The 72,089-nt window shown below is 39.3% G+C and overlaps 3 protein-coding genes across 4 annotated transcripts; 1 reads left to right on the forward strand and 2 right to left on the reverse strand.

The window, feature by feature from the left end:
- The first annotated feature begins 13,366 nt into the window (after positions 1–13,366).
- ccka (cholecystokinin a) lies at positions 13,367–20,821 on the forward strand. Its single transcript, XM_085177737.1, has 4 exons — positions 13,367–13,478; positions 15,520–15,599; positions 15,904–16,087; positions 16,650–20,821. Exons 2-4 carry the CDS (start codon positions 15,522–15,524, stop codon positions 16,781–16,783), a joined length of 396 nt encoding a protein of 131 aa, XP_085033863.1. The 5' UTR covers positions 13,367–13,478; positions 15,520–15,521; the 3' UTR covers positions 16,784–20,821.
- Positions 20,822–24,227: 3,406 nt separating this feature from the next.
- Positions 24,228–44,837, reverse strand: mroh1 (maestro heat-like repeat family member 1). Of its 2 annotated transcripts, XM_085177735.1 has the most exons (40): positions 44,673–44,837; positions 43,047–43,140; positions 42,759–42,904; positions 41,873–42,004; positions 41,311–41,473; positions 40,173–40,271; positions 39,861–40,012; positions 39,167–39,307; positions 38,882–38,974; positions 37,639–37,717; positions 37,210–37,323; positions 36,932–37,005; positions 36,657–36,779; positions 36,080–36,187; positions 35,690–35,834; positions 35,449–35,489; positions 34,835–34,976; positions 34,549–34,601; positions 34,219–34,326; positions 33,409–33,528; positions 33,173–33,295; positions 32,403–32,549; positions 31,632–31,658; positions 30,169–30,291; positions 29,992–30,071; positions 29,518–29,659; positions 29,281–29,376; positions 28,626–28,730; positions 28,388–28,523; positions 28,063–28,175; positions 27,682–27,834; positions 26,586–26,642; positions 26,204–26,301; positions 25,888–26,053; positions 25,513–25,682; positions 25,266–25,403; positions 24,960–25,074; positions 24,642–24,788; positions 24,493–24,559; positions 24,228–24,350 (listed from the first exon to the last, which is right to left on the reverse strand). In XM_085177735.1, exons 2-40 carry the CDS (start codon positions 43,066–43,068, stop codon positions 24,331–24,333), a joined length of 4,278 nt encoding a protein of 1,425 aa, XP_085033861.1. In that variant the 5' UTR covers positions 43,069–43,140; positions 44,673–44,837; the 3' UTR covers positions 24,228–24,330. The 2 variants fall into 2 exon arrangements, with proteins under 2 accessions (XP_085033861.1, XP_085033862.1); XM_085177736.1 differs by lacking the exon at positions 31,632–31,658.
- Positions 44,838–56,604: 11,767 nt separating this feature from the next.
- ncam3 (neural cell adhesion molecule 3) lies at positions 56,605–62,960 on the reverse strand. Its single transcript, XM_085178122.1, has 16 exons — positions 62,720–62,960; positions 62,282–62,353; positions 61,926–62,123; positions 61,702–61,836; positions 61,384–61,530; positions 61,131–61,248; positions 60,379–60,533; positions 60,140–60,273; positions 59,822–59,957; positions 59,503–59,670; positions 59,238–59,354; positions 58,732–58,859; positions 58,471–58,639; positions 58,092–58,278; positions 57,898–58,002; positions 56,605–57,803 (listed from the first exon to the last, which is right to left on the reverse strand). The coding sequence occupies exons 1-16, from the start codon at positions 62,781–62,783 to the stop codon at positions 57,761–57,763; spliced, it is 2,076 nt and encodes a 691-aa protein (XP_085034248.1). The 5' UTR covers positions 62,784–62,960; the 3' UTR covers positions 56,605–57,760.
- Between the last annotated feature and the right edge of the window lie 9,129 nt (positions 62,961–72,089).

Genomic DNA, 72,089 nt, shown 5'->3' on the forward strand with positions numbered 1-72,089 from the left:
AACTTTTGACTAAATATAGCACTGCAGTGAAAAAGAAGGGATACCCAGAGATAAAATATAGAGGTTAAATGGTAAATGAGAAACCACTGACCCTATTACTAAAACCAATACATCATAAGAGAGCAGGATCATTGAGGAATATTTGCGCTACTGATCCAGCTGCTCTGTATCAAATTACATAGAGACCAGAGTAACAATAGCCTGTTGATCCACTGATTCACACGCAAGGGTCGTCTGCATTATGAAAACTGATCACTAAACCAACACTGGTGACAGCACTGTTTGATTTTTTGCGTGTGAACATAAAATAAAAGTATGAAGTTCATCCTGCCTGCAGTACTTTTACAAACATATCTCACCCCTGTGGTTAAGCTAAAGGGAGAGAAACCCTGATTGTGTACACTGTCCTAAGAATACAGCTAAAGCTACTCAATAACAACACAGTACCAGTGTACAGTGTTACATAAGGACTATAAATGCAACACTATGTGCTATAATTTGAATATAGTAACATTGTTTAATTTACGATGTTTGCTCACATTAAAGTACATAGAGCAAGACAGGAAAACAACAAAGAGAACAGGTCGTTGTTCTATATTAGCACGCTTCTTGTTCTGTATTATGACATCTTACACGGAGAGTGTTGCCACTCAAAGTGCCAATTTTTCCTAGTTTTAGCTTGCAGCATTACATCAAAACAAACCAGAAGTTTGTAAAGATGTGTTTTAACAGGAAACTTTCGTCTGCAAAAAAGTTCTGCTTTAAATCATTTTTGCAGAACCTCTCCACAGCCTAAAGAAGTGGGTTTAACTGTTGTTACACATGTATATATTAATATGTTTTTTATTATAAGAATGCCAGTTTGACCACTTCAAAAATGTCAGTTGGAGATACCTTTTTTAGATACTAGCACGTTTTTCTTTGTATTGCTTTGCCTGGTTGTGCAGCTGGCAAACTGACATATTTAACCTCCTAAGACCTGAACTCTTCCATGGCTTGCATTTTTAATTTATTTTTGATATTTGGGCATGTTGGGACCTGATGAATGTCAAAACAAAGAATTTCCAGATTATTTTTTTTTTACCTGATTTTTGTTTCTGAGAGAAATGAGATCCACATATAAGGACATTTGTTTTAAATGTTGATAGAACAGTGGCAGTATAATGTCCTCGTATCTGGATATCAGGCCCTTGTAGAATCCCAAAATGTGATGTCCGCATAAGTGGATGCCAGGAAGTTAAATAAGGTTGGTAGATGTTGTTTATATGCTTAAAATGGTCATTTTAGTGCATTGCTAGGTGGTTGTTAGATCAGCATAATTTATACTAAAAATAGGTGCCTTTTTTTTTTTTTTTGTTTAGCAGCGCCCACTTGGTTGAGCAGCAGACCCATATGCCAAAAGACTGCAGGGGCCTCGGCTTGAAAAAAGGACATTGCTTGCACGTCAGTCTCCCTCACGCTCTCCCTGCTTTTCCTGTCTACTCTCTAATGTTCCTGTCCAATAAAGCCTAAAAATGCAGGAAAACAAAAAACAACAGGTGATTTTTACTAGGAGATGGTTTCATAACATATCATACATAATTCAGTTTTTGTTTATAAGGATGGGATGTTATTATTAATGGATAAAGTTGTTACAATGCTTTTCTAATATGTTATAGCTGCATATGTGCTTTATTTTAGTCTGTTGCTGGGTAAATGAAAGGCCGCCTGGTAACATCATGGTATCTGATACAAATATGAACCTTCATGGACTTGTGTGCCAACTTTGGTTGTTCAGCTCCTGATGGTGTAAGATGAGCTGATGGACAAAGAAACAAATAGAGTGAGCTTTTGTGTATTACAGTGAAATACAGTAATCTGTTACTATTGTAATCAGGAGACTTAAAGCGACATTAGACTTTGACATGGGAATGTAGGGGCGGCCTCTATGGTAATTCAGGTTGGAGGACTTGTTGGGTTTCAGGGCTCTGATTAAAACAGCACAGTCTGTGTTAAGCTTCCTCTGACTTCCTCCAAAGCATCACAGGAAAAGTCACAAACATGCAAACCTCAAATGCACATGATTCTTAAAACAAATAAATCTGTTGAACACTGAACTTTGAGTGTTCCAGTGCGATCTAAAAAAAACAAGAGCAAATCTTTAAAAAAAAGCACCAACTGTCTAACTACATTATTGCATGTGGCAGTTTGAAACAATGATGAAATTTCAGATTTCATCTGGATGTCATCATTGTCTGTGGCTTCATCAGCAATGTTTAGAGCTTCAAATTCCACCTTAAAGTTTCTGGGCATTAAGAAAGTGCTACACACTGAGGAAGAACTCTGGGGGGAAAACCACCAGCCATGAACTTTAATTACACCAGCTTATAAGAGAGATGCACTTTCAGCTTCATCTCTATTTGCCCCAGCTCACCACAGTTATTGGAAAATAAGAAACAAAAGAGTGTATTACCCAACATTTCTAAGAAAGTGCGGCAATAACAGTGATACGCTTCTCTTCACGCACTTTGTAATATCGCATGTCTGTCGTTCCCTTTCTTCCCCCAGCCGGCGCACACAGGTGCGATGCCGTCATTTCCCCTTTTCAATCCATCTTTTAAACGGTCTGTCTCTGTCACCTTTTTATTGGTGCCGTGCTGCCTGGAGGACCACACGGACACACAGACAAAGACCGTGGCGCAAAATACAGAATCACCCACACACAGCAGCACGTCACACACACTGTAGGGGTGGACAATATAGCTGTCCCCTGCAGGTTAATCACAGAATGGTGTGATCTTTCTAAAGTCACTCCCTCCTGAACCTTATGGTGGTGCTGGGACTCATATCGATTTTTCACACATGTTGAGCTGTAAGAACAGATAGAAGGCAGCAACACTGTGTTTGTGTGCGTGTGAGTTAGTGATGTGTCTATGCTGTTATTTCATTATCCAGCTGATGATGGCTCACCTACTGAGCCAGCCCACAGAGATCAGTCAGTCCTGCAGTGTTACTAACATCTTAACAGGTAGCATTTGTACTGTGTTCTAACAATGCCAACAAATGACATGTTTTCAATTTGAGTCCCATTAACATTTGCCTATGACAAAGAAACATGGTGCAAAGATCCAAATTGTCACTGAGATCCCAATGAAAAGCCTGGCCTATTCTTTTTGCAAGAATGATGAGAAGTGATATTAAACGATGGCTTGGCTGATCGAGGGTTCATCCTACAACAAGCTAAAGGTCGAAAAAAGAAGAAAATAAGAGGCTGACTTCAAATGAAAAACCAGCAGAAAGATTTCAGTAATGTTTGGGATGATCTTCATTCATTCATGATCTTCATTTGGAATGAAACCTCTATGGGAATGATAGCATCAAGATTAGGATATAGTTATTTTTACAATGTTTCATTTTCCTTACAGCAGTGTTTCTAACTGTGGGGCAGGGCTGCGGGCTCACAGCAGGTGGGCTGAGCACAACCAGGCAAAAGATATGAAGGGGAAAAACAGATTTATTTAGGCCAATATTATGGATCATTTTTTCATTGCTATAAAATAAAATGGGGAAACAAATTGGGGTGTGGAACGTGAACGTTTTTCAGCTTCTTAAATAGGACATCCTAGAAAAATATTCAGCTGTTCAGAATAGCATAAACCGTGTACAGTAGCTTTATGTTTTAAGGATGCACTGAGTGTGAAACACAGATGTTTCCAAAAATATGAATTTGGCTGATTGTGTTTTGCTGTTTTAAAGTCTTTCAGCTCTTCATCACACTGTCTTTGCCCATTTAGCCAGCTCAAAACTGATGCAACACAACTAACAAACATGAGCCACGACAGTGAACATAATGTGTTTTGGAGATATGCCTGTGGGAATCCACCAGCCCAATGTCGGCTACATATTCAGTGTATTGTTCTTTTCATATATCAGAAATAACTCATAGCTGATAAATCGTAGCTACTTTTGCATTTCACTAAAGCTGCTGGTGAAGCTCCAGGTCTCTTACATTAATCAACACATGCACATAAGTTAGAAAGTTAACAACAGTGGATCACTCAGAGAGAAGCAATAGGATGCGTTTTGACTCCACCTCACCTCGCCCACCCACATACTGCACAGCCGCTCCTCTCAGACTCAGAGCAAGAGCTGCGTCTGCCCAACGAGAAACATCAGAGTCGTGGATTTAATTGTGTTTTAATCTAAATCTAGTGACCGAGCAGTTGATGTGACAACAGTGAGGGGGACTGAAGCATGACTGGTTGGCGTCTACAGGTGTGATGTCCCGTTTCAGTCATTGCTCAAATTGTCTGTTTTTATTGGTGTGGGCCGTTGCAGTTATCTGAAGGGAAACACGGATGTCAACAGGAAAGCCTCGCGTTCACCCTCTGATGACAAAAAGGGACGTCACCCAAGCGCACCCTCACACACAGAGACATTAAGCATAGCTCGCGTTAACATGCAAGCACGAATACAATATAATTAATTCCACATTACAGCATATTGGTGCCTCACATAGTGTAAATGTGGATGTATTCTGCAGTTTATCAGTCTTGTTAACGCCGCTCTCAGTATTTGCAGCTGTTTGTGTGTGCGCGGCTTGCCACAATGCTCTCGACACATTTTCTCCATTCAGCCAGCTAAACTCTCAATTTCCTGCCAGTGACAGACCGCCTCAGGCTGGCAATACAATTGTCTAAAATAGAAGAGAAGAGGGTGCGATGAGGAGGGTGTGTTTGGAATACAGGAATGAGATCCTTTCTCTCTACCTGTATGGGGTGGCTGTAGCTCAGGTGGCAGAGCAGGTCAGCCACTAATCAGAAGGTCGGTGGTTCGATCCCAGGCTGCAAGATACTGCCTACTGGTGGTGGTCAGAGGGCCCGGTGGCGCCAGTGTCCGGCAGCCTCGCCTCTGTCAGTGTGCCCCAGGGCAGCTGTGGCTACAATGTAGCTTGCCATCACCAAGCTACATTGAATGCGTGTGTGAATGACTGAATGTAGCGCCTTGGGGTCCTTAGGGACTGAGTAAAGTGCTATACAAAGGCAGGCCATTTACCTTGCTGATTCAGAATAAACATTATAAACAGAGTGAGGCTTCTAAGTGATTTTAAATCTATCCCAGCACCCAGCACCACCATCATATTCTCTCTCTCACAGTTGCCATTACATGCAGAGCAGCTTTGTGGTAGACCTCCTAAGATTGAAAAGGTGGCTGGGCTGGCTGCACCATTATCACCTCTCCTGTCCTTGGAGGGTGGAGGCATTTAATAACTCCAGAAGAACAGTCACATTAGAGAAAACAGTGGTTGGAGACTGTGATACAAGCACATTTAATCAAAATGTGCAATAAATTTGCAAGCTCATTGCCTTTGAAATGGTTGTTTTGAAGATATTTCTACGACCACTCAATGTCAGTTGTCATAAAAACCTCTGTGCTCTGTTCGGGTCCTCGAGTTTTGTGTTGTAAAACAGTCCCAGTTTAGGTTCGTGTCTTTGTGCAGTCCTCGCCACCCTCATTTCTGTATATATTTCACCCTTTGTAAATAAAACGCTCACCTGCATCTAGCCGTTTCTTGCATCTTGCGTCCTCATTTAACTCCACCACACGACTGCTACCCCAGCCGTGACACCAATCATCTCAATCTGCTACCAGTTTGCAATCAGCTCATCATTTTGTAATTGGGTGGGGTCAAGCTGCCGATTACATGTAATCTGTTTGTGATAATATGGATTAACTGTAATAAACTGTCAAAAATCACAAATCTACAAACACAGAAATTTCCCAGTGACATGTTGTACAACCAGAAACTGGAAGTTAGAAATTCTTCAACCCATAGTAATGTAGTTGCTGGAGGATGGCAAATTAGCTGCGAAACTGGGCAAATATGCAGTAATCTTGATTTTATATAGCAGTACAACCAGAAAACAATCAGTTGGCAACCAGTTGAGTCAAGCTCCTATTGCAAGGAGACACACTGCAGACAAGTTGCACTCACTGGTGCAGACTGACTCAGACTGACTGCAACATGTTGTCATGTTATCTGTCTGTTTATTTATTAGAAGGCAGTTCTTTGAAAACCTTCAGCAGTCTGTCAGAGAGTGATTGCAGTGAGTTGTTTCGAGACAGGTAGTCTCCCAACAGATGACTGTGCAATCTTCTTGTGAACAAAAGTGTTTGCCCAGAGGTCGAGGGTGCTGCATGCTCAGCCTCTAATTGACCAGTTGGTTCCTGAATAGAACAAAATGTAATGTAATCACCAGACAGCCACTTATGTTTCCTCATTTTTCCTAATTCCTATTTTTCCACAAGGAAGTTACTATCCTGCTTTTACCATAAAGGCAGATCAAGGAAATTAACTGGATAACAAACTGTGGCGGAGGTGTGGTCCCGGGCGCGGCTGCAGGGGAGGAGTGGTGCAGTGAGCTCAGTGGGGCAGTGCTGGAGATGCAGGTGAGAACAGCTGATGGCGTTTGGACTGATGACGGTTTCCTTCCCCTTTTTTAGTGAGATGGGAGAGGAGCGGAAAGGAAGCTGGGAATCAGCTGAGACCGGAGCTGTCAGACTGTGGACTGTCATAACAAATGAAAACTAAGAATAAACGTGGCATCTGGCGACAAAGAACTGTGCGTGTGTGTACGTGTGTGAAGTGCATTTCACACAAACCTGACTTGAACCAGTTTGAGCTCTGCACCAGAGCAAACAAACCACAAAGCTCAGTTTTGGCTGGACCCCATAATAGAGCACAAACAGCAGGTGGCTACATAATGGCTTCATGCCTTGAGGATTTTGCTCAGATCATACAAACCTTAGTGACATCATAAGATAATAGACATTGGTTGAAATATTTCCCTAAATCCCTGATTGTGATGTTTAGCACACAGTCATCTTTTAAAAATGTTTTATTGCTGGTTATGTAAGACAAAATGAGTCCACCCCAGGACAGCATTTTGCACTTCTTGTCTGCTAATACTGTAATTTCAAACACTTAAACATATTTCCCACATCCCAAAAAAATCTAATAACATTTCCGAATGAATATTTCTGCCATCAACAGGGCACAGTTTTCCCCTGTTTAACTTGCTGCAGAACTTTGTACCATTACTGTTTTACACACACAGTGGGACAGACAGAGCGACACATGTAACTGATACTGCAGGATAGTACACATGCACACACTTACACACTCACACACTGTTTTTTATGGCCCAGAGAGGAGCATTAGTACTGATTAAAGGACCTATTAGAGAAAAAAAGGCAGCTGAATGTAGTCTCACGTTATTTCCCCTGAGAAACTCATTTTTAAGATGCTTCAATAAGACCTTGCAGCTCCGGACTCACAAATTGTTAATTTGAATTCAAATAGCTTACAGCTTTTCATATAATTCCCCAAATCGGAAAAAGAATTTAATCACCATGTTCCAAGATGTTATCCAGATTAAGACAATCCTGCAAATGACAAATATGATTTAGTGGTTTGCTAGAAAGCTTCGATGCCACGATGTGGAAAATCAGAGAGAGCAGCAAAGTTCAGTAAGATTATTTCCTCTGAGAAAGCAGTCTTGAACAAATAACATCACACAGCAGCACAGGCGCACAATAACTCAACTACTGTTCATTATTGTCGCAATGCCCCCACAGTTCTGTCGCAAAACATTGGTATTGGGGAACAGAACTTACAGTAGGTGGAAAATACTATGGCTTTGCCTGAAGGGCAGGACTGCACTTTCTCATATCTCGGGGCTGCAAATGTCTTTCTTTTTTCCTGCAGATTAATTCTGCCTTAAAAAAAATAAACCACAACAACAACTACAAAAAACAAAACAAAAAAAAAACATGTGCATGTTTTGCCCATACAGGTTTTACTATTCATTCAGAATTCCCGCATGTTTCAGGTTAACGAGAAAATGTGAGCTTGTTAAGGCTGAGAGGGAGAACATTGAAAGGAGAAGAAGAAATAGAGGTTGGGAATAAAAGAAGAAGAGACAACAAGAAAAAGACAGAAGTAGAAGCAGATTATAAAAGATAACAGAATGAATAAGATAAAAGAAGATTTTAAAAGAAGAAAACTATAAAGCAAGGAAATAGAAGAAAAAGACTGTTTAATACCCTATAGTGAGAAAGGTGTAACTGCATGTTTTCTTTACATTAACCAGAAATAAGAAGTTCTCATAATACATGTACAAACGCTGTTGTCCTTGTCAAAGGGTAGAAGAACCTCAAAGATGTCTACTGAGAAAAATCCTGACTAAAGACATTTTCACACATGAATTTCAGCTTTGTTAGAACTGATTAAGATGAATGTGCAGAGCGCACGTCTGCAGCTCCACATTTAATGGCCTTTAACTTGAATGGCCCCCATCGGTCTGATTATACCAATGAGAGAACAGCTCTGGTACCACAATCCACAGCAAGTGAGTCAGTATCTCGAATTATACCTCCTGCATGTCCCAGTCAGACAGCTCTATCACCTGAAATCAAACTTATTGTTTCCTGTAGTGAGAAAATAGCAGACAAATGATCTCCAGTTGTGTGCTACAGTGTTCCCACCTGATGGTCCCAAAGTTTTCTGAAGTTTTTTCCTGTTCCTTTCCTGTTTCTGTGAAAAATGATTTTGCTGGGTCTGCCTGGAAGCTTTTGCTCATGTTGTTCCAGCTGCAATACCAGTGGCTTCCAGGATTACATGTGTTTAAACTCCAGATAAAAGATACTTCATCATGACACCCTCGGTCATAGTTGGCTAAAAGCTTAGAAAAGGAGAAACTTCTGTACATTTGAAGAAGACTTTGGAGGTTAAAAAAGCCACTGAAACTATCCAGATGCTGAAGAAGATGAAATTCTTGTTCATTCCTTGAGGTCCCAGTTTTTTATTTCATTATTTTGCCTTTGTCTTCACATGGCTGCAAAAAAACCCTTTACCACTAAAAAAAGCATCTAACTGTTTCCATCAGCAATCAGCATGTTTTTAAGTGTATGTAGTTAATGCTTAATAATTATCATCATTTTTGCCCCCTCCCACTCCCCACCTCTGTGCTCATCTCTGCACCAGCCTTCCCTTCATGTCCAACAATAGAAAACGCACCAGTTAATTAAAGAATGGAGGGTCCATCTACTGAAGAGGTTTGTGACCCATACACCACAAGAGTGCAATTAAATCAAGTACCCGATGGCAGGAGGAGAGACAGAGAGAATAAATATGAATACATTCCTTAAAAATCTGTGTGCATGTATTTTTCCTTTGATGCCAGAAGTGATGTCATTATGAGTCACAGGCCTGTGTGGAACACCTTGTTTGGGTATTTTATTTTTTAAAAAGGCAGAATAATCACTGAAGATTAACACAACATGTTGTAAGTGATTCTTAGTGAACTTGGCATCAGGACAAATCTGTGTTCAGTACCAAAACTGCTATTGGATGCTGCTTTTTGCAATATTTATGCTGTTATAATCGCTTTAGAGTTTCATAAAGAGCTGGCATTTAAAGTCCAGGATCAACTCCAGTTTACGGCATCAGAGATCCACAAAAATACAATCATAACCAAAGCAGAATCCAAAACCATCAAGACATTATGTAGCCATCCCCTTCCTGTGAACTTAATACCATGGGGAAGAATATCTACTGTCTGTCTACTGCAATGAGATTACAGCTCATCCAATATGCAGAAGCAGGTATGCTAGGTATGAATTTCAAACAGTCTGCAAAGAATCTCTTATTATCAAATGGTTCATAGAGCCAGACTCATAAATGCATGTGTTTAAGCTCAGAATGGCAGAGAGAGTGACAACAGCATCAACCACAGAGCTGTTTGTTGGAAATTAGATGAAGAATAATATGTCAGTCTGACTCATAACTATGCCTGACTGATGTTGTCGACTTCTAAGCTGCAGGTTTTTCTATGAGAAATGTTTGATTGACTAATCCAAAAATACATAAACATGACGATGGGAGTAATGCAAAATTAATTTTACGTTTACATCACTAAAGCCCAACACATAATATAACCCCTTAACCAAAGTTTGCACTCATCCATTCAGCCAAAGCAGGCAAGAACCCCTCGGGGTTCATTTCAGCCTGGTTATATTTTACCACAGCATAAATCACCATAATGAGCATTCAGAGTGGGAACCAGAAGAAATGGAAAATTTGCACATGGCTTAGGCAGATGGCAGATACAAAGTAGCAGCTAGTTAGCAGAGAGCAAATGCCTTCACTCAGACTGACACGCACAGAGCAGCACAGGCACGAACATGCAAGCAACTGAAAGAGTTCAAACTTCAAACCAACAGGCAAACTTTAGTTGGTGAAGCGATTCAGCCGTCGTCCTCGGTGTCTCGGGACGGAGCGGTCCTTTAGGTTGGCCTAGTGTTGCAGCATGGGCAGAAAAATACCCCGATTTCTAACTTTGTGTGTGACTGATGCACAACAGGCAATCTGAGCTTGTAAATACAACACTTAATTACACAAACCCACTTCCACAGTTTGGTCTAAAGTTAGTTGTAGCATTTGCAGTTTTCACATTAAGAGGTGGGTGAGCAGTCGTTTCTCATTTTACCTCATCATTTTCATAGATTTTGTTTTTTATTGTTGCTTGAATCACTTGACACTGACCTATGAATCACTCAAGCATGACACATGACACACCTAACTCAAGGGATCACCTAACTCAATGATCATTCATCGTTGTGTCCACACATAAAAGAAAACTCAGAAAAGAACCACTTAATTTACCACTGTTAGATTTTCCCTATTTCTGACTGAATCTATGGTGAAAGCCAAGGGTAGCAGAAAAATACATAAATTAGCATTTTTGCACTACGAAGGTGATTCACAACGTGCTGTTGGCCTGACTTTTATATTCTGGCATGCTGTGCAGAAAACAAATATTGACACAGGACCTCAGAGATGCATCTGACCATTCAGTTGATCCATCTACTGAAGCCTCATCAGAAATGGTCTCAGGTGAAGTGTGGCTGTCAAGAAGGCTGCTAGAGCTCCTAAAATATGTTTTGAAGTCAAACGGGGCATTTTGAGTTGCTCTAATGTTTTTTTCTTAACACTTCCTGACCTCGGCCTCACCCTCACTGTTTCCGTTGACTGCCATTTTTAATTACATCACAAACACGTATATAGTCTTCTTCTGCTTTGTGGAAATCAGTTATTCTGGTTTGTGTTGCACAGCTGCTAAATGTTGACATGGTCTGAAAAGTCAGTGTTAGCTTAAAAATTTGCAGTCCCTGTTTGTTTTCCTATCTTTGAGAAGAAAAGCCATACAAACTTTCTTTCTTTTTCTGTATTTTAATTCACATTCATTTTTTTTCACCCCAATAACAGAGAGAACCTGTCTGATGAGGCTTACAGGCTGACTTTTGTAATGAAATCCTGTGAGAGGGTAGTGGTTTAGTGAGCTTCCAGTTGTCTCTTCACATCTGCCCACTTGATACCTCAAAATCTTATGAATTTTTATTTAAAACACAAAGTGAGTGAGGTGTTTGTCTTTGACAGAGGGCAGAGGGGCACGAGTATCAGCCTACAGGTGCGTGCCTGATCAAAAAGTTCATGGCAGTGTTATGAGACAGACATATAGCAGCCTCATTAACATAGTGCTGAAGAGATAAATCACACCTGGGACAGACTCAGACTGTCCACTGACAGCCTCCCACATCTGACACAGTGTCGGACTTTGGTGTAATTTGATTGAAAGGGCGCTAGCACACAATCCTATCTCAACTTTCTGGCACATTTTTTATTTCTTTTTTGCAGGTTTGAATTGAAAGATACGTTTTCCTCATTTCAGAGGTGGGACTGCGCCGCTGGGTAAAAAAAAAGGTTCATTTAAATATCCTCCCGGTGCCAGGTCACAGCTCACATAACATAAAATAAAAAAGTCTGAATAGGAAAATAAATGGAAAAAGAACAGTCTGACACAGTTACTGAATGAGAAATGAAGACCAGCGCAACAGAGAATGACTCTAAAATCCATTGTTCATATACAGCAAGTGAATGATTGGTGTACACTATTGTGAAAATATTAGTTTAGTTTAGTTTGTGCAGGTCCACTGGCTTTACTGACATTAAGCAACATTTCATAACAACAGGGAGCTGCAATAAAGAACTTTATATGTTTAAAGGTCCAGGATACTCCCCAGGGGAGTTAGATTTTCACGGAGCCAGAGAGTGAAAATATGTTTCAAAAGTACTTTAATACCTTTCTGTAAACTCAGCGGTACCTGAACTACTGAAGAATTTAACAGGATTCACAAAAACGCTGCAAGCAAACAGCCATTTATATGCACCCAACAGGTGTAATGTACCTGAGTCCTGTATGTTTCAGCTCCAGCAAACAACAACGTTGTAAAATGAATTCTTTGACTCAGACAATTTGATGATAGCGAACATAGATCATTAGGTTTTAATGAACTTTTAAAAGCACATTTTGCACTTCAGTGTGTTATTATTCCAGCGTTCGAATCTGTAAAATATATATGAAAGGGATCCTCATGCTGTTACTTTCATTCTGGCCTTCAAACAGACGTCAGACTCATTTCCTAACCCTCAGCACCACAGACACATGTGTTGTATAAACCCTACATATTCACACTCACAGTCAGTGGATCACTGTTTCGTGTATAAGTGCTTTACCCACAAGCTGTGATTAGGATTTTTTTCTTTAATTAAGTACTTCATAGATTGACAAAATGATCCCACTTCTATTTAATTAAACAATTTAAAGATGCCAAGAAGACACTGGGGATGTTTTTACTGTTTAAAGAAAAGCTGTTGTACACAGAGCTCATACACATTCATCGCTGATGAAGGTACACACTCAGACAGGAGATAATATAAGCAAGTACCGTATGTGTTTCTGATCTTTAACACTCACGTCTGTTTGACTACATGACACATCCACGAGATTACAGTGGATCCATGTGCATGACACCAAAAGGCTTCGTTAGAAGTCTCAGAGTTTCATTCTTCTCCACTTCAGACTCAGTCCCAGGATGATTTTCAGCCCGTCAGACATGGACAGTGTCCCTGCTTTTGATCAGCTAAAGCTGTTAGAGCCTTGCTGCGGCTGGCAAAGGCACTGACCTGCAAGTTTGTTATCATCTACAGCAAACCAGTTAAAGATCCCCAAAGCGTCTCTTTATTGGATTCAAAATACTAACCCCTCATTTTCAGTCACAGGTGTATTTAAAGCTGCCACCTTTGTCCCAATCCTCTCACTCGTAGATTGGCGTGGGTGACATGTGGAAGTGTGTGTGTGTGCGTTCATTATGCTTTCTAAGTTTACATGCATGTTTGCGTCTTCACTGGCGTCAGCGCTGTCACTTTCTGCGCCAGCACCAGGCTCCTCCTACAGGCAGAGGCTCCTCCCCCTCCCTCTCTGTCAGTATAAAGTATGGTCTTCCCTCTCAATCTCATGCTCAGTCACAGCCTCATCAGTGGAGCAAAGCTCACTATCTTCAAATCAGCCTCTCCTGGTTTACTTCAACAGCTGCAGGTAAGGTTTAAAATATTCTCTGCAGTTTGTTTCATTTTAAAACTTCATTTTATTTCTCTGTTTTCCTGTCACAGGGGGATGGTTACACACACTCACTAATGCTTTGAGAAGGTGTCCTGTCCCCTCATTTTCAGTTATTTATACACTGAAAATGAGAATACTGTAGACAAGTAAAGTCTGGACTGGTATTTATATAGATAGTTATCTATATGTAGTTTTCTTCTTTTGCCTTTTTGCACAAATGAAATGTTTATCACAGTGGATCTTTTTTTCTATTTATTTAAGTGAGTGGTGGGTTTTAATGAAAGAAAATTATATTCATACACGAGCCAAACAGAATTATTAAAAGATTATACAATATTTATGATTAAAAGTCTTTAAAAAGTAATAGATGAGTAAAAATAGATCCATGCTGACAGCTGAGCTGAAAGAGAATTATGTAGCTGCCAGATATCCTTCACTGTCTGAGTGTCCAAATGATCACATAAGAAATTTAATTTTGCCCCAAACTTTTATCTGGAGGAAAACTCTGTGTTTGTGTTTAAATGCTCACAGAAGCTGCTGGTTCTGTGGACATCATTTGACCTTTGTTGAGGATAAAATTATCATTCCAAGAGTTGGAATTAAAAGAAAGTAGGAAAGAAATTCCTAATCACTTTTTTTTTTTTAAATCTCTGTGTATTAACTAAGTAGTGATGGGTAAAAGTGTTATTTTCTCATTTTGTTTTCTGAGGAGAGGAGAGCTGTCACATACATTACATTACCACATCATTACCAGCCTATTACATAATGAATGAGAGACAATGACCAGCTGCTAAAAGGAATTATATTAGCATGAGCAGAATGGCTATTTACACCACCGCTGTGTCAGTTTAAACAAATTATTCAAACCAAACGTTACACTGGACTTATGGTGATAAAATCACACAAGAAGAAATTCTCCATTTCAGTTGGTTTAAAACTGCAGAAGGGGGGCGATTTCACCTGCACGTCTGTAATGATTTGACCAGTGAACAACGACTAGAAGACGTTCTGGACTGTTAACGGTACAAAAGGATCTAGACTAAGAACAAAGACTCAGTGCATAAAATAAATGAAAAATCTAAAACACTTATTTATTTATTTGTTCTGCAAAGGTAGAAACCATGGCAAAGTTATGCTCTCCTGCATATCTATGTTCCGGTGTTTATGGGCTGTAAAAAGATCATTCTTGACTTAGTAAATATATTAACACAGAGAGACGCAGCAGAGCGCTGTAACACTGTGACAGACTGAGGCAGTGGGGTTTTTGATTTATCTGAGATTAAAAGCCTCCAAGCAGCTTTTGCTGTTGGTTTTATCTAATTATCCACTTTAACTCATTTTCCTTTGGAAATAAATTTCGGGAGTAAAACATCATTCATCAAAGATAATATGCTGCTTCGGCAGGCTTCAAGATAGAAATAAAATAAATAAATAATCAAAATGATCTTCTACACAAATTAATAAGAAACATCTATAAATGTATGTACTATTATGTTTAATAATATTATATGTATTTATATGAGGGGTTAAAAAGGTTTCACGAACAAGCTTTCAGCGTGAGTAAACTTCATGTATTGATTCTGTGTGACACCGACTGTCCTGTGAGCCCCGTTCAAAAAACAGCACACAGATCAACATTCGACTATAGAGACCGCAACTCCAAACAGCACAAACATATACATGTATGTGTCTGTGTGTAAACATGAAGCCGTTCTGTCACAGGCAGAGCAGGAGAGTATTTAGGAAACATAAAATAATGTTTGCTGTACTTCGAGGCAGAACCATTAAAGAGTCATCTCTTTCTCACCCGATGTGTTTAAATGACCTTAAATTGATTTATTGCTGCTTTTTGCAAAGCCAATATTGCCTGCATTGGTTTGTTTTCCCTTAGCAAGCTGAGGTGAGACAGAAAGAGAGAAGAGGTCAGATGAGAGGCAGTAAAGAGCAAATAAAGACTAACTGGAAATGTGCTATTGAGTTTGTTTAACTGTTATTCTCTCCCTGTCTCTCCATCCAGCCATGAATGTAGGCATCTGTGTTTGTGTTATTCTGGCTGCTTTGTCCAGTGGTTCCCTGAGTCTGCCTTCACAATCAATTGTAAGACACCCACACACACACACACACACACACACACACACACACACACACACACACACACACACGCGCACATACATACACACACACACACACATTATGCAGAGCTAAACAGCGCGTACATTGCCAATTATGGGAAGTGGAGTAGGACCCTGATTACAAACTTTAATGTCTAAATTGCTTCCACGTGGTACAATTGTATTCAATTTTCCACTAGAGGATAAATATTTTTTTTCATTTGAATTTTTTTTTTGTTTTTATTACTTTTTAAATGTGTTATTTCATAAATGTGTCATTTTCTCCACAGACAGCTGAAAGTACGGCTCTTCTCTCAGGCAGCGGATCTCTCCCTTCTCCCAGCCTGAAACGGCAGGCTCGCTCCGCTGCAGCGCCCCTCTCAGGGCATCTTATCAACTACAGCCAGCACCAAGAGGACACAGACACTCCAGACAGCCTGAACCAGCTTCTGGCCAGACTCATCTCCAGGAAAGGTGTGATCAGACGTATGACTGCCGATACAGAATAAGAGAACGAAGGATGGGAAGAGAAAATGAAATGAACGCCTTTCCCTTTTCCCTTTACTTGTCATCTCATTACATGCTCATATTTCCCTCTTCCTCACATCCATCCTTCTGCAGCCTGCGTTCATTCATGCTGTGTTTCAGTCCCACCATCTGGCATTTCCCACCTCCCTCTGGCCTCCTCTCTTCATCTTTCCACGCTTGCTACTTCCCTAACATTTCTGCCTGCGCCCTCTATCATAGTCGTCTGCCTACCTCCTGACCTCACTCTCTGCTCCCTCTGTCACCGCGCATCGTTTTTTTTCTTTCAAGTAAACGCTGTGTGACTACGAGACCTGCTGAGCTCATGGACAGAAATAGAAACACAGCAAGTCAGCATGAGTTAGATCAACAGTGCCATTTGGAAGATATACCGTATATTATTATCATACAGTATGGGTAGTTTAAAAAAAAAAAGAATAACAACATAAGTTTTATGAAATGCAGTGAATGTTTTCTTTTGTTTCGTTTGTTTCATCCATGTCTCTTCTAGGCTCTGCCTACCACACCAGATCTTCCCTCAGCAACAGAGCCAGTGGTCTCCCCCCCAACCACAGGATAAAGGACAGAGATTATCTCGGCTGGATGGACTTTGGACGGCGTAGTGCAGAGGAGTACGAATACTAGTCCTGAAGGCACGGCTTTGTTTCTTCGAACGCTGAGCCCAAAACCTCCAACATCACCAGTTAAAGTTTTTATTTTTAGAAATCTGGAGCCCTTTTCACACTGCACTCTCAGCCCACCAGAGCTGACTTAGTGAGAAGTATATCTCAGCACATATCCTTCAATCTACAAACCACAAACTTCAATCCAAAACTTACGGCACATTATTGTATATTTGTGTTGCTGTTAAGACCAAAGGTAGCAATGCTTGTCCATCCCGCAGTGCTTTCTTAGTCCCTCATTCTCTCTGTGGTTTGGATGGTAATCACTAAAAATGAGGCACAAAAAAGTTTTTTCATGGAAAAAAGGTGTTTTGATTTCTTAAAATATGGGGTCATTGTAATTTTCTAACCAGCATAGAGTTTTTAATTTGTTTGGCAGTACTTTCAGAGTTGGATAAATCTAAATTAATTTAAAAAACAAACAATCTTAAAACTGTGATAAAGTTACATGAGTAGCTCACGATCTGCTAATACTATTAGGCACTGGTTACACAGCAGATCCTTGTTAGCATAAATTCATTGTTAGTTAAGTTGTTTTTGACAAATGCAATGTTAGCTTTTTGGTGTTAACAGATCAGTGAAGAAACAGTAGGTCTGGTATAACAATGGGAAATGCCACATTTCCGTTTCAGTGGATATACAGAGCTTAACTAAGAAATCACAAATATTTTAGCAATGAGTCAAAACTTGTTTAAAACTAAAAAAAATCATTTATCATTTAGTATGCAATAAATAAAGGGAAATCATGTTTATATGACTAAATTTAAGCCAGTCCTCTGAGAACTGCACTAAAAACATTATTTTGATTAATATGCTGCTGGATTAACCTATTATAGAAACATTAAAAATGATTTTGGCAATTATCAGTATTGTTAATTTAGGGCTTCTGTGACATTAAACTTACACTGGGTGGAGATCTAATTAATTTGTTTAGCACTGTAAATCCAACAACTTCAACTGTTAAAAGGCAAAAAAAATTACAAAAAGATGTTAAACATAACACCCTTTAAATATATTTCCAGTGAGAAAAATCAGTGTCTTAGGATTTAGACATTCGTATTTTAAAGTACTGTTAAAATGTTTAATTTTACTGAGTGTTACTGTATGAATGTATCTGTAGACTTTTAATGTGCCCTTAAGGTGTCCTCTGCAAACTAATCTTCATAAAATTACACAATAAACAAACAAAAACGACACAACAATAAAAAGCATGTTGTTTCATATCACACCATGCTCAACACTGAATGTGACACATCATTCAAAAATCTTTGATTGTGCTAGAAACTGGGAGAACTGGGTGAAAAGTGGCTAACATGGCAGGCTGCTGCAGTGTGCAGTGTGAAAAGGGCAAAACAGGTTTTGACAAGCACAAAGTGTTGTCTGTTTGATACCTGGGAGTCTCCCTGACTTTGCATAATGGACTTCAGTGGCAGACACAATAACATCAGGATGCTGCAGATATTAAATCTACAGATTAGAAATGTTTTCTTTACTTTTCTTTTCTTTTTTTAAAGGCCTTTATTATATATAAAGGTTAACTCTCTGTATTAAATCATTTGTTTCTACAGATTCAGTGAAACTCCAAATAAAGCTTTGTTTTCCTCCAATGCCAGCAAGAAATTCAAACACTTTCTTTTCAGTCTCATGATCTTATGGTTTCAGGGCACAGGTGGTGGGGCAGTTCTCTATATAGTGTTAGATTTGATCACTGCAGAAGAGAAAGAATGGATGTCTCTTTTTTTTTACAAACATTTGGTGCATTTTTTCCTTTATACACAAATACAGCTCATAATGTTGCCTGCTCTATTACGTGCTAACATTGACAACATTCATTCATATTCAAGTGACTAACTTTGATGTGCCGTCACCAGAGATGGGCAGTAACGCGCTACTGTGATCTGATTACTTTTTTCAAGTAACGAGTACAGTAAGGGATTACCGTTACTTTCCCGTTGGAACAGCGCTGTTCCAACGTTTTAGTAACGCTTACTGCGTTACTAAAACGTGATTTTTTTTTTTTGCGAGAATATCTCATGACAATGACGTAAGCGAGTGCAACGTTCATGACAACAGCTGTGTGCAGATCAACAATGGATAATATATCGAGTGCGGGACAGAGTATGAGCGTGCAGCGTTTAAAGCGTGGAAGTACTGACCTTACTTTGAGTTTGATTCCATAAAAAGTGACAAAAACATTAGTGTCTGTTGTGCGTGGGAAAAAAACTTATTTTTACAGAGAAAAAAAACCCTAAACAAGCACTGAGTGCGCAACGACGTAATGGGAAATTCACAGAGAAACTCACGGATTCTTCCACTGACCGCTGCGGCACACCTGCACCAGGGTAAACCTCCGCCTAACCCTACTCCTGCTTTACAGGTGAAAATAGAGCAACAGGACCGCTAGTCTTTGTTTTTATTTATTTTCTGCTGTGTTTTACTTGCATCTATTTGAAAGACTGAGTGTAAACACAAAAAATATTTTATTTTATGTGCTGGAATGTGCAGAAAATAGGTTTAAATGTTAAACTAATTTCTTCAAGTCAGAGAATGTTGCATATAATTAAATTTTTGCTTGATGCATAAAGTTAAAAGATTAAAACTGATAAAACAAGTTTTAAAAAAGAGAGTTTTCCATTTGATTGCATTTTGTATGATGGATTATGCAGAAAAAGTAGAATTGGGCTGAAAGATCTATTGCTTTATCACCTATTCAGGTTGTAAATCGTGTTTTTAAAAAGTAACGAAGTAATTAATTACTTTTGAAAATAAGTAATCAGTAAAGTAATGGAATTACTTTTTTGGGGAAGTAATCAATAATTAGTTACGGATTACTTTTTTCAAGTAACTTGACAAACACTGGCCGTCACAGAACTGTCACCACTCTATGTTTTCGTGTGCAGAACACAAGAAGGACCAATGTAATAGAACACAACATGGTTATATTACCTTAAGTAATAATTTGGTAAACCTCTGATGTTTATACTGAAAACATTTTGAATGATCAGACAACTCAATGAATTTAATGTAATGAGTGAAATACTCATTGGTGGCATTGTTTGACTGATTGCTACGCAGTTTCATCTGTTGTTGGATTAAGAGAGATCATCCTTGAGCTGCACTTGAGGACAGTATGAATGAAACTGTTAACATGCTTCCTGGTTGGAGGCTCATCGAATACACAAGAATATTGTAGCTCTCTGTTGGAATCTGAAGTTTTTCACTTTCTATTCTAACAGTTTTCTGCACGATTACAGTGAGTACACCTATGTCACACACATGAAATACGAATTTCAGCTAAAATTTCTTTATTAAAAAAATGGTGGCATGTGTTATCTGCATAGAGGATGAAAATGTCTCTTCATATAGACAGGTGGGTATCTGCTGGTCTCTTAGCTGAGATTTATCCATCCAGTCTCGTTCAAAGTCTTGAACTTGGTTGATCTGCTATAGTAAGAGTACAAGTCATTTTGAAAAAGGTATTTAAAAAAATACAAAATGACCAGTTATGTTATAATGGGTCTGTTTATTTATTCGTTTTATATGCACTGATTACCATCGTCCTCACACACTCTGTTGAAAACAGACATGCACACATTCACGCTCCAACACACAGACACATTTGAAATAATCAACATCTGACATTCAGAACATGTTAAAAATCAGGAAGACATGAAACAATCAATATCAGTGGTACAAAGTTTACAACAACAGAACAATACCAACTACCCTAAACCGAGCCATAGTGTTAGAAAGTGCAGGAGGCCATGAGTCCCTGCTTGTAGGGCTAACAAAAACAGATCCAGGAGCAGCTTATGTATGCGATTAATACATTTATATTGTGAATGTGAGTATTAAGATTGTTCAAGTGCAAAACTAAACGGGGAAAAATAAAGAAGACTTGTGATGCTGAACTTTGGAAGAAAATAAGCAGAGGTTTGCCAGCCAGTTCCCCAAACAGGAACCGCACAGCAGGGCTTAAAAGTGCAACGGAAATATCAGAGGTAAACTTTACAACAAACGATGCATCGCTATCACCTTAATCAGAGTTTCTGGAAATTTCTGCCCCAAAATCGATTTGAATGTGGATGCACAACATATTATTTTTGACTTATTGTCTTTGAGCACATTGATTGGAGACATAAATACTAAGGCCCAGTGTTCAAGTCATTCTCGTATAAGACACTGCTCACACACATATTTACACGCACACCCACATCAGTACCTAAAAGCACACAAATAGAGGCAACAACTGTAAAACTAAACAAGGATCAAGTGCTTTCGTAGCTAGAATAAAGGAAAATCATTAACGGCATTGCTACAATATAATGAGGCTGTAGATATTTGGCATTGGTTTCATCACGTTTAACTGGACTGTTTGACAAAGCAACACTAGGTTAGTAACCTTTTATTGGCTACAAATGTCTTTTTGACAATTATTAATTGGAATTGAGTTAGTTTTCTAAATAATGTGACACCTCTCAGCGTTATGGATTGATATGATTTTGGCTGGTGTGTTTATGAGGGTTAACACAGGAGGTTTGGCAAAGATTTTTTTTCAGGCGATTAATGTGTACGCGTGAGATTAATGTGAAGTTCACGTGAAATTAAAAAACTAAATAAACCATATGCTCATAAAACAAGACAACAATCAAAGCAGCTTTAAAAGCCTCGGCTGAAGACATGACTGTTACAGCTGTAGAGATGGCAGTGATTTATAAACAGCATCATTAAACAGTGATGGTGAGCCTGGCATTAGTCAATAGGCAACCTCTTACCCAGTTCCCATTACTGAGCTTGAGTCCTGCTGGTTATAGAAACACTAACAGTTACTGGCTGGTTACTGGTGGCTGATTTAGTGGCTAAATGATATGGATTAATTACTCACATCCTCCAGACACACTGTCAACCCTTCAAATCTGATCTGCTCTAGCTCTCGTGCATTTATTTTTATTTTATGCTTCACTTTAAGACATCCACGTGGAACTACGAATCCAATCGATCTAAGCACATTTCACAGGGTCTTCGCTGAGGGCAGGGAAACAGCTCAGCAGTGGCTAAAGATTCAAAAGGTGAGGGGGAGGGTGGGGTCTTTAGTACACCAAAACCAAGCTCACTAAACTGCAACTTCCTGTAGCGGAGATTTTCTGGAACTAAACTCCACATTCACTGACATGGTCACAAAATGCTGCCATAACTACACACACACACACTAGCTACCAACCACGCTCATGTGAACTAGTCATGTACTTCAAATGTGCAACTTTCACTTGCTCATATATATATATCTGTATTCAAAGAAACTATATTTATTCTAAAAAAGTTTTACTCAAGTTTAAATGTATTTTCATGTTCGCATTAGAAACTTCACGTATAATATATTGATCGAGAGAACACAGTGTATCTCGTTGTCACTGTCACACTGACAGGATGCTACAGATGAGGTCTATCTGTGAAGAGCAGCACAGTCCTGGGTCACTAAAATACCGTTAAGAATCAACTCTTCCTTCAAGTACCAGAGTAAAAGGTGAGAGGGTCTAAATTAAGACTATGAGAGCTAAATGCATCTGCGTGTGTGTGTGTGTGTGTGTGTGTGTGTGTGTGTGTGTGTGTGTGTGTGTGTGTGTGTGTGTGTGTGTGTGTGACTGAGTGTTTTTAGTTTTCATTGGCATGATCATGTGACCGTTTGGTTTCGTACTCCTCACTTCTTCCTCTTTGGTCCCTGTTCTGGTTTTAAAGAAAGTCTGCAGTTAGTTTATTTGGATAATTTGAGAATGACTGCACACTGGAACACAGAGTGCTGAATATTTAAAAAAAAATTAAATTACTATCTATATTGATCGACCACTGATGTGTAAAGGAATTACTAGTATTTGTATGTAGGGGTGTGTGTGTCAGTGGAAGTGTCCCATGGCTTCAGCAGCCTTCACTCTCACAACAGGATCCGGATCTTGAAGCAGCATCACCAAACCTGTAAATGAACGCACACAAATATTAAAACTAGCAAACAAACAGAATGAGATCAGAGAGGAAATGAAGGGATTTTTTCACTGTACCTTTAGTGATGGTGCCCATGTTGAGGTGGGAGTGATGCTCCTCTTGAAGATTTCCCAGCATGAACCCTGATGATGGATACATTATCATCACTTGGAGCACGGCATGTAGATCACATGTCATCTGTAAACTATCATACTGTAACCTAACTGACACAGAGGCTGGTTTTTATTTGACACTTCATGCTTGATAGAACCTCAGTTTATGGAGTGATCTTTTAAAGTGCAGTGATACCTATAAACATGGCAGCTCCTGCTCTGACCTCAGGCCAGTTACTCTTGAAGAATTGGATGACTGAAATGTGGTAGAAGTTCAGCATGCCAGGAAAGTCCTGAATCTACAACCCACAAAACACACAATAAGCATCACAAACAAGCATCTAGGATGTGCTTCATCATTTATTGTAACTTTGTGGTGAGAAAAGCAAACATCAGGACAGAAAGCTGACAAAATCTAAATCAAACTAACGGTTTGAATTTATCTCCCCACATTTAAACAAGCTTAACTCAGACTGTCTCTCAGCTCACCAGGTATTTTGTGAGGTCGTTGATGAATTCTCCGTAGTGCAAGCTCTTATCTTCATGTAGGTGGTTCTGAAACATGGCTGTGATCTGTTCTGATCCCACTACAGGAGCACACACTCGCATCGCATACTTACACGCCTAAACAAACAAACAAATCCACTTTTACATGACAGCATATAACAGTTCACCCTCTAGTACTAAAGTGTATCTGCAATAAGAGGGAAAGCTGCTGTCACAGTTTGTGTGTGCTTTCCAACTTTACCTTAACCACCTCTGGGTTTGGATCAACCAGGTGTAACAGCAGGCTGACCAGAACATTGTGGATTTGGTCTTTGAACACTTGCTCTCCTGAGCCAAACGTGGACAGGTTACCCATGAGATGGATGGAAGTACAGCGGATGTCATCGTTCTCCTGGTTGAGAGTCAGAAGCTGCACTTAGCATTTTATTTAGACAACTAGAGAAAGTGTATTGCCTGTTTCATCGTCTCATGTAGGTTGGAATGGGAAATTTTACTTTATTAGGCACACAGGTGTAGGCAGGTACACAGGTGTGCCTACAAAAAGGGCCCTGTTAGTAGGCACACCTGCTGAAAAGCCACAAACATACAGGTGTGTCTCATAAAGCCTCCTTGTGTCTGAATATTTAAAAAGTCTTCTTCTCAGAGGACTGAACAAAGCTTGAGGAATCTAACTGACCTCAGATGTGAATGAACTTTAAAAAAAAAAGCTAAAGTAAGAAATATTGATATAAAATACAACAAAATGTTGCTTTATTTAGATTAATATTTGATTAATAACATGATACAGGACATATATAAAGACCAAACTTACATTTTCCAAGAAAGGTTTAATCTTCATGAAGATGTAGACCGCAAGTAGGTGAACGTTTTTCTTGTCGAGGTGGACAAGAACTTTAGACAGGCTGACATGGCCTCAAGTGGTGATCAGTTTACCTGTTTCAGTTTTATATAGCAAAAAAGAGAGAGATCTGATTAATGACTGTACCATGTACACTTTAAGAAACACTGCAGTGAATTAGATACAAATGTTTATTAGCGTTACCTTTTTTCACTTGTAACTCTGCTGTTGACTTACCTGGATCATCTTTCTCCTCCATTCCTGAACTCATGGCTGCCAGCAGCTCCTTGGCATATTTATTCACCTGATAGGAAAGTTACACAGAGAAAGCTGTGAGTGTCGTAACAGTTAGGGTGGCTGAGTGCGAGTGCTGTGAGTGTGCGTACCTTTTCAGGTGAGCCCACGGCTATGTTCCCCAGCCCTCGCACAGACAACATGCGGACCGTGCAGCATGGATCTGATATCCTCTCCATCATGTTGTTCATTAACACATCTACTAACATCAGCTCTGTCACCACATGATGGTTCAACAGCTGGAGTCACAAGATAAGACCGTGACAAAAGACATAAAATAAATAAAAAACATTATTTTATTGTTGTTCTCCTGCTGCTGGCCAATGAAGCTGCTAAAGATACTCATTTAGTCATTTGTAATTTAGATATAACAATAAGAATTGGAGGCATGTAATCACTGGGTTTATCACCTCAGAAAAGAAAGCAGTGACAGTGATTCGTTGGCATTCATAGATATTGTTCAGTAATGGACACAGACACTCCACGATTGCAGGCAATCTGGGACCAGCATGCTTTGCCATCGCCCTAAGGACAAGGCAAACAAACGCTTGTTTACAAAGACACCATAGTACATTTAGAGCACATTTAAATTAACATTTTAACTCCTAATAAGACAGGGTTTGGATAAAATGCAAAACAAGGGCATAGTGTTTCCAGTGTACTGTTTTAAAAGAGATTTACAGCTTTACTGGTGTGCAACATGAAGATATCTGTACCTTGCTAGCAGTGTCACTCCTTTAACATGTGTACTGGCTTCCTTCACTGCATCCCAGGCGTTATCCTCATCCAGTTTTTTCATCACCTCATCTAACTGGGCTCGTGCTAACAAAATTCTCAGCGCTTCAGCTGCTACCCTGGAAGAGAAGAAAGGATTGGATCCAAAAGTTCACCCACAGAAACACCTGACATTCTAACTTGACAGAGATTTTATTTATTTATTTTATACATAAAAAAGATGAGTACCCTGCGACGTGGATGGAGGCAGTGTGTTTTGAGTTGCTGTCCTTTGGTGCTGAGACGCCGACGCTCGCTCCCAGTCGCACAGTGAGGCAGGAGAATAGCCGAGGGAACAGACTGACCGCTGGCTCCTGACTCTGACCGTTTAATAACAGCTCCTTGAGACCGCATGTCATCTGAATGACAAAAGTCACACAACATTCACATCCATCAATTATCTATAGTAAATTTACCAAGTTTAAAAACAGCACCAGAAACTAAACAAGCCAATTTTTTTGTACCTATGTACAAGTCTGTACAACAGACTTTCATGATATGTGTGTGTCCTGTGCACAACAATTGCATCTCAATTTAAATGTAGTGAGTCACTTTGTAACTTACAGCCAGTGGCTGATTAGTAGCCACCTTTGTTGTCCCTCCTCTCATCAATGACTCCTTCTTGTCTACGTAGGGTGCCATGATGCTAAGTTTCTCCATCACCATCTCCATGATCTGATTAGCTACAATGGGGTCTGCTCCCAAAGCCATCCACATCTCACTGATCCAGCTGCACGAACAAAAACGCTTCATGTTCACACATGTCCCAGAAAACATCTGTTACAGCTAAAATATGAGCAATTCTTTCTTATATTAAGACAAAAAACAGCTGGCATGTGGTCATGCTGAGGAAGAGGATTTAAAGGTTCTTTATACTTACTTGTCATAAGGAAGTGGTTGGTTGACTAGTGTATTGATAACAGTCTGTAGATGCTGAGAAGCCAGGATAAGTACTGTTTGTCCCACTGCCACTCTCACCTGAACATAATACAATAAAACAGTTATTCTTAGCAAAGTGCATATAAACCCCTTATAAACTGAGTGAGTTCATTAAGTACCTGCAAGAACACAACGTAAGAGAGTTGTGAAGTAAACGGCTCATCATTGCAAAATAGGGCTCAAAGGTATTCTTCTAATTTGCTCTTTGTTATTTTAACATGGGGATAATAAGAAATCCTTTAAATTGTAAATGCTGATAATGCTCAATATATGAATAATTTAAGTGTGTGATATATGAATTGTGCATTCATGTTTGTCTTTACCTGGTCCTCTGTGACGCTCTGCAGACGCACATGCAGCACCTCCAGCATCTCTGGGACCTACATACACACCAAACAACACAGAAACAAACAAACGCTGTGTTTGGTGATCCAGCAGGACAGCAGCAGGTAAAACACTTCACTGTTACAGTTGCAAAACAATGTCTGTGAAGCTGGTTACATTTAGCAGGACTTTTGATTTGATGTCATCTGTACAGCCATCAAGATCGTTTTAGACAAACACAATCTAACTAAACCAGTAATAGTTGTACTTTCCATGTCCTGGTTAATTCTCAGAAACATTTCATCAATATGTCTGGGATGTCTTGACCCAACAGGCCTCTACAGGTCACACCAGATCATGTGAATCAGGTCAGAGCTAAGAGGCTCAAAAAAGTGGAATTTCCTCCTTTCTTTGTCTTTTTTTTTTGTAAACCACTTTGCTGTTTAATTCTGTTCTGAATGTATTGCTCACTCATTGATTCAAAGATTTCGTGGCCCTTGGGTTGCAAAGCAGCCAATCTTGAGTTTTTTGGGTGTTTTCCTTTTTCCTTTTCTTTCTTTCTTTTTTTTTTTTAAATGTAGTTTGAAACATCTGTGTGGTCTTTTTAAAAAAAAAACTTTCCTATTCATTAGGAGTTTTCCCGGTCAGTGTTTTTATGAATACATGAACAAAGACTTTAACAAGGTTTAAAGATTTATAGTGCTGTTTTGCGGCCCTTGGGTCTTCTTCAACTCCCAAGACTGAGTGTTATTCCCTTTGAAGTTTAAAGGACGCCTACTCCCAGGAGAGTAGCAGTAGTCTTAAATTTTATTCACTTGTAGACAATTAGTTCTTTTCGCGGGCTGAATAACATCCAGATCTTTAGAAGTGCTTGTTGCTTTGTTGTTGCTTTTCCCTGCTTGGTGGATCGCTCAAATGCCTCTTCTTAAGGTTCTGTGAAAGCTATCCTCCAAATTTGTGAGTAGGCAAATGTTGTATACATTTATTTATAAGGAAATGTCAGTGATTCCAGAGATTTCTCTTTTGAAACTTTATATCATATGCAATGACTGTACAGGCATAAGAAAATGCAACTAAAGGCAGTCCGTGTGTTACCATATCTTGTAGTCCGCCTCCTCTGTTCTTGAGCAGAGTATTCAGAATGACAGTTGAAGCTCGGCAGCAGTTTGTCTGGCTGTCGACGAGCCCTTCAAACAGCATGAACACCAATGTCGTCAGCTGCTGCTGAGGCAGACGCTTACTCATCACCTGATTTCATGCAGGGAAAGATGCAGTTACACACACACACACACACACACACACACACACTGCGCATCTACATTATGGTGGACAGAGTGCGACAGACTATACGCATTACAACAGATAACTGCACAAACATATTGTTGAGTGTCATACTAAAAGATAAAAATCCCCACTGGCAAGAAAACAAGTATTGAGCACGAGCAATAAAGCAGTTTGCAGCTCTCCTGCGCGTACCTTGGTAAGGTCTGAGCAGGTCTTGTACAGAACTGAGTGGTCAGGGTTCTCCAGCCGATCCTTTAATGACAGCAGAGAGTCCACAGATTCATCCTTATAATCCAAAGAGAATCCTACGAACAGGGATAGAAATATTTAAATAAATTTTACAATGACAATAATTATTCACAGTTCAACTCCAGATTATCCAACAGCTGCTCCTTTTATAAACCAATTACAAAATAACAGACAGGGTCTCATCATTGCCTCCTTACCTTTCCCCACTTTATGACATGGTACTTCCTTAAAACAATATATAAAATGTCAAAGCGTTACATGACTGTACCTTCATATCGAAGTTGTATATAAAGGAGTGTGTGTATGCACTCGACGGCAGCAGCGCGTACGGCAGGGACAGGGTCCGAACAGCGTGGAGACAGGCGGCCCAGCAGAGCTCCAAGGTTGTGGAAAGACACCATGTTCTACACAAAGTTTTGAGTTGTTAAATGGTAATTACACGATTATCCATTGAATTATAAAAACATTTTGTCACCAATATATCTGCCCTATGTTTTTGTGTGTACCTTGACAGTCAGGTTATCCAGGTAGTAAGCCAGTATGTGAGCTGTGGCTGTGATAGCTCGCTCCCTCTCGTGGTCCTGTCCAGAACTCAACCATGATTCAATGTGCTGCACAAGGAAGTCACATCAGGAAGCGCAGGTTACATACACTATGGTAAATGGCCTGTATTTGTATAGTGCTTTACTTTGTCCCTAAGGACCCCAAAGAGCTTTACACGTACACTACGATATGATACTGGCATGTTAAAGTCAATCATTACTGTATGGCAGTTGAAGTAGGAGCTAGCTTTAGTCGAGCTAAGTGTGTCCAGTGTTGGACAGTTTCTCACTTGCATTAAACTGAGTCAACATTATGTCAGGATGATGGTAAGAGAGTAATTAAATTATTTTTCTAATAGAAGTATTATTTACTTAATAGAATATTGATATTTTGTTTCCGTGTATCGATCTATTATCACCATGTAAAACACTGTGATACTATTCTGTATTGATTTTATTCCCCATTCTTCTACTGCTCGACCAAAAGTAGTAGTAAAGATTTTTATCAGCCCCTTAATCTTATGACAAAATGACCTCATTTATCTTTTAAAAATTAAATAAATAACATATTGAATAGCCAAGTGAAAACAAGAGTATTTGCTGAAGCGGCAGGCTTCACCTTAAAGACATTCTGTAAACCGTCGGGTGTTGGATCTTTAGCCAATACGCTCTTCAGCAGCTCCTGCAGAGCAGCCAGCGTGTCTTTGTACAGCGCCTGTAGAGATCCACCAGAATATATTGGACCGACAGCATGACAGCATTTAAAATACTTGGCTACAATGACAGACAAAGTTTGCTATAAAGATCAGAGGTGGTACAAACAAACTACAGCAGATCTCAGTCTACCTCACTTCACCTTTCTCTGCTTGGGATCGAGCGGCTCCTCTTCTTTAGTTTTCTCTGGAGTGTTCGTCTCAGCTGGCAGAGAGAACACACTGTTGATACACACCTTTAGCAAGTCAAAGTTCTCATTCTCGCTCATCGGAGGGTCCAGTGGACTGAGGCATTAAGGTCAAAGATAAAACACTGGGAGATGACAGAGCTTCAGTCACTGATGATTCATTTCACGTCAGCAAAGTGCTGCCTCGTATTTGTCTTCTGTTGACTTTGAGTTCTGTGGTTATCATTTAAGTCTGCAAAAGGAAGTCATCCCAAATCAAAGTTTTACAGTTCATTCAGTGCAAACAGTAAGATTAACTACTACAAACACTCATTTATTAGTAAGCGCTCTGTACATATATTCAGTAGCTGTTAGTCTCTATTATTAAGGGACTTAATTTCTGTCATATTACTTTGCAATGTTCAGTTTCTTCACTGAAGTGAAGGATACATAAGGTTGGCACACGTGCTCATCACGAGCTGGCGTACTGGAGTCCTCAGTGCATCAGCTTGCTCTGCCTTAATGAAGTCCTGACCAGTGAAAAAAATAAAAGACAAGAACATGTCTGCTGTTCTTACTGTCTGCAATTACTGTGTAACAAGAAGCTGGCCCTTAATTTCCACTGACCAGCATAACAGTAATGAGCTCCTGCTTGCGAGAGAAGATGTAGCCTTGTTTCTTTACACACTCGCTGATGGCTTTGGCTATGAGGCCAACACTCTGGATCAAACTGAGCTTCATAGTCAAGTCCTGTATTGGGAAAATGCAGAGATGAGGGTGCACAAAATACAGAAAGACAAGTGTCTTTCGTCAAAGACATATAAAAGACTTTGACGAAAGACACTTTCGCCAAAGTCGTGCGTGTATAAAAGACACGCACAAAGACATATAAAAAAAACAACAAAAAAAAAACAAAGAGAGAAAATGATTCAGGTCAAGAGGCAGTCTCTGTTATCAAGAATGAACAAAATGCACTGCAAACCTGTTTTAGCAGACACAACTCTACACAAAGCTTAGTAAAAATAAACAATAGAATACATATAATAATAAATCAGTCAGCTAATTAATTAAATCAATCCAACATGTATATTGCAGATTGATCCTCCATGCCTATGGATGGAAAGAAATGTGAGGAGATCAGTAGAACAACAACATCTGCAAGCTCTGATCAGCAAGACATAAAAAGGCGTTCACACAGCGTGCGAGTCACCAGTGAGTAATGTAACAGCAATCAACCTTTAAGCAAATAAGGCAAAAAGAAAGAAAGAGGAGAGCTTATAGTGAAGAACAGAGAGAGACGGACCTGAAGGTGTTATTTATGAATGTCACCCTGACTAGAACAATGCCGTAAACACAGCTGTTTCTTTGCCCCAAATGATTATAATCACAAGACAAAATGTTAACAGCTTAACAGCACACACATAATACAATATTGTCGTAAACCAGAATATTACTTAGTAAGGACTAATGTAAGAGAGGTGGTCTGCTAGTTTCTTATCATCTGCTCTTTGTAGCTGAGAGCTGACAACAAAAGATAAAAACATCTTTCAAGCTTTCCTGAAGTGAGTGTGTAAGATATTTTCAGTGATGCATCACTTTGAAGCTACATTTCCCAGAAGTACACCACGGTCCCTTATTACAATAAGAAGTGATGCTCAATATGGTTTCCGACGGTTCAACAACCAAATTTAACTGGGATATATTTTAGTCTCATTGCTATTATGTGATTGTAAAAAAGTTTTAAATTGCATTTTACAAATCAACATAAACTCCACCACCACACTAGAAACATGTTAGTGATTGATCATACATGAATGCCTTCAGAGGACAGTAAAGTCTGGTGCTCTTGCACCGTGAAACTTCACATGTATGCAGTGAAGCTGGGTTGAAGCATAATGAAAAAGCTGTTTTACTGCACAGCGCTCTCAAATTGAAGACTTTCATGTATGATTTTAGTGACAATATCACCAAAAGTATGCAGATTTTATGCAGAAATATATTAAGAAAGGAGGGTGAGATCAAACTGAAGAAAGAGGAAATGTTAACGAGCAAGGATTAAAGACAAAGCTCCTGGATTCCTGTGACGATACCTTTGTCTCTACTTTAATCCCCAGAACCTGCATAAAGAAAAGGTGATAAGGGATGAGCTCACATACAAACACAGCCCTGATTCCTGCAGGATTCAGTCAAATAAAATGTTCATCAATAAGCTGTTAAAATTAAGAGTTTCCTTGTTCACGGCCTGTAGCATCAGACCTGGATCTTAGCTCAGTTTGCGTTTTTTTTTTCTTCTCATGAACTGTCTGATCACCTAAGTCAGCGGTCCCCAACCTTTGCACCACAGACCCGTTTAATGTCAGACAATATTTTCACAGACTGGCCTTTAAGGTGTTGCGGATAAATACAACAAAATAAAAGGATATGACCAAGACAAAAACTGTGGTATTTTGTAAATATAATAATAAAGGCAAATTCACTGTGTAATTGTGTAACTTTATTAGCAGCATCCTCCTGAAATGCGCCAACAGCATTGAGAGTAACATCCTCCTCTCTGCCCCTTAATGCTCTCTGGTCGCTATGGTAATGCGTAAATATTTCTTTCAAAATAAGACGCACAACCACAATGCGGGAAAAGACCCAGAGAAATCGAGTTAACGATGAAAACCACTAAAACCATAAATTTCACACCTGAGCCTCAACTCTCGCGGCCCGGACCAGACGACTCACAGACCGGTACCGGTCCGAGGCCCGGGGGTTGGGGACCGCTGACCTAAGTGATGCAGGAGTCTGACACCCAGCAACACCATCTCAAACAATGGTAAACTACTAAATCAGAGGACTGTTTCTCAGTGTTTCCATACCTTGGTGTTGAAATGTTTACTGATGCAGCGGAGGATGTCCTGATCAATGCGGTTCAGAATCTTTTCTGGAGGGGCGTTCGCAGCCACTTGACCGTAGCACAGGATTAATGTGCTTTTCACCTTCTCCACCTCGACATCATTACGCTCCTGAGGTTAGACAAGAAAGGAATAACTAGCTGTTTGTTTGTTTTTTTAAACTGTACAATCAGTATTCATTTTGCTAACCAATAATTTTTGTCACATTTTTTCCTAATAAAAACAAGCTGACAAGCAAATAAAAAATAATGCTCGAGGACAAAAACGATGACGGGATGTATTGCCACTTTTTGTCAAAAAAGAAAAAAAAAGATGAAAATATTCTGCAGAGACAAGATCCAATAAGAACTATCTAAGAGACAGGTGTATAGACAGGTGGGAATATGGAAGTGATCCAATCAGAAGTAATCTCTGATTTTAAATTAACATATGAGAGGAAGAGAAGAGTAGACATATGGACACATTTGATATTTCATGTCAAGGAAAATAAACAGTGCTGAGAAACTGTCACCAACAAAACTTGACACTCTTTCACACTTTATAATGTAGCCAACGTCAGATTTGGTCTCATATCTTGTGATATTTAGCTAAAACTACAAGAATTCAGATTTTTTTAGAATGAGATTTTGGTCAAAAGATTGACAAAACTAAATCAAAATTTGCTGTCTAAATGAACACTGCTCTACATAAAATAAACATAAGGAAACTTGTTATTTGCACATTTTCCATCGTACTTTGAGCAGGTTAAAGATGCTCGGTGACTTCTTGAAGGCATCCGATTTTCCAAACTCATCCAGCTTGGCCAGAGTTCCCTCCAAGTGGCTATTTGCACACAGACCGACGCCCATCGCCACTCCCTGAGAGATGCAGATGACGGGAATTTAGAGTCAGACTATAAACCTGTGCAACAACATCAAAAGTGACATAAGTTTTGTACGAAAGAATATTGTCAGGTGACAGTTTCAAGTACCTCTCTTTCGACTGCATCACTGTGCCGAGCTGCGAGGAGAACTTCATGCAGCTGTTTTTTGACCAGGTCTTTATTGTAACAGTGTTGGAGAGTCACTCCTATACATCGATACAGGAAGCTCTAAAAAAAAAGGAAAAAGGGCTCATTATATAAATATCTAAGCAGCATTTTCATATCTTTCTCTCCTATAAGAGGAACATCTGTGATATCAATTATACTATACAAAATTTACTAGTTAAATTTTGTTTATTTTCAAGCTTCACCCTTGGTCAGGTGTAACTTTTCAACTTTCTGTATGCAATTTAAAAAAAATATATAAATAAATATAAATTTTATGTGTTCTGCTAAGCATTCATCATGTCTGCAGCAGATGACCAAATCAAATTATACCTTGCATTTGGATTTAAGAATGAAGAAATACTTGTGATTTTAAATATGATTCATAATATTAGCATGGGTGTCCTGAAGAAAACAACTTGGTGATTTGGGTGAGATGATGAACGTTTGGCATCAGCTCTCATTGCACAGTCTTGCCAAAATATGCACAAGGAGTACCATGGGCATCATTTTAGTGCTAATGTGTGCTGTGTGAACTGTGGTCTCATATTTGTGATGGTAATCTCAGAATATTGCAATTTTCTTCTCTTGGAAATTGCCAATTTTACTGTCAGAAATTCTGACGTTTTTCTTAGATTTATTACCACCCTCTACCTGCTCCATATTTTTCACTTCTAAATTAAGTTTGCTTTGAAGCCTTAGCAGCTCTGAACTGGTTGTCTAATAAACCTTTACTGTTAAAAAGGTACCTACCTTCTCCTCTAAGGCGTTGTTATACGTAGGGAGGTATCTGGTTGATTCAGCTGCCAACTGACATACCCACTTATCATCATCAAGTGCTGTCAGGGTTTTAGACAAGAGCTGTGGACAGTTTTAACACCTTTAGGATGACTTTGATCAAATTAATTGACTTAAATGGTTTTTGACGAAGCAGGGATCATAACAGTCTAACTATATAAATAATCTCATAATGATGACAACCATCATTCACTCTCTTCCCAAATAAGTGGGACCATATTTTTGTTTTATTCAGCTGAAAATCACTAATGCATTTGAAGAGGGAATATTAAAAAGCCCACACACCTCCAGTAGCCTCTTGTCCCACTCCTTCTTATCCAGACTCTCTGCAGCGGACTCTGTTAAAACCAAAATCCACAGTCAGAAAGCTCTGGCAGCAGCATAGTGAAAAATACTGTGCATGAGGATGACACTCAAGGTGACGATCATTTTTACAAGAAAATGAAGCATGCAAGCATGAGAACTCCTGAGGGGCAAAAATGCCAGTTTGTGTAACTACAGCAAAGCACATATATAGTATAATACAAATAAATGCATAAAATGATTACTGTATGTGCACATATTTTCATACCCTCTAGTACTGTAAGCAGTGGAGCTATTTCTTTGTCCCAGACTGCCTCAGCATTGGGGTGAATGTTAATACTGAGGATTTGGAGGAGAGAGAGGGATGGAGCGCCATGATCTCTGTTATTGAATGGAAAAGCTGCATTCACCTACAAAAACAGATACCTATCATTTATATCACAGATCACATAAAAGACAAACAATTGCAGTAAATCTGTATAACTTGGTTATTGCTCCATGGTAGGAGGAGCTAGAGGAAAAAATGCAACTACAAAGAATTTGGGATTAAAAGCCATAGTGAGTGAAACAAACGCATGCACACACACAAAAAACACACATACAGACTGAGAGAGCATTTTAAAATAAATAACTTAACTTTCACTCACAGTATGCATACAACACCCCATCATTATATGCAGATCACACACACACGTTACTGGGGATTAAATTAGCATAATAAATCCATGCAGTCTTTTTTTTTAATTTAATTTAATTTTTTTATTTTATTACAAAAATGTTGCTCCAGCCAATTATTAGATGGGATTCTTGGCAAGCCTTTATTTTAATACTGAAGATGCAAAAAGGGAATTAGGTTTAGCTGATGCTTCTATATTTGCTTACCAGCAGTCTGATCATCAGTGTTTGTGGAGATGGTAGATTGACTAAAGGACAGAGATGAGACATGTTTAGCTTAAACTGATCATTCAGAACAAGAACAAGAAGAGACAAAAGAACAAATTTCAATGCTTAAAGTTATTTATAATATTATTTTTTCCACTTTCACACACAACATTTCAACATAGACCCCTTACAGCACACTGCTTTCCACACTTTACATAAAGAAGTGTCTATAGCCAAGTACCTTCCCGTGTAAAGTCGATTTTGAAGCTGGGCTCTTGGTTATTTTTCTTCTTGTTGCCCAGCACTATGAGACTTTTACAAAGAGGAGTAGTGGCATTGCTGTACTGTGAAGGGGTCAGATAATACAGCAACTTTGGCCACAATACCTTCAAACAAGAAAACACACATGTTAAATATCACAGCAAAGTTCTTAAATGTAACACTTTTAACTGACTAGTAGTACAAATCAAATTTAACTGACCTACACTACTAGTCAGGGAAGTTTCACACATGCACAGCATAAAATAAAGACATAAGAAACACCTGCTGCTAACACTGTTTCCTGAACAACACATGTTAATATATATATACACAATATTTATCAGATCAGACTGGTAGAAAGGGTACATACATCGGCTAGTCGTCCAACAGTGGTAGTGAGGAGATGAAGGGTGTTGTCACACATTGACCTGAGTGACTCGTTAGTTACCTCCTCTGGATCTGTGGGCCTCTGACTCCGCTGAAGACACATAGAAAAGCGCACAGGTAGTAATACATATTTTACTTAAAAACATCTTCACTGGTCCTTCTGTACAGTTCTTCTTTAATCTGGGGTGCTAAAGTCCTCAGGTTATCTGTGAGAGGACAGATGTTTCACATCTGCAGAATCTGTCATTTTCAGCTCCATATAGTTCAATAATCTTATAGACTTTAAGATAAAGTATTAAAGCTCATTTGTGAATTATGAATGATTATGAATATCAATTATGAATGTCTGGGCATTAATGGGCTTGTTTGCACCTTAGATTTTAATCACATGGAAAACAGAAAATGATATTTGTTTTTACTGTTACCCTTTTGTACATGGTGTACATATATACAACAAAAAGCCACCATACTAACACACACATACAGTACTGAAAATGCAACTAACAGAGAACTTCCATATATCAGAAAAAAAAGGGAAATGAACACAAAAGGAGTTGTACCTGATACGTGTCAGGTAAAGCACAATGTTGAACTATGAATCGAACCAGTAACTCTCCTCCCTCTAACTCCAAGTAGCCGTGATGAGCCATGGCACTGATCACTTGGACCACACGCTTCTTCACCTGGGAAACAATGACATCATTGTCTAAACAACTAAAAGCTTAAGGAAAAGAGTAAAACACAAGAACAAGAATATGTTCATCCATCTAACAGCATGATAGTCAAAAGAATAATAATAAAAAGGTGTGTGTGTGTGTGTGTACATGTGTGTTACCTTGTTGCTGTGGTCAGCCATCGGCTGTCTGATGCTGGCCAGAATCAGCAGCTTCTTGCTCTCCATAGTAGAAGCTGTAATGCACAGGTAGTCTTAAAGTCTTAAATAATCAAATGGATCAACACGTATATGCACACATAGATACATAAATAAACTGAAGGTAAACTGAACAATTTGCTTCTTACTTGTCTTGAAATATCTGCGTGCCGTAAAACAGGCAAGTGTGTGATCAGGGAATAGTGTGTGTCATGCTTGGGTCTGTTATTGTATTTCCTTACTGGAGGAGTTGATGAGGTGACGGAGGACAGCCAAGGAGCCCAGCCTGCTTCTCTCATTACTGTTCTCCAACTTCTGAAGAACAAACATAACCAGGCGATCTGGGAAAGAGTTGGCTAAAGGGAGAGAATTAGAAGTTTAAAAAAAGAAAATTAAAATGTGAAATGCATAAATTGACAAAGATGTAATAATCAGGTCAAAAAGGCAAGCAAAGCAAGACAGAGGATAAGAGCAGTCCACAAACTGCCACAGTTAATGCAATTATCCTGTGGTGGAAACTGGGTCTGACACACTAATGCACATCTCATTACTGCTCTTGTGACTCTCTAGAGCTAAACCAGATAGAAAAGCTTGACGCAACCAGACAACATTCAGCTGTCACTTTGCACTCAACATCAACATACGAAGAAAAATAAAAGTAAAATTAGTACCAATCAAACTGAAGCAGCGCAGGACCTCATTGTGGTTCTTGACAGTAGGAGGGTTACTGTAGTCAACAGGGGCAGACACCTGGTAGAAACAAGGGAAGAGCATCATGGTGTCTATTCTGGTGAGTTTTAGTTACATCAGGAAAATAATGGTAACTGTAGATTAGATTATTTTAGATGTCATTAAAAATGGCTCACTATAACACAATCGTGCTACATGTCACATTATTCTAAATAATCTTAATATTTTTACCATTACCTTTATCCCTTGTATTAAAACAGCTGTGTTAATAACAGCGTATGTGGTATTCAGCATGGATAAAATGCAGTTTTCTAATTTGGTTTCTGTGGCTTCGGGTGTCATGGGTGCAGATGTGTGTTTGGATCAGTGACAGCCAGGAAATGTATATCTACCTAATACAAATGACTACATCTGTATATTAAAAATATACTGAGTGATTTATATATCCCAATCTACAAGTCAGTGTGCAAATCAAGCAGCTAAAGGCAATAAAACATTTGTATAAACGCTCTCCTGCAGCTGTATCATATATAGGGATGATGGTGTTCTCCTGCTGCTGAAGAATGGGAGAATATTAACATGAGTTCATTTTTGTATGGACCAGTGTATTTTTGAAAACCATAATAAAAAAAATTAACAGTCTGAGTAAGAGCTAATGACACATGGTCTGCTTTTACAGCACAAAGTCACATGTGTTTATTGTTTTTGAAAAGCTTCATGTGCCACCACTTTCTCACTTTGGGTACACTTCTCAGCTGAAAATAAAAACTGAAAATGTTGTAGGAACACATTCTTAACAGCAACATGCGCTTTTAAGCACCGTTAAATATTACATATATAAAAATTACAAAAGGAACTGTAACAGACACTGCTGCTGTAACATTATGCCATCACTCACGTAGTTGAGGTGAAATTTTGCAACACGCAGGCATCAGGCCAAGTGTCAGCTGAGTCACAAGGATGTGAAAATGTGTGACCTCAGTAACAGTTACTGTCATTTGATTCATCGACTAAGAAAAGCAGCACAGGTGAGCAATTCGCAAGAATTAACCCAGTCCATGCATTCACAGATTTGTGCTTTCAATACCATAAGTAGTTCTCACACCAAACAGAAATACTGAGACACAATTCTTCCAACCATTTGTTTCTCATCGATACACTACACAATCAATGATACCAATTTATTACCATGCAAAGAAGCAAAGAAATGCACTTAAAGTGTACCTGTTGGTGCAGTGCAAAGAGCAGAGCTTCCAGTTGTGTCTCCAGCACCCTGCTGCCCATGTTGACAGATGCATCTAGGACTTGGCACAGACTCTGTTTAGAAAAACAAACAGGTACACACACGCAAAGGCTCAGACTCAGTTTAAGATGCACTTCTACTTAAAGCCAGGACAGAGTTTAGAGATGCTCAGAGAGTGATGGTCCTCCATTTCCTTACATAAATTATACTTTCTACAAAAACCCATAATAAACAATCCCTACACTGATGCATCACACTGTGCCCACCTTGCTAATGATGTAGTGCTCATTGTTTTTCTTGTACAGGGACAGGATGGCAGGAACAAGTCTGGGAATCTGTTCCTCCAGTTTATCGCTGGCCATCAGATGACACATTGATCCCACCGCCTCAGCCACTGTCAGCCTCAACTGGAAGCCAAACAGATACAAAGAAAAGTCAGAATATGACTTTGATAGAGATGACAGAGATTAGGTGAGTACTTGGACATATTATGTGTAATAAGAATGACCTTCACATCAATAACCTGTGATTGAATAAATATTCGTTCCCAGAACAAGCCTCTTTCTGAGATAATTTAACTCAATACTCTTCTAATAAACAGTTGTATCTTCCCAATTGTGCAACAAGTGGTTTAATTGTTTGGCTCAGTAACACGGATTAATATACCTTCCAGAATACTCAAAAAACTTTTTTTTTTTTTGAATTTCCCTATAAAACAGTGTCTCTCCAGGATAGGAGAGTAAATTATACCAAGTGTTCTCTCTGTGTATTTTTACAAGCTGAGAAAATTAATTTAGCTTTTATCATTTATTTTTTTATTTGTCATTGCAGCTTTGGATGGCTTACTTCTGCTTCCTTAATGATTCAGCTTCCTTCAACCCATGACTTCTTGCAAAACGTAGGTGGTTTTTCAGCTGTATAGTCCACTGCATTTCATATCATCTTGCACGATCAACCTACCTTGGGTTCTCTGCTTTGTAACCAGTTATTGAAGAGGATTTCAAAAGCAGCATAGATGTCACTGGAGAACGTGTCTTTTCTGACTGAAGGATCTGGAGCCTTGTCTAAGTTGGCCAGGTACTCCAAGATACTGTCGCTGAAATGAGACAGAGCTGCAGGGAGAGAAAAACAACAAAACAGGAAACAGAAAAGCCGTGTGACTGTAAAGAGCAGGGAAAGCAAACACGCGAACATCATGAAGCTGCACTTTTTGTTTGGTTTGTTCAGTCAAAATCTAAGAAACCACTGGAAAAAAGGTCAGATGGTTCTTACCAGAAGAGAAGACCCACTTTATGTTGTCCTGTTTTGCTATGCTCAGCATGGGTAACATGGTTCCCAGAATAGCATTCAGAAACGGCACCATGCCATAAACTAGAAAACAGAACAGATTACACATTTATGGCACGCTTACATTTCCCTCGTCCTCTATAACAGCAGTGAGACATACATTGGCATTATTTTTGCACTATGAGACTAATTTTTATACAATAATTCAAATGGATTTGTCTATCAGTTATTTGGCTGTTATCACAATAAGTGACACTCAGACATGTGTAGTTCAGACAAGATTATTTTTCTTTAAAGTTATTCCAGATTTCATTTTTTGGAGTTTGGGGAAAAAAAAAAAAAAAAAAAAAAACTTCATTCATGCCATAAAACACATGCTCAAATTCAAAGGTAGGATTAGTAATGTCAGCCGCACTTTAAAGGCCCTTTAAAGACTGACAAACTCTGTTTAACTACCTGACATGCTACTTTGGTAGCTGCCATACTCGGAGCACAGACACTGAAGTTCAGGGCTTTAAATAAGTTTTACTAATCCATGACTCCATACTTAGTGTAAAAAATGAGCCCTAATCATTTGTAATCACAGAGTGCTCCTAAAAAACAGAGAGAAAGAAAAAAAAATCCTGGTGTTGTGCAAAATCTTTGACCTGCAAGTGCTCTTACTGGACAGGTTTAACAGGTTCACCTTTTCTCAGCAACCGCTCAGTTCCTTCCTTCTCAGCCAAAATCCTAACCTGGCCTGCATGTTGGCTTCCTTAACCTCCTAGGACCTGGCGTCCACATATGTGGACATCACATTTTGGGATGTCTAGACCAAAATAATACATTTTGCTCCACAAGGGCCTGATATCCAGTTACGAGGACATTATACTGCCACTGTTCTACTGAAATTTAAGACGAATGTCCTCCTATGTGGATCTCATTTCTCTCAGAAACAAAAATCGGGTTAAAAAAAAATAAAAAAAAATCTGGAAATTCTTTGTTTTTACATTCATCAGGTCCCAATGTGCCCAAATATCAAAGAGAAATTAAAAATGCATGTCATGGAAGAGTTCGGGTCTTAGGAGGTTAAAGACAGACTACACATTTTTCCTTTCGTGCACGCCAGTAAAAATGTCCTTACCATTTGAATCAGAGAGGTTGGCCAGTGTTTGAACTACAAAGAAGTGAGGCAGGACCCCTGGCTGGAACTTGCTTAGTATCTCCTCCATGATGTCATTGATGTGCTTATTACCCACCGCGACCAAGATATTACTGGCTGCCTGCTGCCAGTCTGGGATGACCTCCTGAATCAACCATGATGGCAGAACAACAATGAAGAGGATGTCAGAAAGGGACCACACGAAACTGTATGACTAAGACTTTTAAGATATCTTAATCAAAACTCAATCATGTAATGTCCACACTCTTATCAATTAAAAAAACTTATCAATTAATCAATGATTAAAAGTAAATATTCTACCTTTGTCAAAGGATCTTAGAAAGAAAAACATCTGGACTTCTTTAAGTTTCTTGAAGACGTTACACCTCTCAGCTTCTTTAGCTCTAAAGAAGAAGAACTGAAGAAGCTTCTCGGATGAGAGGTGAAGGGTCCACTTAAAGAAGTCCAGATGCTTTTCTTTCCAAGCTCCTTAGACTACGATGACCTGGGTGACTGAGAACCTTCACAGACATAAATAATTTACCTTTGATCGAGTCATTTCATCTGAGGCCAGGGAGATAATACTCTTTATCCTGGAAGGACTGATCTCCTCTATCCTGCAGCTAACAATCAGCTCAATAGTCCGAAGAATCACAACTCTGTGGCTCACCACCAGCTACAGAAGAAAGATGAGATGAAGAAGAGGAAGATATGAAGAGGCGATATAAAAGCATGAAAAAAAAAAAGAGAGAACCACAGGCTGATCTGTGATGGAATAACATCAGTCACTATGCCAATAAGCTCTCCGACCACACAGAAATCAGCCTTCATTTTGATGTCAGTACAAGTGTAAAATCTGATGACTGCATCTCCCAAAGCTGTGTTACCTTGTTGCCAAAATCTGTCCATAGAAAGGCAGAGCTTCCAAAACAGCCTTTGTGGTAGTTTCTGTTATAGTATATGTCTCCCTAAGCACATTTTAGCATGATGATACTGATAGATTAATAAGATGAAAACAGTATCAGCCTCACTGACAAGGTCATTAACATAAAGGAGAACAGGAACACAATGGAGTGAAACAGGAAATTAAAATGCTACAAGAGCAGTTAATCTGAAACATAACAGCATGACTGTTTTCTGCTGAATGTCAGGGACTGCCTTTAGAGAAGCAAAGAATATATCACTAAGAACATTTTACACCATCTAAATTAAAAAAGCCAACTAATGAACTGAATGAAGTCAGTGGCTACAACGGTATCAAAAGTCTCTGTAGCTGTGTGCGGGAAAAAAATGCAGAAAAACAGGCTCAAAATAGATTTAACAGTCCATATTGCTTTTAAACATTAAACGACTTTGCAGTTGTTTTCTTAGTTACGTAATTATGGCTGACTTTCGTCTTTCTAAGGACTCTCGCTATTCTGGGTTGTTACCTTAGGGTGTTTCAGGAGGTAGTCCTGACACATGGCCAACACTCGGTCTGGCTGCTGTTTTCCCAGAGTCAAAATAGACTTCCTGACTTGTTCCTGGACTTCTGAGTCTTTATCGGTGGCTGCATCAAGAAGAGCCAGGGTCACCTCTGAAAGGAAAACACAACCTCAGAAGCATATCGGAGCAGAAAAGGAGTAAACATAAGTGGATGGACAACATTTCAGAAACCTGAATTGACCAATGCCAAATACATGTGGCTTAGCCTTCAGTAGAGAAGGGAAGAGACTCACGTTCAACATCCGTCTCATCCATGTTGGACAGCAAGGAGCTCTGGCTTCCTGGAGCCAGAGGCCAAAGAGGGGTTGTTTCTCCTGGGATACAGATCTGAAATAGCATCCCACCACCTTCAGTTAATGATTAATTACATCTGATAGAGAGGTTAGTGCATGTTACTATTGAGTGAGTTGTGCTTGCTTCCAGTGATGGCATGGAGACACTTGCTCAATAATAAGAAAACAATGACATCCCATGGTTCATTTACACCTTAAACACATTCCTTTTTCCTTTTCATCCCTGTGATGCAAATAATGGTGCTGATTTAAACAAGGTTTCACGGTAGTCTGCATCTAGTTAGTGCCACAGAAGAGGTAAGAAATGATTTTTAATGGGGAAGTATTGTAAAAACTAACTTTAAAACAGCTCAACAAATATCAGCAAATGCACAAACTATATCCGTGCAGTGTGTTGCAAAATACATCCGTGAGCTAAATGCTCAGTTGCTTTTTTTTCCCAGGGAGAGGAAAAAAATGTTAACATGCATCACCGACATATGGAGAAAGATGCCAGAAAGATGAGTTATTTATTTTTAAAGAATGGGATTTTCACATGCTGAGCAGTCTCTGAGTTTTAAATCAAATACTGGATTATGCATGATGTGTTGCTGAATTATGTTTTTGCCTAACATTTTGCAAATGCTTACATGAAAATATGGCACTAGGCAGTTTAGTGCATGCTACACTGGTTAGTTTGCAGTATTGTTATCAAGTTTACAAAGAATTAGTATGTTGAACTATCTTGGGTACTGCTAATGGGTTACATGAGTTTATATTTAAGGTGATTAAGTTGATGCTGATTAGACTCATTCACCGAAGTCTACCTTTTACTGTCTTAACATCTGCTTATATCTTGTTGAATTCAGGTGGTTAAATCCATAAAGAGCAGGGAATATCGGAGTAGCATGGTAGTTCAGCTGATCACAATCTGCAGACAAAGAAACATCTACTGGACATCACAGAACACATTTTTATGTAACTTACTTCTAACTCACAGTAATTATTTGGCCCTGCTGCAGCCAATCTTTGTGCCTTCACCTGCCAAATCTCAGTTTAACCTCTGATGACAACAACTCATGTAGACACAGGGAATCTGCGAGAAGCTACCTGTGAGCAGACAGTTGATTGTGACCTCTGTGACAAGTTCACACTGAGACACACTAACACCTATTAATGAGTTTAAGGCTGTATTCAACCAAAAACTGCCACTATCCGGTCAATAGGACTTAACTTTTTATCAGTCCGCCACACCTGCTGTGCTAAAGGGTTAACATAACCATCAACGGAATCGTTGCTAGCTCGTTCAGTCATTTATTGTAATTTTACGTTGATTATACCATAAACGATGACATTGCAAGCAAACACGCCGTGTGGGCTAAGCTAAGTAGAGTACCTGGAGTGAAGCCATTTATAGATGAGTGAACTGTTAAACATTTAGCTTTTACCTGCTTTGGTGGTGATGCTGCTGTCGCAACCTACTCAAGAGTCATTAGTGTGCTAACCTAGCAGCAGCTGCTGCTACGGAAGAGCTACTAGCCTTCTTATTGAACCAAAACAGCGGCCTTTCTAATATGGCTAACTTACCAGCCGAGGGTCTGCCAAACAATAATCTCTCACCCCACGGTCAAGTCTTATCTTGGTTTAAAAAAACAGGCTTGCGTATCCGTGTCACAGTTGACGTTAGCGCCTGACTAAAGACTGCAGGTGTAAACACGCTTGGTCATGTGCTTTCAGTCAGCAGGAACGCATCAGGCAGGGGGCGTGGCTAGCGTGCAGACCTGAAACACATAGAGCTGCCACCATCACTGCTACCGAGAGGTGTCGAGACTTTGACTTGCTCAAGTGCGTCATCAAATTAGTATTTATTTTCTGTTGGGTAAACTGGGTACCTCATTATAATTCATTATTTTAGGTTTGTAAAAACAGCTAAAAAAAAAAGATAAAGTGGATGTGGGTGTTTGATGTGATTTAGTTAAAGAAAAACATTCAAGCGTAAGTGTGAGTGTAAATGGTGCACAAACGCAATTTTAACATACTAACAGTACTAATAGAACAAATCTCCATACTGTAATGGAGTTGTGGTTATGAATTCAAAAAAAGGGTATGATCCTTTTATAGACGAAAAGTCTGTCAATAAAGATTGATTCATTGATTGATTGAATCATTGATTGATTGATAAAGTAGATGTTTTTCTAACTATAGATTTAATATTTATGTCTTTTGGGACTCTAACAAGGGTTACTGGGGAAAAAACCACATTATTTCATCAAACAATAAAACTACAAATTCCAATCTTGACTTGGTTACTGTACTCTAATTCTACACAAATTAAATGTGTGCAGGAAATGTCATCTCCAAAAGAATATAAAGACTTTACAGATTTAAATGTTATCTTAAAAGCCCAAAAGAATATTTGTCATGTCTCTTGGAGCAATAGTTAAAATCGTGGGGAAATACTGCCATCTAATGATCCACCCTAACATTGTCGCATGGGAAGTAGTTTCACCTCTGTCGTTATTTGTTCACTTCTCTCTGTGATGATAGTTTTCATTACATATTAACTACAGTGCTTAAGAGTTCTGTGCAGAGTCAGTTTTTTCTCTTTGTTTTTAGTTTTCTTCGTTGGTCTAACCATGGACTATAATAAAGACCAAGTGTTCACAGATAGAGGTGTGACTGGAGTCCAAAGACATGTAAATTGATTCCCTCTCTTCCTCTAACTGTTGGATGCAGGTGAGGACCATCTCTTTAATTTGGAGCATTTGCATGCAAGACACTTTATTAATCAGCACAAAACATCAAGTATTACAAACTCTGTGTTTGAGTCCCATATAGTGAATTTGTGCCTGCCAGTTTCTTTTGAATAAAACATGAAAAATGAAATATTAAATTGCCTCAAATAAAAGTTTTGGGCAAATTTTGAGCAGGCAATGAAAGAATCGAATCTGAAAAGTTTTGCTATTTATATTTGACACTGATTTTAGCAATTTTACAATAGCCCTTTTAAATTTTTATGCCAACATATTTGATACTAAATAAATAAATAAATAATAACAAAGACTTAATAATAATAACAACAATAATAATACAGATAAATGTTTGGCAGTTAGACTCAGATGGCCTAGATGCTGGTGGTGGAGATGAAGGTGGCTTGAATGGAGCTTGAGTGATGAGTGAGTGGAGACAGGGAGGAGGTGGGTTGCACAAAGGAGTCTGCGAAGGAGGAAGACAGATGCGCAGTGAGATTTTAAGTACGTGACACAAATGTTGATTGGCCGGGAAAAGGCAGAGAGAAGGTGACTGGACTAATCCAGTGATGACACAAGCAGCTTGACAGCGTGGGAAAGTGGAAGTGATAAAGCTTAGATTTATTTGGCAGCATCTGGGAGCGAGCAGACAGATGCAAAGCCATAGATACTCCTTATTGAACCTTCCCATAAGTTTTATTTAAGAAAAATAGAACTAGGGTGGGGAAAAAGACATTTTCTCAGGTTTGCTTCTCTGAAGAGTAAGATATGCATGTTTCACTTGTCGTTTTCTGGTTGTGACGTTCTGCTCAGCAGTCTGCAACTGTTTACAGAACTGGACTTTATCATTTTTTATCACTGTTTAAGCATGAAGAAAGGAACCAGAACTGCTGTTTACTCTGTTTATACACACAAATTTGGGACAAAAGAGACTTGGACATCAGTTATTTCCTGAGGAAGTTCACTGCTTACATTTCAAAAGACTAACATAAGCTTGCTGTACCAGGAATGATGAAGTAGAGTCTGCATATTACAGCAGTGTATCTTATACCAAGACATATAATTAGAAAACTTGCTGATATGAAATAAATTGCTGGTCTCACTGTGCAGCATTGATTCATCTCGTTTACTCCCCTTCAGTGAACAAATTGAATAAACAACAAAACATTCAGCAGAATTTCCTCCCTGTAGTCACCCTGTTGTCGAGTAGAAGCCTGAGGAGACGACATTGCTGTCAAAGACAACATTCAGAACCACCGTCCTCTCACTGCAAAAATGCAGAGCTCTGGTTCACCCCCAAATCAGACCGTTTTAGTATATTTGACCTCTCTCTTCTTTTGTTGTTTGTAGCCTACAGCATATTAAACAGTTTTCATATTCATCTCTGTGAACTGACCGACCTCATAAGCGAGTGTGGGAACCTCCACCTGTTGCATACTTTCCAGAGTGGATATACTCTTTAGCATTACTTCTCTGTGCAGCAGAATGAATACTGTATTCAATACTTTTGTTTGTAATCCAACTACTAACCAATCATATTAGATGGCTCTGCTATAAATAGCAGCTGCCATCTGAGTGTCCCTGAATCGCTCACCTGTTGTTATCCGCATGCGGCCATTCGGTCACCTGACTTCCCTGGGTGTTACAGGTAGGAGTTGCGTACATGTTGCGACTTCCTCAGCCTGAATTGGCTGTACTTTTGTTGATTGGTGTTACTCATGTTATCACCTGCGGATTATCTTCCTGAAGCCTCCCATCGCTGCTGGTATGTGTTTATTTTGTGTCATTTATTATTTTACTCGGTGGTAAATAAGTGTGTTTATAGGCAGTGTTGGGAAGGTTACTTTTAAAATGTATTCCACTACAGATTACAGAATACATGCCCAAAAATGTATTTTGTAACGTATTCCTTTACGTTACTCAGTGAGAGTAACGTATTCTGATTACTTTGGATTACTTAATATTTTTTCATGCTTTTTGCAACTACATGAATGTACCATTGCTGTGTGATTTATCACTATTACTGAAGGATATACCAACCATACCAATACCAACTAGATTCTTAAATTTTAATATAAAATAAATGAGTAACAGTAGGGTGGACATTAGGTAAGGCTGCACTTTTTGCAGCGATCTCGTATAGAAAACTATTCCGCGTTTATATAAAACAGGTCCGCGGCTCCGAACGTTACAGGGACAGTCACTCATATTTTGTATTTTAAATACATAACGGTGGTACATGCCGTTACTCCCCAACACTGTTTATAGGTTATAGCTGCAGAAGCCTCATATGGGCTACTTTGTTAACAAATTGAGCGACGCTGTTTGATCGGAAGTGTGGACCTCAGCGGGTGGCTGATAACTTTTATAGCTTGGGCGCCACTGCTTCTCCGGGCTACACTGACAGAAGTGCTGCTGCTTTGCCTTTTCTTTTGGATTTCTTTTTTTGTTTTGTTTTGTTGTTTGTCTGTTCTGTTGGCGTTGTTTGCCGTCTCACTGGAAGTGTTGGGATGTGGGAGTCTGTTGATGTGCATGTGAATTGATTGAATATTTTACTTAGAGCAATCGGATGTATGACAATTTGGCGTGACACTGTAACCCCCCTAATTATGCCCCTGTGAGCAGTAGAAAGTGTAAATGATGACTTTTTGTCATTGATTGGTTTTCGTTTCCACTGCTGGACAAAACTTGTTATGGTTGTTCCTCTACTCACAGGTGTGGTTTTCAGTGATTAGCAACAGCAAAACACAAATTAATTTAAAAGGAACAATAACACGCATTGGTATTATAAATATAAAGTATAAAGGCACTTTCTCCATTTGACCATATATGACGAAGACAAACTCTTACTGTATACGGCGACATCTCTTGATGCATTTCCAGAAGAACTGATGGCCATGCAGGAATACAATCCACCATCAGAGGGCACCACCTCATCAATCATCAACACATTATCCACCACTCGCACACGGCCTTAAGTTGAACTCTGACAGAGAGAAAAAGACAGAAGGTGTTTTTCTGGTCTGAAATCTGACTAAAGCACAGCTGTTTTCGAAATGAAACCCAATCAAACCAACCAAAGACTTGAAGCATGATGGTAGCACTGCTCTCAGCAATCTTGTTGGTAGCCGTGCAGACGTACTCCCCAAAGTTCTTCCTGACAACAGACTGTATAGTCATCTGGCTGCTGTCTGAGTTGAAGTGATGTCGGGAGGGGTTAAACTCCACAGGCCTGGGTAAGCAATATACAAATAAATATTATATTATTAAGGTGGTTACATAAAAATTGTTCCATGTAAATAATTTCTGAGTAAGGCTGAAAAAACACTGACAGAACAACTTAATGTGACCCAGTTTGGTTGCTGATTTTAAATTGTCCCTCAGGTAAAGTTACATTTCATGGCAAGCATGCATATATGTTAACTAAATAAAAAGAAAAGAATGAACTGTGTGAATAATTAGATAAGTTTATTTGCATAAAATGTTCACAAAATGTTCATTTTAAATCACAAAGCAAGGCTTCATACTGCAGCATAGCATCAGGTCTCATGTTCCCATGTTTTGCTCTTACCTTTAGAGATTTCTAAACCACTGTCCAGTCACCAGGCAGGGCACCAGCCCATATGTACCCTCCAGAAACTCATGGTAGGTCTTAGTGCTTCCAAATGACGGCCCATCTGACAGAAGAGGAAAAGATTAAGCAACAAGTCCTAGCATACACATTTCTGAGTTTATAGTGTAAATGTAAAAAGTGCCGCCAGCTGTTACGTACCATAAACAAACAGCTGTATCTGAACATCATCTTTATGTCCGCTGTCAAAATCGCAGTGGCAGGTGTCCTTGCCAGCATCCTGCATTCTAGCCTTCTTAATTACCAGTTTGGTGGAGGTCACAATATCTTCATCATCTATGTCCTCCCCATCCTTTGGCATGTTATTTCTCCTTCTGCTCCAGCTGAGAGGAGAGACAAGAAGATCGATAAGAAGAAGATACAAATAGAATTTCCAGGTTTATTTTAAGATAGAGAAATAACATGAACATCTGCAGACATTTTTTATTCCATCCATTTAATCCATTATTTATTTTGACTTAATTTTTATTTTGGTTGTCATTATATAACACTGTTTTGCCAGCAGCAGATATCAGTGGTTGATTGTCAGAAAAACATCTCAGAGAAGGGAAAAAAGTGTCTGTTTTAAAGAATTTATTTTTATACAGTGGAGTTTACTGATGGCGACTCTGGAGGTTTTAGTCAAAAGTCAACCCATTTAGATTGTAACAATCTCATTAGTTACTCAGCAGTAACTCAAGTCTTACTGCTTGAGTTGCAGTAAGACTGCAACTCAAGCAGAGTTGCAGTCTTACACGCCTCTCTGCAGCTTCTCTCCTCCTGCTACCCCCCCAAAAACCCATCTCCATAGAGACTGTGTCTGCTTCCAAAAAGACAAAAAACAAACTAAAAACCAGCAACAAACAACTTAAACAATCACAAAGAAAGAACAATACAGTATCCACATCTGAACCAAAGAGTAAAACAGTGAAATGTGGATTATTAAATATTAGGTCTCTCTCCTCCAAGTCTCTGTTAGTACATGACTTAATAATTGATCAACAAATTGATTTACTCTGCCTTACAGAAACCTGGTTGCAGCAGGATGATTATGTTAGTTTAAATGAATCAACACCCCCGAGTCATTCTAACTACCAGAAATCTCGAAGCACAGGTCGAGGGGGCGGTGTGGCAGCAATTTTTCACACCAGTCTATTAATTAATGAAAGACCAAGACAGACTTTTAATTCATTTGAAAGCCTGATGCTTAACATTGTCCACCCCAGCTGTGAAACTCAGAAACCAGTCTTACTTGTTATCATCTATCGTCCACCTGGGCCTTACACAGAGTTTCTGTCTGATTTCTCAGACTTTATATCTAATTTAGTTCTGAGCTCAGATAAAATAATTATTGTGGGTGATTTTAACATCCATGTAGATGCTAAAAATGACAGCCTCAACATGGCATTTAATCTGTTGTTAGACTCAATTGGTTTCTCTCAAAATGTAAAAGAACCCACCCACCACTTTAATCACACTCTAGATCTTGTTTTAACATATGGCATAGAAACTGAACATTTAACAGTGTTTCCTGAAAACCCTCTCCTGTCTGATCATTTCTTGATAACATTTACATTTACAATAATTGATTACGCAGCAGTGGAGAGTGGACTTTATCAAAGTAGATGTCTTTCTGAAAGCGCTGTAACTAAGTTTAAGAATATAATCCAGCCACTGTTATCATCGTCAATGCCCTGTACCAACACAGAGCAGAGCAGCTATCTGAACGCTACCCCAACAGAGGTCGATTATCTTGTTAATAATTTCACCTCCTCACTACGTACGACTCTGGATACTGTAGCTCCAGTGAAAACTAAGGTCTCTAATCAGAAGTACCTGACCCCGTGGTATAATTCTCAAACACGTACCCTAAAGCAGATGACTCGTAATCTGGAGAGGAAATGGCGTGCCACAAATTTAGAGGATCATCATTTAGCCTGGAGAAATAGTTTGTTGCTTTATAAGAAAGCCCTCCGCAAAGCCAGAACAGCTTACTACTCATCACTGATTGAAGAAAATAAGAACAACCCCAGGTTTCTCTTCAGCACTGTAGCCAGGCTGACAAAAAGTCAGAGCTCTTTTGAGCCAACCATCCCTTTAACGTTAACTAGTGATGACTTCATGAACTTCTTCACAAATAAAATTTTTATCATTAGAGAAAAAATTACCAATAATCATCCCACAGATGTAATATTATCTACAGCTACTCTTAGTTCCATTGATGTTAAGTTAGACTCTTTTTTTCCAATCGATCTTTCTGAGTTAACTTCAATAATTACTTCCTCCAAACCATCAACGTGTCTTTTAGACCCCATTCCTACAAAACTGCTCAAAGAAGTCCTGCCATTGGTTAATTCTTCGATCTTATATATGATCAACCTATCTCTAATAATCGGCTATGTACCACAGGCCTTCAAGGTGGCTGCAGTTAAACCTTTACTCAAAAAGCCATCTCTAGACCCAGCAGTCTTAGCTAATTATAGGCCAATCTCCAACCTTCCTTTCATATCAAAAATCCTTGAAAGAGTAGTTGTCAAACAGCTAACAGATCATCTGCAGAGGAATGGTTTATTTGAAGAGTTTCAGTCAGGTTTCAGAGTTCATCACAGCACAGAAACAGCTTTATTGAAGGTTACAAATGATCTTCTTATGGCCTCTGACAGTGGACTCATCTCTGTGCTTGTCCTTCTTGACCTTAGTGCAGCATTCGATACTGTTGACCATAATATCCTATTAGAGCGATTAGAACATGCTGTAGGTATTACAGGTATTGCACTGCAGTGGTTTGTATCATATCTATCTAATAGACTCCAATTTGTGCATGTAAATGGAGAGTCCTCTTCACACACTGAGGTTAATTATGGAGTTCCACAGGGTTCGGTGCTAGGACCAATTCTGTTTACATTATACATGCTTCCCCTAGGCAGCATCATTAGAAGACATAGCATACATTTTCACTGCTATGCAGATGACACCCAGCTCTATCTGTCCATGAAGCCAGATAACACACACCAATTAGTTAAACTGCAGGAATGTCTTAAAGACATAAAGACTTGGATGGCCACTAACTTTCTGCTTCTTAACTCAGATAAAACTGAGGTCATTGTACTCGGCGCTGAAAAGCTTAGAAATATGGTATCTAACCAGATTCTTACTCTGGATGGCATTACCTTGGCCTCCAGTAACACTGTGAGGAACCTTGGAGTCATTTTTGACCAGGATATGTCCTTCAACGCACATATTAAACAAATATGTAAGACTGCGTTCTTCCATTTGCGCAACATCTCTAAAATTAGAAATATCCTGTCTCAGAGTGACGCTGAAAAACTAGTTCATGCATTTATTACTTCCAGGCTAGACTACTGCAATTCATTATTATCAGGATGTCCAAAAAACTCACTGAAAAGCCTTCAGTTAATCCAAAATGCTGCAGCAAGAGTACTGACAGGGACTAGAAGGAGAGAGCATATTTCTCCTGTTTTGGCTTCCCTTCATTGGCTTCCTGTTAAATCCAGAATTGAATTCAAAATCCTGCTCCTCACATACAAGGTCTTAAATAATCAGGCCCCATCTTATCTTAATGACCTTGTAGTACCATATCACCCTATTAGAGCACTTCGCTCTCGCTCTGCAGGCCTACTTGTTGTTCCTAGAGTATTTAAAAGTAGAATGGGAGGGAGAGCCTTCAGTTTTCAGGCCCCTCTTCTGTGGAACCAGCTTCCAGTTTGGATTCAGGAGACAGACACTATCTCTACTTTTAAGATTAGGCTTAAAACCTTCCTTTTTGCTAAAGCATATAGTTAGGGCTGGACCAGGTGACCCTGAATCCTCCCTTAGTTATGCTGCAATAGATGTAGGCTGCCGGGGGATTCCCATTATGCATTGAGTTTTTCCTTTCCAGTCACCTTTCTCACTCACTATGTATTAACTGACCTCTCTGTATTGAATCGTATCTGTTATTAATCTCTGTCTCTCTTCCACAGCATGTCTTTATCCTGTCTTCCTTCTCTCACCCCAACCGGTCGCAGCAGATGGCCGCCCCTCCCTGAGCCTGGTTCTGCCGGAGGTTTCTTCCTGTTAAAAGGGAGTTTTTCCTTTCCACTGTCGCCAAAGTGCTTGCTCATAGGGGGTCATATGATTGTTGGGCTTTTCTTTGTATCTATGAAGCGCCTTGAGGCGACATTTGTTGTGATTTGGCGCTATATAAATAAAATTGAATTGAATTGAATTGAATTGAATTAGTTAAATTTAAATGGAGGAAATTAGTCAAAGAAATGCAGAGTTTGCAAACTGGCACGTAACATCATGTAGCATTACCGTAAGTTGTTTGTTGGGGTATTTTTGGGTCTTATCTCGGCCTCTACTATTAACAGAAGTTCTTTTGTTTGGCAGCCGCCTTGGGGAGATGATGAAAGGAAAACAGGGGACTTAACAAATAAACACATTTGGTAAACCAATTTTCTTCACCACACTCTCACACGTTGTAAACATATCAGATCTACCCAGATAGATAACAATGTCCGCTGCACACACACACACACACACACACACACACACACACACACACACACACACACACACACACACACACACACCAACAGGCCAGCATCTATGGGACTGATAAACTTCTTATTAACAGTGCAGACTTTCGGACTTCCTCAAAGAGATTCTGGCAAACCGTCAGGTGACTCAGGAGCGGAAAGCGGTGCTCTACCGGCACTGTGTATAGTACGGGTGGAGTGCTGCTGACTTCGACAGAGAAAATTGTCAGGCAGTGGAAGGAATACTTCGAGGACCTCCTCAATCCCACTGGCATGTCTTCCGTGGTGGAAGCAGAATCTGGGGACGAAGGGGATAACCCGCCAATCTCTGGGGACGAGGTCACTGAGGCAGTTAAACAACTCCTTGGTGGCAGGGCCCCTGGGGTGGACGGGGTCCGCCCCGAGTTCCTGAAGGCAGTACCCCTGAAGTGGTGGGAATGAGAATCAGAACCTCCAAATCTGAGGCTATGGTCCTCAGCCGGAAAAGGGTGGAGTGCCCACTCCGGGTTGGGGATGAGTTCCTGCTCCAAAGTGGAGGAGTTTAAGTATCTCAGGGTCTTGTTCCTGAGTGACGGGAGAAAGGAGCCAGAGATTGACAGACGGATTGGTGCAGCGGACGCAGCGATGCGGATGCTGTACTGGTCTGTTGTGGTGAGGAGAGAGCTGAGTGTAAAAGCGAAGCTCTCAATTTACCGGTGAATCTACGTCCCTACCCTCACCTATGGCCACGAGCTGTGGGTAGTGACCGAAAGAACGAGATCGTGGATACAAGCGGCAGAAATGAGCTTCCTCCGAAGGGTGGCTGCCTCTCCCTTAGAGATAGGGTGAGAAGTTCAGCCATCCGGGAGGGGCTCAGAGTAGAGCCGCTGCTGCTCCACATCGAAAGGAGCCAGTTGAGGTGGTTCGGGCATCTGACAAGGATGCCTCCTGGGCACCTCCTGGGTGAGGTTTTCCGGGCATGTCCCACTGGGAGGAGGCCCCGGGGCAGACACGGTAGGACATGCTGGAGAGATTATATCTCTCGGCTGGCCTGGGTTTTATTGTCATTCCAATCATGTGCAGTGATACAGTACACAGTAAAACGAGACAACCTTCCTCCAAGACCCTGGTGCTACATATGACATATAACACACAATCAACGCAGGACTACATAAAGTGCAATGTGCAAAAAATGCAAAAACAAAACAAAGACAGTGCAACACCAGACAGAACAGAACGATACAGACACAAGACAGTGCAGACACAACTGTGCAGTAGAAATGACTGAGCATTGTGCAAAAAGTAACTTGATGTATGAAGGTGTGCTGTCTGTGTGTGTATGAAATTGTGCAGATAAGTGCTTGGTAGTGACGTGTATGAGGGTATGGGTGTGTGTGTGTGTCAGTCCAGTCACTGAGTGTTCAGGAGTCTAAGAGCCTGGGGGAAGAAACTGTTTGTCAGTCTGACAGTGAGGGCCCTTGTCAGAAGGCAGCAGGGCGAAGAGTGTGTGTGAGGGTTTCTCCAAAATGCCTGTGGCTTTGCGGATGTAGCTGGTGCGATAAGTGTATGTGATGGAGGAAAGAGAGGCTCCAGTGATGTTCTCATCTGTTCTCACTATCTGTTGTAGGGTGTTGCGATCCGATACAGTGCAGTTATCATCAGACCAGACAGTGATGCAGCAGCTCAGGACGCTCTCGATAGTCCCTCTGTAAAAGTATGAGTTTTTGGGGCTTTCACTGAGTTAGTGCAGAGCTGTACTGACAGTTTGAGGTGTATGAGGTGAACAGGAATAGAGACAGCATAGCTGCTCACCACTATATAAAACAAAGCACTGTGGCCTGCCTGGCAGGTGGTGTGTAATCTTAGACATGATGGGCCATTCTCACATTGTACAGAAAAAACTGCCATCAGTCATAACTGTTGTCAATCTCATTTTATATTACATGAAAGAAGAAATTCAGATTAGCAGCCACATCATACTCATGCTGATCACACTCACTATTACACAGCATTGCATCTGCAGACAGACTTTTTTCTTTGTTTTCTAGTCCTGATGTTTTCTTCAGAAGTCAACAGATGTTTATGTGACTGGAGTTTATCACATCCTAAACATCCAAACATGAAGAAAGCAACTGAGACTACAGTTTAACTCTGTTTATACACAGCTGGATTTCGAGAAAGATAAAAAGTTGGTATCAAAAAAGTTGCTTGGATATCAAAATACCAACATTAGCTCAGCATACCACGACTGAACAATAAGGTTTTTAATGCTGTAGTCATGTGAGTTATAGTACATCTGAATAGTACTTCTTGCTTACTTGAAGGATTTAAGTCAGAAATCCATTCAGCACAACCGGAGTCAATACTTGGTTGATCTGGAATTAAAAACTGCTAAATAAATGTTGTGTTCAGTGACTGTAGAAGCGTTTGGCTTCATTTTTGTAAAGTGGGAGGAAGTGGAGACATGTCATCATTCTTTTTATACATTTACATTAAATTTGAACATGGCGCTCAGTGAGCTGTGGAAACGCAGTCATTTCCATGCAGGGTTTTTTTTAATGGTACATATTATATTCTTAAACTCTCTAAATATAGTAGTCAGGTGTTATATGTAACAGTGATAGACTTGAAAAAACAGGTTTTCTCAGTGTTCATAGTTATACTGTATGAGATAATTACACCAGGAAAAAGGGAAAAACATTCATTTGGTGAGTAAAAGAGACATACGGCTGCTTTCCGAGTCAAAGTTTTTTTTATAAAACACAAAGAGAAGGAAGTAACATGTATTTACAAGAATGTACAGTGAAAAATATAATATAAAAACAAACATGCATCGCCTTCAAAAATTCGAAGATACTTCAAATAAACTGTCGTTTGAACAGCTTGCGTCCTGTAACCATTAATTTGGTCATAAATACAAAAATGAGTTACATCAATCAGTTTTGTGTCTAGCAACCATATCATACATGTCGGCTATTATTACAGGTACTTTAAAGAGGGATCTCATTTTAAGGTCCCCTAAGTGGTCAGTGATACTAGCAGAGCTTCAAAACTTTTCCTAAAAAAGTGCTTGAGAACAAAACTGGCTCAAAAGTCCAATTATGTTTTTCATTTTTGCAACATTTCTCATTTAGTCACGGTACAGCTTTTAAACCCAATAAATACCAACACAAATTAGCATACTTTAAATTAAGGTTGGTTATGTGTAGCTTTAGTATATATTGCCCTTTAAATAGTCCACATGGTAAAGTTGTCATATTTGGTGTTACATTAATAAGATATTTTCTCATAGACATAAGTTATTAGAGCTGCCACAGTGCAGTAATAATAAAAAGTTAGCAACAAAAACCAAAATGAACTAGGTCCTCACGTCTGTGTAACATTCAAATGTGAAAGGCAAACCTTTGTTGTGTCTTTATGATTTTTTTTTCATAAATCAAGTGTAAAGTTAGAAAGTAACAACAATGGTTTTAGCCTGTAAACCACAGACATGAGGATTACCCTGTAAAAGCAGACATGGTAACAAAAAAAAATTCTGCTAATCTCATGTCTGTAGTCACGTATCAACCAGGTCAGCTAGAAGCTTGAGGAGAGGACGGTGCTGTCACGAGAGGCTGCACAAAGAATCGCTGTCCTCTGACTGAAACCGTTCAGAGGTTTGGGTCAGGCCAAAGTCAGCCAGTCCCCTACGGAGTGTTAAAATGTTTGCCCTTTCCCATGGCACCTATCATTACTTCACTTCTTCTTTTGTTGTTTGTAAAGTACATGAAATCTTCCCGTCTTTGTTTTCTTGTCTCATGCATTAATGCTGGGCAGGTCTCTATCAGGTTGGGTTTTCCTGCGAGACAAAAAGAATTAGTCGGTGAGATTCTCAACGCATGTTTATGACATATCTGTGTAGATTTACAGTGTGTGGGAGAAAATGAACGTACTCATTCTTGGTGAGTGGGGCCTTGTCACATTTCCCTTCCTTGAGTGGGACCCCCACCTGTTGCATACTGCTTTTCAGAGTGGACATGCCCTTCAACTTTACTTCTCTGCAGACAAAACACATAAATATTTGAGTTATGATCATGGAAATACATGATATGAGCTTCATCTCCTCCAGGTTATTCCAAACACTTACCCCTTTTCACCTCCTTCTTCCAGCTTTTTGATTACTGGAACTTTCTGCCCAAAGAGCTTCACGGCAATGCACATGAGCAGGCCGCAGTGGTTTCTGTAGCAGCAGGTGGCATCGACAGCAATGAATACCACCAGGAAGATGATCATGACGATGCCAACCACAGCGCCTTTGGTCATGCCGCTCTTGGCTGGTGGGAGAGAGGAAAAAGTCTCAATGTGCAAACAGAAAACATTAAACATCTTTATTCTGACAAGAAAATTCTATTATTCAGGTAGATCTGCTGTGATTTTGTATGAGTGTCAGTTTTTCAATGTATAAATTACACTCTGAGAATAACTTCTAGCTCCGTATATGCTGCAGAGCTCAAGAGGCCACATACCAGACTGTTCTGCGATGGTGAAGTTGAATGTTGCAGGTATGGAGGAACCGTTGGCATTGACTGCTGAGACTTCCAGCTGATAGTCTGAGCCAAAAGCCAAGTCTTTGAGGGAAACAGAGTCAGCATCAGGTGGCATCTGCAGTTCCTTCCACTCAGCCTCTTCTTTATCCTGGTTAAAGACAGCAGAGCAACCAAAGGACTTAATCGAGGGAAATGGGTTGATGGAGACAAACACAAAGACAGGCTCATGCTGTCTCTTACCTGTCTGTATCGAACATTAAGCTGCAACACAGGGCTGCCACCATCTACCGTGTGTTTAAGAGGGACAGAGAAGGTGTTGCCCTCTATTTTCATCTCATCAGAGGATAGAACTGGACTGTCAGGTTCACCTGTGGGAACGACGCAAGAAAAACATGAAGAATTCATAACAATATTTAAAACCTGATCACTGCATTTGGCTGATTTAGTTAAACTAGCATGTCAGGTTAGTTTAGCAAAAAACTGTGAGAACTTTACCTTCTGAGGATGGATGACGGTGGATTACATTATGTGATGAACAGCGCGAGTGAATATCAGGAGACGGAAGAAGATGACATGGAAAAGAAAAAGTAATGATGGCAGATAAGGATGTAGTACCACAAAAATATCAGCAAGCATCCTGCACAGTGTGAACCAGTAATTCATTCACACCTATTTCAATTTATGGAATGAATTTGAGATATAATGTATGCTTTAACTAATATGTTGGTAATGTGTGAAGAACTTACGTATTCCCTGTGTGTGGACGTTGTGTGTCTCAGAGAACTTTCCACGTCCCACTGCATTCAGTGCAGAGAGGCGTACTGTGTACGAAGTGTACGGCTTGAGGTTGATAACAAGAGGATCTACAAAAACACACAAACAGCATCAGATACTGCACATATTCAAGTCTTACTGCTCATTCACTCATTCATAAAACTTTTACTTGTGAGCAGGTGAAAGTGTAAATGATGACTGATGCATATACACGGCTGGAAAGAGGAGGTGTTTTACCTGTAGCCGGGACGGTGTTCTCCTTCCACTGCTCTGTGGGCTTTTCTTTCCACTGCAGGACAAAACTTGTGATGGGTGTTCCTCCACTCACAGGTGTGGTTTTCAGTGAGAAGTGGACTGAAGCTGGACCCGCAGAGACTGACACGTAGAGAGGTGGACCGGGCTGAGCTGAAGTTAGGGTGTAAAATGAAAAAAAAATGAAAAAGGGAACAGCAAAACACAAATTAATATAAAAGAAACGGAACATGCACTGGTGTTATAAATAAAGTATAAAGGCACTTTCTCCATTTAACCATATGTGACAGAGACAAACTCTTACTGTATACGGCGACATCTCTTGATGCATTTCCAGAAGAACTGATGGCCATGCAGGAATACAATCCACCATCAGAGGGCACCACCTCATCAATCATCAACACATTATCCACCACTCGCACACGGCCTGAAGTTGAACTCTGACAGAGAGAAAAAGACAGAAGGTAAAAACATTTTAAAAAACATTACATATATTTAACCATATAACATTATAGGCTCTATCAAATTTTTCATTTCAGGATTAGTGCTTACATATAGTTCCTCGAATTCAGCTACACAATTTGCTGTTTGAATATAAGTATTTATGTTTATACAGTCTTACCAGTGTTTGTCCGTTTTGCTTGTTGAGCCAGTGTAATTCAGGGTGGGGATGGCCGGTCACATTACAGGACACAGATACAGCCTCACCCACCAACACACGCTGCTGCTCTGCTGAGACGAACACCTCGGGGGCCTCTGAAATGAAACACATCAATGATCGTGACACAAACTGCTGAAACAAGATTTAAAAAGAGTTTTTCTAGCACAGCTGTTTTTAAAGTGGAACACAATCAAACCAACCAAAGACATGAAGCATGATAGTAGCGCTGCTCTCAGCAATCTTGTTGGTGGCCGTGCAGACGTACTCCCCAAAGTCCTCCCTCACAACAGATTGTATAGTCAGCTGGCTGCTGTCTGAGTTGAAGTGATGACGGGAGGGGTTAAACTCCACAGGCCTGGAAAAAAAATGAAATAAATAGAAAATTGCTTATTTTTTTCATGTTAATATGCTATGCAATATGAGATAGTGAGACTGTTTCGATATCAGAAATGGAGAAAACGAGGCCAGGAGAGGGAGGCAGAGATAAAGCTGGAAATCAAAACTGAGCGAGTCCAAGGAACATTAACAAAGCTGATAGGAATTCTCCTTTTCCTCTCTCTCTCTCACACACACATACACACACAGCCCCCTTAGACACGTGCACTCTGCTCCACCCGCTGATGCACAGTGTAGATGTCACGCTACATTAGTGACAGGGAGCGTCAGGGGGACTAGTCCAAACATCAACACAACGTGACCCAGTTTCTTTGCTGATTGTATATTTTCCCTCAGCCATGGTGGTAATTAAAACCAATAAAAATAACAACAACATTATTTAGATTTTGTGACAAGCATGCATATATGTTAATTAAATAAAAGGGAAGGATGAACTGTGTGAAAATTCAGACAAGTTTATCTTTAGAGGTTTTGTGATGCCATTAGAGAGAGGAATGTAATGTTTCTGTACCCATACATTTGATTTTTATTATTAAATCATAAAATGTGGTCTTACATGGTCCAGGTGATGTTGGGTTGTGGCAGACCGTCCACCAAACACAACAAAGAGACGTTAGTTTCAGGTCCAGCCAACACTTTCTTCACCTCTTCTCTCAGTCTCACAGTCGGGGGAGCTGCAGGAGAGGGTTGAGTTTCAGTACATTTTCAGTTTTTTTTTTTTTTTTTGTTAATGTCATTCTAAAACTCAATGAGGAAGTGATGATAATAATTCAGCCTCATGAATGTGTTGGTGCAAAACAGTCACTTACCATTGACAACAACAGAAACAGAGAGTTCCACAAAGATTGACGGCCTCCCTCTGATCTGAGCTCTGCACACGTATGTCCCAGCATCCTCTCTCTTCACCTTTTCAATACGGAGCGTGTTATCAGACTGCTTACGCATATGCCCTCCCACTTAAGTAAGAGAAGAAAGGCAGAAAAAAAATTTAAAAACTATTTTGATGCAGAAATATTGATTAGAGCAGCTTTGGCTATGATAGTCATACACTAACTTTTTAAATCACAAAGCAAGCCCTCATATTGCAGGGTAGCATCAGGTCCTATGTTCCCATTTTTTGCTCTTACCATTAGAGATTTCTTGCCGGTTCTTAAACCACTGAACATCCACCTGTGGCTGTCCAGCCACCAGGCAGGGTACCAGCCCATCTGTACCCTCCAGAAACTCATGGTAGGTCTTAGTGCTTCCAAATGACGGCCCATCTGACAGAAGAGGAAAAGATTAAGGATAAAGCAACAAGTCCTAGCATACACAAGTTTAAATGGAAAAAGTGCCGCCAGCTGTTACGTACCATAAACAAACAGCTGTATCTGAACATCATCTTTATGTCCGCTGTCAAAATCGCAGTGGCAGGTGTACCTGCCAACATCCTGCATTCTAGCCTTCTTAATTACCAATTTGGAGGAGGTCTCATCCAACTTATTCACAATCTCTTCATCATCTATGTCCTCCCCATCCTTTTGCCAGGTTATTTCTCCCTCTGCTCCAGCTGAGAGGAGAGGCAAGAAGAAGGTCAAAAAGAAAAAGAGAGGGAAAAAAATATAATTTGTAGCCTTATTTTAATACCTTCACAAGAGTATAAAGCTCGATTGCAAAATATGTTCATGCTGAATCGTTTCAATTAGATAAGAAATATAAACGACTCACCTTTACACAACAGCAAGATCTCATCTCCAACTTTAAAATCTAGTTTAGTGGAAATGATGCTCATTTTAGCATCTGGAGGAGAAGACAGGAGAGGAGATTGGTTTTAGTCTGGGATGTTTTTCCCCTCTTTGGAAGAAGAAGAACACAGAGCAACATCTCATCCAAAACAAACACAATAACAATGTTGTTCCTAAATCACCTATCATTGTTAAACATTTAACAGACAGCAGTTGAATGACATGCACAACACATCTCTCCCCAGTGAATCCAGTTTAAACACTCCAACGCTCTGTGGATGTGTCTCTCAATAAAGCATAGTTTTCTTGAATAATTTCATCCTTACGCTTCACAGTTTTCATAGACCACAGTCTCATTTTTCCCACTCTGACAACTCTGTATTTCCACTTCAAAATCATTAAAAACATCAGCAGATCTTACCTGTGCTGTCCATCAGCTGCAGGAGCAGCAAGGCCAATGTCAGGATGCGAGTTGGTTGGTTCATCTTGCTCACCTGTCTGCAGGTTACCGATCTTTCAAACGACAACTGTGCTGTCAGCAAATCAAATAAAATTCAGAAAAATCAGCTAGTCAAAAAATAAATCTGTCTGAGTATGAAACTGACAGGCAAACACCTGTATCCTATCCACCGAGCACCACTCTGAGAGAAACAGGGTCTATGTCAGTGGTTATATAGGGGCACAAGGGCAAAAGAGATGAGAGGAAATGAGGAGGAGGAGGCGGGGAACAGGGGGAGCACGACTTCTGGTCTCTCATCCCTCCTAAAACTCCAGCAGAGTCACTTTGGGTCATTCAGGAAGAAAACTGGGATGTGGTGAGTGAATGACGTCATTGCTCCTCTCATCTTTTCCTTAATCTCTCTCTTTTTGTTTTGCTCAAAATGGTCCCCCACGTTCTATTATCTTTATCTCTTTTGTTCATTTTTTTCACCGCATTCTGCTTTGCTCACCTCCAGTTTCTCGGCCAGTTCAATTCAATTCGGCACGTTCTATCAGCGCATAGGTCACGTGAGCAGTTGAAAATGTGTGACACAGAAAAGCTCAATTTAACAGGTAATCCATGAATGTGCATCAAGAATGGGAAAAATTGCAATTATAGTAGATTTGCTTGTTTATATGTTTGTAAGTTCATTTCATGTGACTGCCTACACTGTAAGAAAAAGTCCTAATATAAAATTATTTTATTGTGTATTTTACAGTTTTGTTCTGTTCTTCTAGAATATCGTTAAATTGACATAAATAGACTGTGAGTTCACATTTCAAATGTAAATTAATGTAAAATCACTGTCTGTACACATGCATATTTAGATTGTTAAAATACATTCACAAATGTATCATGATTGCACAAATATTTGTCCGTTATGTGAAGGATTGAACTATTAAATTCAAATGTAATGCTATGGAAAAATATATAACATGATTCCTATAAACTTTGTTTACATCAAATAATAATTGTTATTGATATTTAGGGCGATCGTGGCTCAAGAGTTGACAGTTCGCCTTGTAATCAGAAGATTGCTGGTTCGAGCCCCGGCTCGGACACTCTCGGCCGTTGTGTCCTTGGTCAAGACACTCCACCTACTGGCGATGGCCAGAGGGGCCGATGGTGTGATATGGCAGCCTCGCCTCTGTCAGTCTGTCCCAGGACATGCAATCCATTATTATTTAAACCAACTGTTAACTGTATATTTCTGTACATTTACGTATTATGATTCATACTGCCACATTCATTGACCTTGTTTATAGGTAATTTCATTGTTTGATCACATTAAAATGTTCCTAATTTAATGTTTAAAAGCACTTGAAAAAGGCAAAATTCCATGTAAAATTAGGGCAACAAACTGTATTGTCATTACTGAAAATAACCGTATTTTTATGGGAAAGTTATTTTCTGTTATTTCATGGTATTATTTTGGCGCCCCAGCTGCAGGAATATTACTGTTTTTCTAGGATTTTACTGGCAAATACTGGCAAACATACACTGTATGTTTGCCAGTATTGTTGGGTTGGCCTGTTTTAATTCATATTTATCTTCTTTTCTATCTTTTCATTTGCACTTTTTTTAACACTGCAAAACAACAACATTTTTCTTCAGAATAAACAATGTGCACAAATTAGGTACGGTATTTACATTGCATATATCGTTAAATATACCTCTACATCACATCAGTGTGTGTATGTGCATGCACTGTCCTTCAGTTTGCTGTGTGTAAGGACACAATCCTTATCTCATTTTATGGGAATATTTGTATTATTCTCATTACTGAGGAGGCATTAGGTTCTTTAAAATCTGGAGTTAAAAAGTTACATTTGCTAAAGTTCACGTTCCCCCTCTCTCGCTCCCTCTCTCTCACCTTCTCCACCCTGTTCCCTCCTTGTCCCTTCAGGCTGCCGGATGAAAGCGAGGGGAGGCAGCCCTCAAGGGAAAGAAGAGATGGAGAAAGATATTTTTATCATTCCATCGTTTGTTCCTCTCATTTAAAGAGGGTCACATTCTTCTCAAGAAAGCACACCAGACTGCACATACAACATGGCAACGCTCGCATTCACAGACATTTTACATCCTGCAGGAAGCTGAGATCAACAAACCACAGTGATGCCCATTCTGCTGCAAAGAAAACAATTTCTTAACTTTGCAAAACAGCTCGTATTCTTGTTGGCTACATTGGATCACAGACCTTGAAAAAAAAAGCTTTTGTTTGAGATGTGAAAGCGACGTCAAATCAAAGGAGCGAAGTGTATACAGTGACGAGGTGACATAAATGTTGTGTTTTCACAGGAGAATGTTTTTTTCTCTTGTAATTCTCAAAATGAGACATGCCACTGAGCAAGCGTGTGCTACTCACATCAGATTAAAGCAAGAATAAACAATCAGCAGTAATCAATAAAAAGCTAAATGATGTAGGTGCTTTTTTATGCATTGTACTACATGCTCTGTGAATCCATCGTGGTCTGTTAAGTTACTGCTGAATCAGTGATTCTGTTCTTAACAACTTCTGATATATCAAAATGTAAATGCAGTGCCTTTCATGAGAACTGATTAATGTTGTTGACGATTATCTTTAAGTATTATTAGGGTTTAAAATTGTGCATTGTTAAAGGTGTGCAAAGAGTCCTGGCTCCCCACTGGAGCATTTTTAGACCATTTTTTAATGCAGTTACGTTTCAATAAGGCTTGCTTTAAGTGTTCTAACCATCTTTGTGCCTGTGCCCATTTTTAATGTGTTCATTTATTTTGATGTCAGCAAGAATTAGATATGATCTTTGGGATCCAGCCACTGCATCTATAGTGGGTGGATTGAACTATGTTGAAAAACAACACGATTGTTTACATCACCATAAATGTGCTAAATTCAAGTGTTGGTCTGCCACATAATTCCATATACTACATGGTTGCCATGTATATGGGACAAAATAGCATACACTGTTTGGGCCACACTGTTAGTTTGAGCTGCTCAGTCAGGGAAACCCATGCCTTGAAACTCTTGGTGTACAGTGTTTGTGCTGATGTTCATGTCAGAGGAGCTTGGAGCTCCGCAGCTATTGAGGCAGTGGAGCGCTGCTGACTTTTATGCGCTATGTATCTCAGTGCTCAGAGACTCACTCTGTAACTTTACATTATCTGCCACTGCACGACTAGGTGCTTGATTTCATACACCTGTGGAAATGCGAATGAAAATACTTGGATTCAAAAACTGAGAGACCGTGTCATCCAATACTTTTGTCCACCGAGTGTCGTGGAATCCACTACGACAAAATCAAACACAGTAACTAGCAATAGGGAACACTTTACATCCCTTTTGATCATAACCATAAAGATCGTAATGATGATCAGTGTTATAAACTTAAACATGTAAAAGTGTACACACATGCACGCATACAGTTTATGCCACTGTGTTTCATCTATGTGATGTTAGTCAAGTCTTGTTCCTTTGGGTCCTATCACTTCCACTGGCCAACTGCCAGCCTGCCTCTCCTTCTTTCCCTTTGATAGCCTATCAGTGTCTCCACACCAACGTCCAGCCAGCCAGTCAAAGGTTGGAGAGCCCAAAGGGGACACCTATCATGTTGATTATCAGGAGGTGTTATTATGGCTCATTAGAACAGAGTGCGCTCATAACGAGGGCGTTTAACGACGGTGGTCACACACACACAGAGATCTTGTTGGCATCACATTTATTTGAGTCTTTTTTTGCTTGATTACTAGCAAAATTTATAAAACTGACAAAAGTCTTGCTTTAATTCATGGTGCTGCTAAGAATTGGTTAGTTCAGGCCCAAGGCGCCATGAAGGCAAAATCCAAAATAACCACACATCTAAGTGGTCACACAAAGATCATGAGGAGTAATGATGTGATTAGCACTGTTGGCGTATAGCTAGAAGGTTATTGGTTAGAACCACGACTGGAGGCCTGCATACTCTCTGGGTACTAGGGTTTCCTCCCATAGTCCAAAGACATGCATGTTAGAGTAATTAGTGAGGCTAAAGCTTAAAGTGTATAGAATAATGCACTGCCAGCTAAAAATGAAACTGTAAGTAGTGAGTATAATGTGAGTATGAATTTTGAGAGTACTTTACTTGCAAAGAGGATATTAGCTTTCATACCTCCCTAAATATCACATTGTTTTTATTTTATGCTTTTTTTCTAAAGGAAAGTTTCAACATAACAGCTTTAAATACATAAACATATATGTTACCTGAACAGAGAGACTGACTAATCAGTAAATAGTGAACATATATATATGTTTGTTTCATTTTTTAAATTTTTTTTTCATTTGTTGGTCTCAGCAGCATTTTTTGGGGCTATATAGTGGCTATAAATTACATTATCCAAGAGCTTTATTTCTAGCCTGTGAAGACAGTATTTTTTAATATTATCTCTAACACTGTTGACATCTAAGAATTTTTGCAACGCCTCTTTTAGAACTTAGAACAACAGGCCCAGGTGATTTTGTCAAAAACTCAACATTGTACTTATATTAATAACTCTCTGCTTAACAAGACCAAGAAGGACTTGGCAGAATGTGTAAAATTTATTTCCATTTGGAACATTTTGCAGAGATTAGTGGGAAACAAACAGACTTAACATCCAGTAACACAGCGTTCCCAGATAAAAACTCTATCATACTGTCTATGTGCCATTTATTTACCCAAGACAACATTCTTCGATGAAGACACACCATCCACAAAAACACAAATACACACACACACACACACACACACACACACACACACACACACACACACACACACACACACACACACACAGCACGGTAACGGTGTCCACGTCCTCTGTTTTGTCCTTGTAGCCAATAAATAAACAAATTGAGAACAATTGTTCCAGCTGTTGGTGCCAAAACCTCAACATTACGCTTATATTTATAACTACATATATTTATAGCCAAACTGTCTCAGACATACATACAAATTCACAAGCAAATGCTCAACAACAGACTAAATCCAGTTAATATACTCAAACAAAATATACTAAAACTAAGTAAAGCTGTGTACCATATTGTCGATTGTGGAATCCATTTGTTTTGTTTTGGGGGGTTTTCTAATATCAAGGGGAGAAGTATATTGAAATTGATTAAATTATTATACTTTATACTAATTATTATACTTTAGGACTATTGAAAAGAATGCAAGCCAGATTTATCTCTTATCTGAAATTCAGTAAATATTCCAATAATGACAGTATGATCATCTTTAACAAAATATTTAAGACTTTATTAAACATTTTTCCTTCTGTATAATCTGCTTTTTCAGGTTCCAGAGTATCAGTAACCAGGGGGTGCCAAGCATAGCACGATAGCTAAAACATCTAACAGAAAAAGCACCTTTGGTTGAGCTGAACAAATTGAATTTTATAATGGCTTATGATTTGTTTTTCTTATGTACATAACAGAAGCCTAATTTGTCTTCCAAATCTAGAATGACGCATCCATCCTTAAACCCAACCACAAAAAAATGAAATAAAATTGTAAAAAGTGTAAAAGAAAAACGGAGTCCAGGATGTGAACTGGCTTTGGCTTTGGGGTCACGCACTGGGCCAACATGTCTCCTTTGTAGGCTTTTCAGGTAAGAAAATGATGCTAAAGGGGTTTTCTGGTGGATCAGAATATAACAAATATTTGCTATACAAATAAAAACAACTCTTCTTTCATGTTCAATTCATGTGTTTAAAGGCTACACATAAGTTAAAATGGTAGCCATATAGACTTAAAATAGTAAAAAATAATATATATATATTTTTTATAAAACTATGTTGATTAAAAAACAAAGCAAAAAAACCTAAATTCTCCTTCTTTTTTGGAGTCTGAGACATAAAGAAAGATGAGTTGGAAACTTGCTGTTTGTCTTCGTTTTCACAGAAGAACTAACATTTTAACAAAACCTTTAAAAGCAGGTAAGTCTGTAAAAAAAAAAAAAAAAAAAATCCAACATAACACCCCAAGATCTCTTTTAGCTAGTTTTAAGTTGTATGTTAAAGTTAACCAGGTAAGTAAAGTTAAATTTGAAGAAATTTCGAAGTGTAGAAGTATAGATTTTTATGTATCTTTTAAGATAAAAAGACTTTATTAAACAAACATGTTTCAGTGTCAAAGAGACAGAGGACCTTAAATGTGTCTAAGGACAGATAATACACAAAAGAATTGCAGACACGAACATGTACAGACAGGAACAAGAGCAGCTGAAGACATGAGGACGAGACAGGCAGGAAGGAGTGAGAGACAGCAAGGCTCTCGTGACTGAGGAGAGGCCCACCCTCGCTCTCCCCTTTGTGTGAACAAAACAGACCGCTGTGAGTATGTGCTTGTCCTCAAGTGTCTTCACTATGCTGAAAATCCTGGCTCATGTTTTTTGTATTGTTTTTAAAAAGCTACTTAGATACATTTTTAAGTTCAACTTTTTAAAAGTTTAAACAGTTTCCAAATGTTCAGAGTCTCGAAAAAAGGCAAAAGTTTTTGTTCCAGTTTGAAGAATGGAAAAGTGAGGCAAGTACAACAAAAGAATTTGGCAGATTACGAACATGTGAAAAACTGTGCAATGGAGCGATGTAACGGATAAATAATTTTCCAAATCCCAGAGGACAGTTTTTCATTCCTAACACACATTGCTCCATCCAAGTTTCATTCATCTCTGATCAGATCAGACTACATAAATGATTCCAGATTCTCGGGATTTATGCAAATTTGTTCTCTATAAAAACTTTATTGCAGACACGGGTGAATTAAAAGTTCCAGACAAAAATATTTATTGAAAATATAATGAGGAGGAATCGCGTTATCATTGCCAAGACATCTATTCATGCGGTCACAGTATTGTTGTTCTCTAACATCACGATGCAGGAAGTACTTAGTGCTTGCACACAGATGATAACGGATGCTTAGCCAGTGCACGTACGACATTGCAAGGGCTTGTGTACATGTGTCTGTGTATGTGCGCAACGGTAGACATTAAGTACAGACCGAATCCATCAAGCCGTCTGAGTATGTGTTGTCTTAATTGAGTTTATTGTGTGCTGCATGCTGCATTGTGATATTATGTACTATATGATGAGGTAATCAAAGTCTTCACAATTTTACATTGAGCAGCATTAATCTGAAATGATTTCATAATTTGTAGATGCATATTTTTGCAGATTGGTGATTATTTGCCCTTTTTTTAAAATCTTTATCGTGTTACTGATCTGTTACCAACATAATAACCATTTATTTCTTTTGAGTACCCTCTATACTGTCAGCTTTTTATTGCTCCCATCGCAACTTTTTTCAGACATGTTGCTGCCATTAAATTCAAAATGCCCCAGTCCCATTTAAAACATTTGATATAGGTTCTGTGTTCTACTGTAAATAAAACATGGGCTTATGAAATTCAGACTTTTTTAAAAATTTATATTTTATATAAATTGTTTAACAAAGAAACACAGTGGAAGAGAACCAGAGATTAATAATAACTAATACTTCAATGTAGAGAGGTGTATAAATGCAGAGTGAGTGAAAAAAGGTGAGTGAAGATGAAACACACACAGTGCATCATGGGAGGATGAATGGTCTCTCTCTTTCTAGACCCTGTCAGTTTTCTTGCTGCTGCGTTTTGGATCAACTGAAGGCTTTTCAGGGAGCTTTCAGCGCACCCATAATAACGAATTACAGAGTTTGAACGACAGGCTGAACGACATGACCAAAGCTGTCAGATGCGAGTGAGGTTTAAGTGTCACAATCCGGGTGTTTTATTTCAGATCACTGACTCTGTTCTTAGTGCATCGCAGACTGTATTGAGCCCTCCCCTGCAGCCTGTGAAAGTTTTACACTTTTTTAATGAGAAGGTTTCTCCACTAGGGTTCAAATCTCTCCTTCTGCTCATGGCCCCTCAGTCTGTGTTCCTTGCCATACTGTCTTTGACAGGTTTGAGACGTTGACTTTGTCCTCTTTAAAGGAGAGTTTTGATAGTTTGAAGCCTGCGTACTAAAGTGTACACATTAGTTTTTGACTGCTGGTGAAAAAAAAGGTTTTCTTTACAAATAACTCTCTCACTGAACTAACACAGCCAATCCCTCAACATGTTTGTACTCTCTGCTCATATTGCCTGCATATTAAATCATTTTTGCTTTTTAAAGAACGTATTTTAGCATTGCACTCAACAACAAACAAATCCTCCCCAACAAAAAAAGTAAAGTAAGGGCCAAATTACATTATATTTGTTCACATCAATGTACAACGTGGGCCGCAGGTGGCCCTCGGGCTGTGAGTTTGAGAGCCCTGCTCTATATAATTGCATAATGGCTGTTCTACATCTAGCCAGGGCTCATCTAAGAAAGTATATTTTAACCTTCCTGAGATGAATTTGTAGCCTGTTGGCTAAGAAGTGGTGGTGAAAGTTAGGCAGATCTAGTCCTCCTCTATCCCTTGTAGGGTTAAGAGCTTATGTTCCCAAGGAATTTAGAAATGGAAAATTCCAGAGATCTAAAACAGTCAGGAGATGGTTTACGTGGGATCACTGAGAATAAATAATTAATTCTTGGCAAAACCCTCATTTGTTTTGAAGCGACTCTTCCCATGAGTGTTATGGGTAGAGACTTTCATCTAGGCAGATCATCGTCTACTTTCCTTAAAAGTGGGATGTGATTTAATGCAGTTACATCTGCAAGCCGAGGAGGAATATTTAGATTGCAGTTGGGTAGAAGAATAATAATGAAAGAAGCAATTAATTGAAAGAACTGTAGATTTTAAACAGTTTATATACGAGTATATGTACTCACAATACAAAACATTTTGTTAAGTGCAGATAATTTAATGATTAGAAATCTGCCCTCTGGATTTATAACTATGTTGAGTACTGTAACATTAATATTTTTGTGTATTAAAATTGCTACTCCCCTTTGCCTCGAGTTATAGCAGGCTGTGAACACATTAGGAAACTCGGGTGTTTTAAGTTCATCTGTAGCTGTGACAGCTTATGAGTACATCTGCCTGCATCCAGAGGCTGTGCAACGCTGTGAAATTGGACGGTCTAGCCTTCAGATTCACGTCACTACTGTCTCGGTGGAGTTTAATAAACTCAGCCGTCTGCTCGTTGCTATCTGAAGTATAACAGGACATTGGAGCAAATTCTCGACCAGCTCACACTTCTGTTTAATCAGTTTTCTGTTTGACGTCTATTCAGCTGTGTAAAAACTATAACTTTAATCTCAGCCAAACCGATTTACTCATAAAACACTTAAAAAAGCCAAACAATGACATTTTTAAGTTCTAAGTGACCTATCTATAACCTGAGTAGATAAAGAC

The sequence above is a fragment of the Neolamprologus multifasciatus genome, chromosome 11 (genome assembly GCF_963576455.1).
Source record: "Neolamprologus multifasciatus chromosome 11, fNeoMul1.2, whole genome shotgun sequence".
NCBI classification, from domain to species: domain Eukaryota; kingdom Metazoa; phylum Chordata; class Actinopteri; order Cichliformes; family Cichlidae; genus Neolamprologus; species Neolamprologus multifasciatus.

What these genes read in the sequence shown, in the direction of transcription:
- ccka (XM_085177737.1), top strand. Translation starts at nt 15,522, where the DNA reads ATGAATGTAGGCATCTGTGTTTGTGTTATTCTGGCTGCTTTGTCCAGT. An exon ending in GTCTGCCTTCACAATCAATT is followed by an intron (nt 15,600 to 15,903) that starts GTAAGACACCCA and finishes TTTTCTCCACAG; the next exon opens with ACAGCTGAAAGTACGGCTCT. An exon ending in CAGACTCATCTCCAGGAAAG is followed by an intron (nt 16,088 to 16,649) that starts GTGTGATCAGAC and finishes TGTCTCTTCTAG; the next exon opens with GCTCTGCCTACCACACCAGA.
- mroh1 (XM_085177735.1), bottom strand. Translation starts at nt 43,068, where the DNA reads ATGGATGAGACGGATGTTGAAC. An exon ending in TACAAAGCAGAGAACCCAAG is followed by an intron (nt 39,308 to 39,860) that starts GTAGGTTGATCG and finishes TTTGGCTTCCAG; the next exon opens with TTGAGGCTGACAGTGGCTGA. An exon ending in GAGGCGGACTACAAGATATG is followed by an intron (nt 26,643 to 27,681) that starts GTAACACACGGA and finishes GTGTGTATGTAG; the next exon opens with GTCCCAGAGATGCTGGAGGT.
- ncam3 (XM_085178122.1), bottom strand. Translation starts at nt 62,783, where the DNA reads ATGAACCAACCAACTCGCATCCTGACATTGGCCTTGCTGCTCCTGCAG. An exon ending in GAACACCGTCCCGGCTACAG is followed by an intron (nt 59,355 to 59,502) that starts GTAAAACACCTC and finishes GTGTTTTTGTAG; the next exon opens with ATCCTCTTGTTATCAACCTC. An exon ending in CGTCCACACACAGGGAATAC is followed by an intron (nt 58,860 to 59,237) that starts GTAAGTTCTTCA and finishes TCGTTCCCACAG; the next exon opens with GTGAACCTGACAGTCCAGTT.